Here is a 72,089-nt window from a genome sequence, read left to right as displayed (position 1 = left end):
TGTTACATAGGTAAACTTGAATCATGGGTATACAGATTATTTAATCACAGAGGTATTAAGCCCAGTACCTATTAGTGGTTTTTCCTGATCCTCTCCCTTCTCCCAACCACCATCCTCTGAAAGGCCCAATTATGTGTTGTTCCCCTCTATATGTCCATGTGTTCTCATCATTTGGAGTGACCTCTTCTTAAGGGCCACTGACCCTATCAGATTAGACCCCACCCTCATGACCTTATTTAATATAAGTAAATGCATTTTTTCTGGATTCTTGCTAAATCTGAAATTCTTTCTTAAAGATAGTAAAAATACAAATGCAATATTCAGATATTCAGAGAATTGTCAGCTTCTTGGCTATCTTACCTGTTTCTAACTGTACAGTGCTTAATGTTGAAGTTGACATAAGAAAAGAGTGAGTTTCTATCCGCATTTTAAAGCTAGTTTTCCCTCCTGGTTTATTTTCAAAAACAAGATAAAGTGTTGGAATTTTTTCGAACATTTTGGTTAAGAAATTCCATATAATTTCATCATTGTGATTTACTCATCTGTCCTAAAGCATAAGTCCTAGGATGACTAGAGCTCCTCAAAAATAGTATGATAGCTGTACATTTATATAGTAGAAATCATTATATTTTCTTATAGCCTACATTGTATTCAATAAAATTTATAAATTGTAGGAATGAATTAAGTACTTGAAAATTCTTTTTTTTTTTTTTGTTCTTGAAACAGTCTGGCTCTGTCACCCAGGCTACAGTGCAGTGGTGTGATCTTGGCTCACTGCAACTTCCCTCTCCCAGGATCAAGTGATTCTCCTGTGTCAGCCTCCTAAGTAGCTGGGACTACAGGCGTGTGCCACCATGCCCGGCTAATTTTTATATTTTTATTTTTATTTTTATTTTTTTTAGTAGAGACAGGGTTTCACCGTGTTAGCCAGGATGGTCTCTGTCTCCTGACCTCGTGATCCATCTGCCGTGGCCTCCCAAAGTGCTGGGATTACAGGTGTGAGCCACCGCGCCCCACCAGTCCTGAAAAATTCTAGCATAGAGTTCAAAATGGGCAACTACCCTTGATTTTTGAAGTGGGTTATTTTAGGCAGAAATAAGAGAAAACAACTACTATAATTGAAGAAATTCATTTATCATAATCTAAATAAATATGGGATTGGAGTGTTATAAAAGCACATGTTTGGGCCTCTCCCAAGAAAAACATACTACATTGTTGCTGAGCAACCCACTCTCAGAGAGTTAGAGATAGAATTCATGTCAAAAGTCGATATCCCCATGAAAACATTTTTTTCATGTGGGAAAGTTAATACCTTGACAGGGAGAAATTCATCCATGTCCTAATTCAAATTCAAGTCTAACTCAGAAGTGATGTAAACCCTATATTTGTAGAGAATGTTTAAGGCTACATTTCATTGTTTCTATACCTTAGCAGAAAAATATTTCCTCTGAGGTCGAAAAAATTTTATGCATGCCCCTACCAAAGTGATTATATTTATTTGTTTAACTATCTGATGCCTTATGTCAGATAATAATACCACTGATGACAAGGATTACATCTCATTGCTCTTTGATATGGTGATAGGAATAAGGATACAAAAATAGTTCCTGGATTACTTCCAACATTTGTAATTTTCTGAAGTTACGTAGTGGAGTCCAAAATTGGTATGCATTTGCTGCCAGGAGCACAAGGTCAAAAGAAATACGGAAAGGTAGAAATTCAGGCCCTGAGTTAAGGTACCCTGACTTCTCAATTAAGACATGTCTTCAACATTAGCTAAATCAGCATCCCAGATAGCACTATGGGAGGCTGTGGGAGAAATGGTTGTAATGATATTTGAGATGGACTTTACTGTGTAAAAAGCTCAGAATGGGCTGGGTGCAGTGGCTCACACTTGTAATACCAGCACTTTGGGAGGCCGAGGCAGGCGGATCAGGAGGTGAGGAGCTCAAGACCACCTTGGCCAACATGGTGAAACCCCGTCTCTACTAAAAAAAAAAAAAAATACAAAACTTATCTGGGCGTGGTGGCACGTGCCTGTAATCCCAGTTATTTGGGAGGCTGAGGCAGGAGAATCACTTGAACCAGGGAGTTGGAGGTTGCAGTGAGCCGAGATCGCACCACAGCACTCCAGCCTGGCAACAGAGCAAGACCCCGTCTCGGAAAAAAAAAAAAAAAAAAAGAAAAAAGGGCTCAGAATGATCTGAAGGTCCATGGTTGGTAAACAAAATAATAATAATAATAACAAAATAATAATAATAAAAACACTTCATATTATAATGAGCTTTGTCTGGTGGCTCTTTGGTGATCTATCCCCTATGGGAACCCCGTAATACCAACTTTTAGTAACATCATCAGAAGCAAAGGCCAGATCTTATTGGCCACCCCATTAAGATACCTACACTCTGGAGTGGACATAACTAATTCACAGGATGGTTTTTTATCTGTCAGTCATGGATTATTTTTCTTTATGTGCTTTATATCTTGCTAAGTTAGGAATAGGAATCCCGGTCCCTAACAGATTAAAATTGATTCTTTTAAAAGACTATTTAAACTGTATCTCCATAATTCAGCTGATCCATACATGATTCCTTCTATATCTTTCATGGCCAAAGATATCCTTTTCATGGCACATCAAAGGATGTGCTGTCACATCCTTTGAGGTTTCTGAGTTTATTAAAATAATTAAAAACAGCATGTTTTTGTTGCTTTAAAAGTTCTACTGTCTTTGTTGGTGCTCCTCCCAGTTCCTTTCTGCTTAGTAATACGGCTTTATCTCTGGTAAATCATGACTGAGACATGGTAAATACATCATTAGGTAAGCAACCTGAGCTGAAAATTGGCTATATTTTTTAAATGCTGACATATGGGATTTGGAGGTCTTACCTTACCTGACAGATGGTGAAAGAAAATTACAGAAAATGGTCACAGCGGATCCCTTCCTCCACACTTCAGTGCTTTGTTAAATAAGAATAAGCCTATTTAATTAATATTGATTTAACACTGACTGTCCTTGAGACATATTACCCTTTGACATATTTTTACCTTCAAAACTGCCAAAATTGCAAAATGTATAATAACAAAATGTAAATCCATTCCTAAGCTCAGGGTTATTGTGGGTTGTTATCACCAATTCCCAGCCACTCCAGGAAGAAGCTACATGTTTTTGCAGGTGGCAATGTCTTTATTTATGACCTCCAGCGATTAGCTAGCTTTGCCAGAGATTTCTGAGAATGGCCCAGGTCACCCAAGTGTGGGACTTCAGGGAAGAATAAAAGATTCTGACTATTTTCCTTATGATTCTGGCACTTGTGAGAGCATTAAAGCCTTACTTTGATAGAAATATTAGCTGGTTATTTCTTTCTAAGTCTAATAATAACCCAAAGGAGGCATCTGTTTATCAGCTGAAGAAAGATTACAAGTTTGTTATTCTTGACACTTTTTATCTGGTAATTTGAATCATACATAACCAGAAAACCTTTGTTTTCTTCTGTGTTTCAGAGGAGGCCTTGGGTCATAGCCTTTTGTAAGAAAACTTCATCTCTCTTTGTGGGATGATGTACACATTATTAGATTCAGTAAGCACATCTGAAATTCATACTACATTTTCAGTCTCAGAATAGTAGACTATTAGATGATAGCAGACTATAAGCAGAGTGACTTTATGTAGAATGAGAGTCACTCTACCTATAACTTATTAGTACATAATTTCCACACATAATTTATATATATATAAGACTGATATAGTTGTAATATCATAAAACATATAAATTATACCCAAGCACCTAAAATAACCAGTACCCTCTTCTGTGCCCTGGTGCAGATCATAGCATGTTTCCTAGCTCTGACCCACATTTGAGTGAAAGACAAACAAGGAGGCCAAATATCTATTGAACTTTCCAAGTGGAAACTTACTGAAGAAGTAGTCATATAGCACTTACTTCAGCTCTCACCACCCTAGAAGTCATTTGCCCCTGGAAGTCCTTTGCCAAGATCTGGGTATAGCACTTGCAGTATGTTTCTGGGATAGCATGATCAGAGGTAAAAGCTGTCACATTATGGGGCAATATAGAACTAAAAGTTAGAGACCTAGAAGTAAAAAATCTCACTTACACTGCCTTTGAATTTTCTCCCAGTTTTATCTCTCATAATAATTAGCTAGATTTGTAGGCAATAAGAGAGAAAACAGAGAAAATCCTGGGGCCAGAGCTAGCCATGTGTTTGTCTAGTTTAAAGGAAGACATGTGGTCATTCCAACCTGGTATGATATCCTTGGCAGAGCCTAGGCTAAACAGTTGAGCATGAAAAGGGTTAAGACAGTCAGTTGACAGACAGAATGATTCTGAGTCAATGTGCAGAAAGTCAGGGCTGGTAAAAATGAAAAGGTCATCTCTGGGACAAACTTTGTCAGCAGCATGAGGGACAGTCCCCCTAATTATTATGGCTGTGAGAAAGAGATTTTGAAGAAATTGCTGGTTATTTTTTCTAATGGCATAGTTTCGCCCTCCTTCTCTGCTTTGTTTCTAGGGTAAGCTATGGCCCTTTTCTCTGGATCATGACCCTCTTCTCCCTCTAGTCTTAACATCCATCTATGCAACTCATTTTTACTCCCTTTGAAGTAAATTGTAACAAAGAGTGGGTGTTGTCCTGTGTTGAGGACAGAGAAATAGTGTTAAATGTGCCTCTGAAAACCAGTAGATTAGCAGTTGGAAGAGTAACACTATAGTCCCCGGCAATTCCCACTTTCCATTCCAATCTCTGTGACAAACTGTTTAGTTGGCACCATACTCTAGAAACACTCAGGTAGTCACACTTCAGAAGATACTTCTACCAACTCAAAAAATCACAAGAAAGGTTTTAATGGAGTCTCTCATGCAGATCTCAATATCACTTTCAATTGTAAATGAGTGGTTGTGATAATTTTCTATATAGGCACCTTCCAGGATTCCCTTGGGCAAATGACCCATTACAGGTCTAAAGCTTTCTAACTCTCATCATATATTTTTTCAAAAGAAGAAAAAATTAATAGAAACCAATAATTTCTAAATAATAATTTCTAGAATTAGAAAAAATTAAAAAATATTAAGATAAAAATAGTAAGCTGTGACTGTTAATTATTATCCTCAAGTAAATCCCATCAAGATATATGTGCTTCTCTTTCCCCAAAGAGAAAATTATACCATTTCAACAATATTTCTGGAAATATAAAATGTAATACTTGCAAAATTCATGTAAGACATGTTTATTTACAAGCTGTGCCAACTCCTTGTTTAACAGTTCTATGAATGAACAGAAAGAAGGTGCTGCACCTTGAACCTGCCTTAAATGAGTCCTGGAGTTTTGATCCCACATCACTGTTGCTAAGCATTTTAGCTCCAGAGGAAACCATTTAGAGAACTGGGAAACATCCCACCTTTGTAGAAAATTTATAGTTAGCGTCAAACTTTTTATGTTGATTCTTCCTAAAAGGTAAATATTTGAAACAAAAGAATCTATAAACAGAGGAGAACAGACTCCAAGGTTGTGATATCAGAACTGTTCGTAATATTGGTTGGACTGGAGAACACAGAGGCAATTGTGTTAGACTTAACTAGACATTAGTCTCTTTTTATCTTAAGACTTCTACCTCATTATACATTGTAGAAAAATAAAAATTAGACCAAGGCTAAAAACTAGAGCCATCCAGCCCGGCGCAGTGGCTCACGCCTGTAATCCCAGCACTTTGGGAGGCCGAGGCGGGCAGATCATGAGGTCAGGAGTTTGAGACCAGCCTGGCCAATATGGTGAAAACCTGTCTGTACTAAAGATACAAAAATTAGGCAGCTGTGGTGGCATGCGCCTATAGTCCCAGCTACTCAGAAGGCTGAGGCAGAAGAATCACTTGAACCTGAGAGGAAGAGGTTGCAGTGAGCTGAGATCGTGCCACTGCACTCCAGCCTGGGAAACAGAGCAAGACTCCATTTCAAAAAGAAAAAAAAGAAAAAAAAAAAAACAAAAAAACAAAAGACACTAGAGCCATCCATAATTTGGCAAATATGTAAGATAAACCAGACCATGAAACAATCACGAGCTTGGAGCTCTGGAAACTAAAAGTGGACCTCATATTTCCTCACCTGTGTGCCTACCTACCTACAAATGTCTTAGCCTTTTGAGACTTTCTATATAAAAATGCTTATAATTTTCCCTTATGTAGCAAAAAATAAGCGTCCATTAATAGACACACACCCATGAACAATGCTCAGAAGAGTGCAAGCAAGTACTGAGCATTTCATTAAGCCATCCCCCTGTTCAGATTGATTTATGGGCCTCCAGTCCATCCTCAACATTAGCTGTCATTAGACCATTATAACTCCCTGCAGTCCCTCAGCTTCCTGCTTCCAGGAGGGAGACACAATTGCGCCCAGCTGTGCTGAACTAGCTATCACCACCACTAATTTTCTGCTAGAACCTACGAGTAATGTCACATTTCATGCTGTTCCAATAAAAACATTTGCTCCTTGGCAGGGCTAGTAAAGAGCTTGATGAAGAAACTATAGAAAGTCCATGGGCGGGCAAAAGGTGACAGAGCAACCTCGTCAGGAAAAAAATTGAGTACCTGTTAGGCTGACACAGCAGATCAGAACAAGGAAGAGAGAATGAGGTAATCAGGTCAGAATGCAAAGACTTCTTGACATTTACTTATTTACTCAACAATATTTTTGAGCACCTACAAAGTGCCAGACACTGCGCAAATAGAATTGTCATGACTGTTGGATACAATCCCTTGGAGCCAGAAGGCTTGGGATCTGCTCCATGTTTCCACTTAACTGAGCTGTGAAACCCAATAAAAACTGCTTAACTCTGTGAGGATCCCAGCTTCTGATCTATATAATGGCAGCTATTATATAATAGATCTATATTATAATAATCTATATAATAGATATCTGTGTAATGTACTCTAGATAATAATCATCCATGTCTCAACTTATTGATAGAAAATTATGGAGCCTGTTGTTGTAATAGGAAGCATTTAGAAAAACCTGAAACTGCATATATACATATATATGAGATTATATATGGCATATATATGTTTTTATATTACATTTATATGACACACATACATATGTGTGTGTATGTATATATATTAGAAGCATTTAGAAAAAGAGAAAAACCTATATATGATTATATATGTGGCTTATACATATGTTTTTATATTATATTCATATAGTACACATAGATGTGTTAAATGTGTGTGTGTGTGTGTGTCTGTGTGTGAGTATTTAGAGAAACTGTGTGTATTAAGGGGCTCTTGGGTAGAACATTCTCCTACATAATTTATCCACTGTAGCGAACAGGCAGAAAGGTAGATTCTCATAGCATCCAGCTAACAGGTGTAATCTCCACATTGCCACCTACCTGTGAATCAAACACAAAGCTTGACTGGACACTAGGAGTACCCAGTTCTGAAGAGCATTAAGTTCTGCATCATGTTCAGTAGATACTGAAACATCAAGAAAATGCCTGAAGCATAGACTCCAGGAGAAGTCACTGCCAATCAACAGAAGTTTCTGGGATCATTCCATTTGTTTCTCTTTATTTATAGTATCTGTGAAAATTTGGACACATTAACAGGGACACAAGTTCTCTAATGCTAGTGCTGTTGCTGAAGTGACATTCCCCTATCTGCATTGGCTTCCAATCTATTATCACAGCTGCTTTGAGGTGTCTAACTCAGTTTACATGAAAACTACAGGAACCAACTCAGAAACATTAGTTAAAATAAACATAGGATTTATTTAGCATACTCCATACATGTTTCTCAACACCTCTTTCCAGACTCCATTAGTTGTGTCATGAAGTGGAAATGGGATACTTAGAACCCTAATCCCACATAACTCAGATGAACACTGATATGGTTTGGCTGTGTCCTCACCCAAATCGCATCTTGAATTGTAACTTCCACAACTCCCACATGTCATGGAAGTAACCCAGTGGGAGGTGATTGAATTATGGGGTTGGGTCTTTCCTGCCCTGTTTTCATGATAGTGAATGAGTCTCATGAGATCTGACAGTTTTAAAAAGGGGAATTTCCCTACACAAGTTCTTTCTCTCTTGGCCTGCTGCCACCCACGTAAGATGTGACTTGCTCTCCTCCCTGCCTTCCACCATGATTGTGAGGCCTCCCCAGTCATGTAGAACTGTAAGTCCAATAAACGTCTTTCTTTTATAAATTACCAAATCTCAGGTATGTCTTTATCAGCAACATGAAAATAACTAATACAAACACCATGCTAGATTCATACAGTAATCTACCCTTTCCACCTAGAATGTATACTGAACAATGCCCTCTAGCCATTGGCCAGGGCTCTGGTTCCAAGTGCATGTCTGTTTTCCCACCATGATTCTAGGACTCCATAGCCTTCCTGGCCCTTTTATTTCATTACATGACCAAGAAGCTGTCTAAGCAGCTTGCCCAATGCTCCCTTCCCCTGAACCCTACCTTGATAGCTTCTTGACATTAAGTTGTGGGTTTACGTTGAGAAAGAGGCATCCAGAGGTTCATGATTTAGGGCAACAAAAGCTAATAAAAAGTAAATACAGAAACATTTGCTGAATGAGTAGATCCAAATATTAAGAGAGGAGTATTAAGGTCTCCCCTGCTATACCCCAGCCACCATTCTGCCAAAGCCCTTCTGTCTGTGGGCTCAGGAACTTTATTCTGCTTCTAAGACATGTCAGAACATTTTCTCTTAAGAATGAAGGATGGAAGAGGTGGAATTCTGAGCTTCCCATCAGAATTTGCTACTAATATTGCCTATGCACCTCTACCTCATCTCACTGAAAGACATCTGGTTTGTTTCCAGTCTTTTGGCTATTACAAATAAAGGTACTATAAACCCATGTATAAGTTTTTATATAAACAGATGATTTCATTTCTCTGGAAAAAATATCTACAAATGTGAATTTGAGTCATATGGGGATTGCTCGCTTAGTTTAGATTTTTACAAAACTTTTGCATTTTATCCTAGCATGCCTGCATTACACTCTTGCAAGCAATGTTTAAATGACATAGTTTCTCTCTATCTCCACCAGAATTTGATGTTGTAACTACTTTTCTTATTTTACCTATTCTGATAGTTACATAGTAATATGTACCCATTAAAACAACTCATTATGGTTTTAATGTTCATTTTTCAGTGACTAATAAAGTTGAACATGTTTTCCTGTGCTTATTTGCTATCTGTGTCTCCTCTTCAACAAAATGTCTGTTCATGCCTTTTGTCCATCTCCTAATTGGGTTTTATTTACTGTTGACATTTGATTCTTCTTTATGTATTCTAGACACTAGTCTTTTCAGAGATATGTGGTTTCCAAATAATTTCTCCCAGAGTTTAGCTTGTCTTTTCATCCTCCTCACAGGGTCTTTTGCAGAACAAAGATCAGTAATTTTAACAAATCCAACTTATTTTTCTTATTTTATTGATTATACTTTTGCTGTCAATACTAAGACTTCTTTGCTTAGCCCTAGAATCTAAAGACAATCTCTGTTCATTTGTTTAAATTTTATAGTTCTACATTTTATATTTAAATACATAATGAGATTTATATTGAGTTTCTCTTTTTTGTCCTATGGTATCCAATTACTCCAACATAATTTTGTTGAAAAGACTCTTCTAATCTATTGAATTGCTTTTGCAGTTTTGTCAAAATTTAATTGGGCCTATTTATATGGGTCTATTTTTTGTTTATCTGTGCCCTTCCATTGTCTGTCTCTCTACTAAAACTGCAGGTGGTAAATGGTATTGATTTTATTAATTTCAATGTCATGTATTCATTACTAGTTTACAAAAATATAGTTATTTTTATAAGTTTACCTTGCATTCTGTGACCTTACTGAACTATTAGTTCTAGCAATTGTTTTGTAGATTCTTTGGTATTTCTTATGTAAACAATTATGTTATCTTTAAATAGAAAACATTTTATTTCTTCGTGTTCTATCTATACGACTTTGATTTACTTTTCTTTTCTTATTTCACAATCTTGAACTTCCAGCACTCTGATGAATAAGAATGGTGATGACAGTATCTTCATCTTATTCTCAATATTAGGGTGAAAGCATTCAGTATACGATTTGCTGGAGGGTTTTTTTGTAGGTGTTTGTTAATTTCACCCTATTCTTTACTTGATGATATTTTATTATAAATACATGTTGAACTTTAACAAATTTTGTTTTGTGCATCAATTGATGGTATCATATGGCTTTTTATATTTAGTTTGTTGATATGTTGAATTATATTGTTTGTTTCTTTAATGTTGATCCAGCCTTGCACTCCCAAATAAACCTCATTTAGTTATAACAAACAATTTTCATATATATTACTAAATTCTATTTCTAACATGTTCTCAAGGATGTTTGCATCTATATTCATGAGAGATCTTAGTCTTTAGTTTTCTTCATTTGTACTGTCTTTACCTGGTTTTTGTATCAGAGTAATAATAGCTTCATTAAAGCGAGAACTGTTCCCTCTTCCTGGAAAACATTTGCATCTCAATTCAATGTACTTTTTACTTTTACTGAGACTTTCTCTTTGCCTCATTGATTATTTAGAAGTGTGTTATTTAGTTTCCAAGTATTTAAATATATTCTTGTTGACTTTCTGTTATTGATTTCTAGTTTGATTTTGTTGTGCTTAAAGAACATACTCTGTATGATTTCAACTTTTTCTAATTTGTTGAAATTTATTTTATTGCCTATCTTATGATCTACCTTGGTATGTGCTCTGTGGACACTTAAAAATGTACATTCTGTTGTTGGGTGGAATATTCTATGAACACTCCTATTTCTAATGGTGTTTTTGAGTTCTATGATGTTCTTGATTTTCTATCTAGTTATACTAATTGTTGAGAGACAACTACTAAAATCCCAGCTCCCTATTTTGTCGTCTGTAACGGTGTTGTGGTGCTTCACTATCATGAGAGTGAAAGTCTAGACTTCCCACTTGGCTTTGCTGGTGTATTTGAGGGTGGGTTTGGTTGGAATATAGTGATTACTGTCTAAACATGTTCTGTCTTGCTAGACTATGCCTTTGTTGGTCCTTTGACTAGAGAGAGCAAGCTTTGTCTGCTCTCATTGGCACTTCTGAGTTGGTAACTTCTTCAGCTGAGAGTCTGGAGTACACAAAGTGAAAAGAAAATCAGGAAACTCACCACTGTCTCATCTCCTGGGTCCCAAAGTCTTTAGCCAACTTGCCTTCTTTGTCAGCCTTTCAGTCTTATGTTTGTTTTACACATAATGTCCAAATTTTTCAGTTGCACTTTGTGGTAGAAATAGAGAAAAGAAAGTCTACTCCATATTTCAAAATCAAAAGTTTAAAAAGATCCCTTTAAATAAAATATAAACAACTTTACTATTTATTGAGGTGTTTGTTCTAGTTTTGCTTAGGTTGGAGAAGTTGCATATGCTGTAGCCACAGATAAACCTCATAGTAAGTCCTCAGTATGCAGCCTGTCAGGGTAACTTGCCTTGAAGAGACTGTTCATCCTACTGAAAATGTTGGGTGGGTCCATTTCATCTTTTTTAAAAAGAGGTAAAGTTGATTGTTTTTTAATTTAAATTACAAAGTTTTGAACCCTGGTTGTATCCATCCAATCTCTTCACAAGTACTTCTGGGTTGACTTCTGTTGTGTTGGTGCAGTAGATCTTGTCCCTGGAGTTGATACCTAGGGTGTGATCATCTTCCCCCCTCAACCCATTCCCTTATACACACCTTCAATTGACTCTTCCTCAGCTTGTGTTGCACCCATTTCCCCCCTCTGTGTTTCAATTATTTAAAAGAACAAGGTGAAGCATTTTTATCTTAGTTCCTTTGTGAACCTGCTTCCATGAATCCTGACATTTTCACTGGAAACTTGTCTCAATCTCCAGTGAAATGAAAGTATCCTTGTTTTAAAGTTGTATTAACGTTGATGTCTCCTTATCAGTCCCCTCACTTCTTTGGTTCTGCATTTGCCTCTGATTTATCTGACTTCAAAGAACTACAAGTAAGCCACAGTTACATACATATTAACTTGGGTAACCCTGGAGCAGAAATAGCACCAAAATGAGTGACTAATTCTAGTGAGTCAATAAATAGAAAAGACAGGTAGGAAGTAGAGTGGGTGAATGTGAAAGCAGGTGGTTTAAAGAGAAAAAAAGAGGTTGCAGGTGACACTTAGAGAATTCTAGAAAGGTGACTCAATGAACAGAGGCATTGCTTCAATGCATATCAGAGGCCATTTCATTTTTAAACCAATACATTTTCACAATTTGACTTCTTATCTTGACTTCAGTACAGACAATATTTGGAAAGGCAAATTTCAGGGGAATGTGATTTAATTGTTTATCAGATTAGACCAGTCTTCCAAATGTCATTTGATGCTCTATCCTGCCAACTGGACCTAGCTGCATACTCTGAGGACTTTAATATCAGGACCCAGGAAGATTGGCACCTCCCAAGATCTGAAGTGGCTCAAAGTGGGTATTCTCCTTGACACTTGAACTTCATCAGTTAACCTCTCTCTGTAGTTCTCAAATACAAGCATCACATAGGGTATTTGCTTTTCTGCTTCTTGTAGCCTCCGTCTCAGGGAAAAATCAAACAAATAAACAAATAAAGGTTTGAGCTGAATTTTAACAGCATTTCCAGAGAAGTCTTTCAAAGTTTATTTGATATTGGCTGTGCTTATAATATAGCCTGCTTTTTTCTTTCTCCTGCTTAGTTTCCAGGTAATCTTAGATTTAAATATCAGGCTAGGGACCTAACACCCATCCCTGCTCTTCATGTAAAAATCACAGCCACAAAATCCCTCATCCTCTGTTCCTCCTGCCTTATAACAAGCTAAGAATGGGAAGTACATGTAATCTTTAGACCCTTTCATGCTGTGACACATCAGCTGAAAATGCCATCCAGAAAAAGGTTGTGTTCTGTTCATCATAAACGTGTTACAGAAGGAAGATGAAGCTAGTCTCATGTATTATCTGTGAGGTGTACTACATGTTTTTTCTCTATAATCATTAGCCTTAATTTTAGTGTTTCTTTTTCATGAGCTTTCCTGAGCAAAGGGAGCTGGAACATTTAAAGCCAAGTTAATTCAAAATGTTGCTAGGAGCCAGTGTCTTGGAGATATTGATCAAGTCGTCACCACCAAGCATTCTCCAGGCACCGATGCAGCAGATTTTGACCTTAGATATCTGCAAAAAAAAAATCAGATGTGGCCCTTTTCATGGGATACCTTCGAGTCCAAGAGTTACAGTACTAGCATTATAATACAGTAAAATTCAAGCACCTTGTAGATAAATAAAAGAGGGTTTACTTAACATAAGTACAATACATTCAAGCAGCAAACATATTTTCAGTAGACTCAATAAAATCTTACAGAGCGTGCAAAACAAGAGGCCATAATGACACAAAAGTAGAGGGGGATTGAGCTAAATTCTCAGGTACAAGAACTGGGTAAAGTTTTCATGCCTACCTTGACCAGTTTAGGAAAAATTCGTGGAAGAGTAATTATTTCTGGATTTGCTTTTAAGCTTTGCAATAACATGAAAGCTATGTTTAGAATAAGTTGCCAACTTAGGGGAGCATTAAGTAAATTCACTTATAAGCTGTCAAAGAGCTGGGCTAGATTATGTTTTCAGGGACTTGGGGGAGTCAGTGAAGATCTGACTATGGATTGTAAATGTGTAGAACTCAGTAGAAATCTAGGAAATATAACTAAAATATTAGCGGGAAAAATCCAGGTTACTTTATCTCACAGAATTTTTTGAAAGGGCTCACCCAACCCATGCCATTCACAATCTCCAAGTTTGGCTCTTTCCAGAACCTATTATTCATGGAATAAAAGCACAAGAAGCTGCAACTCTGGTTTATTGAGTTATTCCTGATTTAACAAGTCTAGCTGGAGTTGTTTAGAAGACCAAGATCAGGGTCTAGAACTACCCAAATCCAGAGAGTAAGTGTTTGGATGTGATTCACACTACTCCTAATTGGTAGAGCATCCTCTGGCAACACCATGACAAAGACAGAAGATTTGAAGTGTGGGGACTAGATTCTAACTTCAGGTCTGTTAATTACTGGCTATGTGCCCTTAGGCAGATCATTCTACATCCATGAGTCTCAGTATCTTAATCTGGAAAATGTAAGAATTGTTCTACATTGGCATTTTCTGAACTGTGTTTCAAAAACTGCTCAGCAGTTAGTGGTAGATTATATTCCAAGATGGCCACAACAATTCCTTCCTGCATCCCAAGGGCCTCTTTGCAGTGTGACTTTACCTGTCCTCCCTTCCACAGAGAGACATCAACTTATATACACTTTGAATCTAGCCTAGCCTTATGACTGCTTTGTTTAATATTACATGACAGGGTAATGTTCGACTTTTGCGGCTAAGCGTTTAGTAGCTTAATGGTGCTTGTTGTTTGCCCTATTGAGTACTACACTGTGTTGAGCTCACCTTTTAAGAAAAGCTTTTGGTGGATGAGAAACCATGTAGAAGAGGAGTGAGGCTTCCCAGACAACATCAACTGCCAGACAGTCCTCCACCTTCCAGCACAGGATAGCCACAGTATTATAAAAATCATCCATCATTGTTGTTTAAAGCCACTAAATTTGGGGGTAATCCGTTATGCGGCAATTGATAAATGAAATGGTGCTCAGTAAGATATGTGATTGTATTGCCAGGTAACATTGGGTTAAGATTGCCTGAACAATGTAAAGAGATGTCTCAAACTGCAGAATTTCAGAGCTTTTAATATACCAATAATTAATGTAAGACTCCAAAGTGTGAGAGACATTTGTATGCCTGATCTGCCAGATTTATTTGATCACAGAATGCTGTTGTCCCTAGAAAACTGTTTAACCATTTGTGGCTCACAACTTGGTTGTAGTAGTGACTATATATGCTGATGTAGTTGAATTCCAAAGGCCCTGTCAGTTCATGCATTATAGAAATCTGCAAATGGAACAAAGAGTGTTTTGGTCACTATTTCTTCTTGATTATCTTGACAACAAAAACTCATCCCATAGTCGGCTGCTACCAAACTTCATTATTCACTTCCGCTGAGACTGTTTTTTAATCAATTAACAGAGGAAAGCAGTATTGGAATTATTAATGAGCAATTAAATAGAGATTAAGGAGCTATTAACCTGCAGCTTGGTGGTGGAGACTTGCCTGTCAAATGGCGTGGGAACTTGATGGATGTAGACCCGTGAGAGGCTGTCACAATGATGAAACAAGCAAAGAGCAGGCTAATAGATTTATCTATTTCATCTTGGCAGATTGTAATAGGATATGGAATTGTCCTGCTGATCCAGGGATCTAGAGAAATCTCATTAAAAAAAATGTGATTAAAACAAGCAGAATTGTCTATTTGTACTATATGTACTCCACAGTCCTGCAGGATAGTCACATGATCAAAGTGTGTGTGTGTGTGTGTTTGATGTTTGTGTGTGTCTGTGTGAGAGTGGGCACGGATGAGTGTGTTTGCAAGTATTGTTTTTTATATCTATTAAATGTGGCCACATGGTATTTATGTTTATCAGAGTACTTCTCACCTGACCTTGCATATTTGTGTGAATGCCTGTAAATACATCTTTGTGTTTTCATGTTATTTTGTGTGTGGAGGCAAATGTACAGGCACGTACATGCAACTGGGACAATATGCCATTGTTATGAGCTATGGTTCTCTTTGTGCCTAGAGGACAAAATACAGGGTGACAGAAATAAGTCATAGCCAGAGGGAATGGAAGGTGGCCATTAGGGCACAGTAGTTTTGTAGGCCAGTACACCTGCTTAAGTTGTTCCATTCAGGGGAAGCTATGCCTCATCTGGGGGCAAGTGAACTGTTTCTCTGTCATGGTGAATTCATCCTCCTTCATGGTGGGGGAAATCAGGAAGACAGTAAAGGGAGATGAATCAATAAGAAAATGCAAGCCTGAGAATCACCAGCAAATCCAATCAGCCACTGCCTTCCTGGCTATGACTGGCCCAATGTCTAATTGAGATAAAATGTTAAAGATTATAATAAATAAAGCTTTTACGTAACTTAAATAAGAAGAGAAAATGCTTTGTTGTTCTCCCTACTTAATTAACATTTGTCCCAGGTAAACTATTATCCTTTTGTTTTTTGATAATCCAATTCAAACTGCTTTGGATTCTTGTCATTCAGTAATTTCTAAACTCTTGAATGCATAATGTGACTTGAAGGTCCTCACTGTTAAGTTACTTTGCAGTGTTTATAGAGTAGTGTCAAATACTACGTACACATTTTACATTAATTGTCTTATTTAATCCTCCTAACAGCGTGAATTGAGTAGTGTTATGACTATTGCACAGAGGAGGCAAGTGGGGCATGGAGAAGCTCAGGACTTGGACTATGGTCACACATCTATGCAGATTTTAGACTCACAGTGGTAGCAATTAACTACAAACCCATGCTCTCAATAACTTCACTGCACTGGCTGTCTTAGGAGGAGGACTGCCCAAGTCTCCCTCCCATCATCGCTTGGCATCTGCTTGTAGTCAAAATGTGGGCATTGAAAGGCTTCATTTTGACTCCCTGAGGCTCATGAAAAATCTTCTAGCTATACCTCCTCACCCCGTTTCTCAAGAACTTTTTGAGAAAAACTATGGGTACATAATACAACCAGAAGAGAGTGGAGTGGGGATCTTTCTGGTTTGAGTGGTTCATTCCATTCTGCTTCAAGCCCAACTTCCAGAGAAGCAGCGGGTGACACCCTGCTCCAGGAGTAATGTCTGGGAGGGTCAGGGAAAGAGTGGCTGGGAGCAGGTGATGGGTCTTTGTGACCCCAAGCAACAGTGTGTTGAGTTCCTGGCAGCTAGGAGAGGTCATGATGATGACAATGACACCATCTTAACCAAAGATAAAATGATACTTATTTCTTACAGATCAGTAATGTCCATGATTTTCCATGGGGCAAAAATCTACTACTGAGATCTGAGCAATTTGGAGCAAAAACCACCGGGTTTAATCTAAGAGCCTTAAGCAAGTTTGTTAAACATTCAAGTACTAAATAGCCTAGGATGGCTCCAAAGCACCAGGTAGGTATAAAAAATTCATTTCTGCAGAAAGTTTGGAATCAGCCCTAGATCGTGCTCTTTTCTTTGATGACAGAATGTGATGAGGTCATAAAATTAGCATAAGCTTCTAGTTCTGACTTCCCAGATGGCCCTCATAAGAAACTGACTACTTGTAATCAGATGAGAAAAGGATCTTGTTGGTTAACTTTAAAGAGAGAAAAAAAGGTGCCAACATGTATCAAACACCTATTTCATGCCAATTACTGTGATAAGATCGTCACACACTTTATCTTATTTGATGCTCAAACAGCCCTAGGTGGTAAACATAATCATCTCTATTTTACAATGAAAGGCTAGAGGCATTAATAAAACTTCCCAAGGTGTTACTGTTGGTATAAGGAAAAACTTGACACCAACAACAGTATATTATTTTTTTCCACTATGCATCTGCCTAATTCAGGTCATGATGTTATTATTCAAATAATTAGTTTAAAATTAAAAAAAAATCTGTCCCAAACACATGTATGCATACTACTTTCCTACCAAGGCAGGGCTTTGAAATGACTGGAAGATAAAAAGGTACACTTCAGAACATGCAGTTAGTCAAACAGACAGATTCCAGCAGGGTAGGAATTTTTTAGGGGAAAGTGAAATGTACATAAACAGAACTAGGCTTCAGAAAACCCTTCTGTGAGGGGCCTTATCTTTCTATCAATAAGATAGAACAATCTTATCTATCAATAAGATAGAACTTGTGACAGTCTTTTGCTTTTGACTTCATAAGACCAAGTGGGAGCCAGGAAAGAGCTCTGAAGAAAGATCTGTGCAGCAAGCCTCTGAAGCCTGCCGTCGAGCGTAGCTCTTGGACCAAGAGAATAGCTACTCTGTTTAGTCTGCACAAGGGCCAATCAAGTCACCAGAGTAGGGGCCATGGGAGCTAGATCACATGCTAGAAACCAAGACTATGTCTCCGGCATTGCCCTGTACACATATTCTTCATACTATCCTTCTCCTGTATAGGATGTGTCAGAACAGAAATCAAGTATTCAGATATCTGGATTCTGGCATTATGTCTCATCAAGTATTTATAATCCTGCTTCACATGTGAGGAAATTGAGAGTTCTGAGAGATAAGTAGCCTGAAACCAGTAAGCAAACAATTGTACCCCCAGCCCCTGGCTTCAGCCCAGAAAGTTGTTTGAGAAGGACCTGGCAGTAGATTCTTATTGCAATCCCTAGATATGAACTGAGACATTGTGTGCAGGGCTGACACGTGATTTGCATTGTGCAGGATACAACATAAGCATTGCCCCTGCCCTCCAGGAGCTCCTGTTCTAGTGGGAAAGACAGAGCAAAAAGCCAACAGAGGGAAGGGGTATAATAAAATTTTATTGCAGAGATTTATAAGCATGAAAGACAGTAAGTTTATATTCTCCTGGGAGGCATAAAAGAAAGTTTTATGGTGAAAGCTGGTCTCTGAAGGAAGGGCAATTTCAAGAAATGGCAATATATAGGACCTTTCAAGCAGTGAGAACATATAAACAACAAGGAGGGAGGGCGGAGTGGGGGGCGTGCCGTGAAACCTGAAGGACACATTGAGAGACAAGTGAGTATTTGGGAGTCACTGCAGCAGAGGAGAAAGACAGACTGGAGAAGAGCTGAAGCTAGAAAAATGGATTTGAATTTGAAAGCAATATTAACTGATAATAGAGAGGCCTACATTCCAAGATACTCTTGGAGTGTATTCTTTGCTTGAGACTGGATTCTTTGCATACTAGGGAGCCCCAGAAGATCTCTGAAAAGAAGCTTCAGGAGCCTTCTCTGCTGTCCACCTTTGTCTCTATTTGAGAATCAAAGTGGGCAGAGAACTAGAGCTTGAGAGTTCAGGCAGAAGTGTGTTCACTTATTTGAGGATGAGCATGATGGGTCTGTAAGTTAACAAATTGCTCTCTGTCTCAATTTCTTTATCTATAAAACAGGGACAAATTGTAACTCCTTCAGAGCACCGTTGGGAAGATTAAATGATATCAAGTCTGTGAAACTGCTGATCGTAATGTCTGAGCATTATGGCTCTTCAACACTGCTATCCTCAGATAATGAGGAATAGAATGAAGAGTGGCACTGTTTGGGGATAGAATCAGGTTTGGGTGAGGGTAGAAAATATGGTGACCCCTTTTCTCTCCCTAGGGTTCATCTCCTTGCAAAAGACTTAGCTTCCAGGCTCTGGGCCATGAACCATTTTCAAGATTCTGTTGTCCAAGGTGGAGAGTAGCACATGACTGTTCAGTGGCCTGCCCAGCCCTGGAAAGACGATGATGACATCTTTCCCAACAGATTTTCACCCTTCCCTGTGTTCTGGAGTGAAAAAAAAATTGCAAGAAGTGAGAATGGGAGCCATGTTCCCAAACATACATGTCAATAATTCAGGCTTTGTCAGATGCCTTTCCTATGTGCTCCTACAAGATCCTGTACTTGCCTCATCAGAAGACTTGTGTTGCTCAGTAGATTCTTATAATGCAAATTCCTGTGACACTATGATCTCCATGAGGGCAAGGAATATGTTGTTTTCTGTGTTGCATCACCTAAGAGAGAACCTGGCACATAGGAGGGGGTGGATGAGCCCTTGCAGAAATGAACGCATGACTGAACCAAAAGCAAAGGATCCAAGGTATTTCACAGGCAGGGGACCCAAGAACAGATGGAGGGCAGGCACAATGTCTAATATATTCCCTTGAGGTTAGGGTTTAGAGAAGACATGTTTTCTTAATGTTTTCTGCACTAGGAAAGTCTGAGGCCTCCTTCTTGTCCTGCTACGATGCTTTGAGAGTGATATGGTTTGGATGTTTTGTCCCCTTCAAATCTCAAGTTGAAATATGGCCTCCACTGTTGGAAGTAGGCCCAGTGGGAAGTGTTTGGGTCATGAAGGCGGATCCCTCATGAATGTCTTGGTGCTGTTCTGGAGGTAACAAGAATGAAGTTCTCACTCTATGAGTTCACATGAGACCTGGTTGTTTAAAAGAGTCTGGCATCACCTCCTCTCCCTCTCTTTTGCTCCCTCTCATTCCACGTGACATGCTGGCTCCCCTTCACCTTCTTCCATGACTGTAAGCTTCCTGGGGCCCTCACCAGAAGCAGATGCCAGCACTATGCTTCACGTACAGCCTGCAGAACTGTGAGCCAAATAAACCTCTTTTTTAAATAAACTACTCAGTCTCAAAGCATTCCTTTATAGCAATGCAAATGGACAAAACTAGAGGGCAACACTGATCTTGTCCCCATAACTGCAGCTCCAGCTCCGACTCCACTTCTCAATCTGTGTGACCACCACAAGATATCTTAACCTCAGTCTCACTTCTGAAAAAATGCAGCTGTGTTCTTGCACCTGGTCCTATGGCCCTTGTGGAGAAAGATTATGTCCTAGTGTGCTGGATGAAGGCAGGGACAGACAATAAATCTGACTGAGAGGAAAGCACACATTGTATTCTTTCTCCATCTGCCTGAGTTAATTTTTAATGAGGCAAACAATGAATGTTTGAGCTTCCTTCCTAAAATATTTTGACTAGAAATTTCATGAGTGGGAAGGTTTTAACCAGGCTGTCTCCAAAATAGTGAGTAAGAAAAACAAACTGAAACATGCTAATTTCCAAGAAAATTAAATTACGACATAGCTGACATCAAGCAATTTGGTAAAATATTAAAATGTGAGAAATGAAGAAGAAACAGCTTCCAAGACTTGCCCTGCGGGGATCCTACCTTACCACCTAGGATTTGGCCTCATTTGACAATCTGCAGTATTATTGTATCATGCAGCATAAACACTGTTTCAGCAACATCTTTTCAAAATGAGGCCAAGCAGCCCCAAAGCCAAAAGGCCCTGGACACAATGGTTCTCAAGCCTACTTCCTCCCTCACCCAGCTGACTTTCTCTGAATTTCTTTATCCCACAATCTCCTCATATCCATCAAGTCCTCTGTCTCTTTCCCCATGTTTATTTCAGTCTTTTCCTTTTGCCTCATTGCACAAGGTACAAGACATAAATTTTTATTTACCCCAAGCCTGGAGCTCAGAGACTCTGACGACCCCTCTGGGTTCTGACTGCTGAAGGGAACAGGCTGTTTTTGATGTTTGTGTCTTCTCTCTTCAAGCTTGAAAGGCCATGCACACTTTTGCAGAGTGCTGCATGTGGCTAAATGCATTCCAAGCTCTTCCTAAGTAAAGCAAGATACTGTCTTTTAAAGTTCTTTTATTCTATATTTGAAGGTTTCAGTATATATGCAAAGAGGTTGATCTTGCAATTAACCTTCTGTCCCAAACTTGTCTATGAGAATTGAAGTATTAAAATCAAACTCTTGGGACAGTATATATGGTTACACTGCACAGTTGTAAGTTCCCCCAGTCCCCAAGAAACCTTAGGTGTTTCCATGAACCTCTGGGAGCCCTGACACCTGGAGGACAAGCTCAGGTCAGTATACTGAAAAACAACAGATGTGTGGCCCAGTCACCCCTGTCATTCTTCAAAATTGCCGGCTAATGCCAGAAAGGAGAGCAAAGCTACCCAAGACCAGCCAGCCCTCTACCACCTACCAGCTGACAAAAACACCTAAGCAAACCCAGAAGGCGTCAGTGGTGTCCGGCGCAAATCAACAGAACTGCCTGTTCATAAATTTGTGATCCGTAATAAACACCTGCTGTTTTAGACCATTAAGTGCTGGGGTAGTTTATCACGCAGCAACAGATAACCAGTAGGCTAAAATATGCAGCTATCTTTTCTGTTATTTTCTCTTGCTTCTTTGTCTGCCTGAAACATTGTTTTTTAAATCCGTGAATGTCTCTACTTCAGCCCAGTAGAGTCTGAGAAAGTGGTTCAGCAAGTTCAGAGGGAATAGCTTTGCAGCACAGATGGTAGCTTCACACAGATTTTTTTTTTTTTTTTTGGTCACTTTTTGTGCCTCCACCTACTTGTTGAAATTGTCATAAAGACCCACAATCCCATTCTCAATTTTCCGGATAAACATGCAATCATTTCTACTGGTCTTTTTCCATCTATTATCGTAACTTCAGGAAATGTAGTAGTTAGGAAGAATAATGAGAAAGACTTCTTGGAAGATGTAAAAAAGGTGCCTACATTCTGAGAATTGGCTAGATTTAGTTAGGTATTGAGAAGAAATTTCCTGTCCAGGGAAGGGTTAATCAAGCAAGAGAAGGCATTGATTGATTTATCCAGCAAATATAATTGAGCAGTTGCCTTAGGTCCAGGTCCACTCTAGAAAATGCAGGTAAATGAGAAAACAAAACAGATAAAGTTCCTGCAGAGGGAACAGGAAATGAGTGAAAAGGTAAGTGAAATAGTGTCAGATGATGAACAGAGCTATGGGGAAAAATTAAATAAGGATTTCTTGGAGTTGCGGAGTAGGTTATAATTTTAAGTAGTGGAGTCAGAGCAGTTGACATTTTATCTGCGTTCTAAAGGATGTGATATCATAAGTCTTGCAAATGTACATGGAAATAGGCTTCCAGGTAGAGGGGACAGCAAGTACTCAGCATCCTTGGAATGAACATGTCTGAGGTTTCCAGGGAAAAGTGAGGAGGCAGTATAGCTGGAATGAGTTGATGGTGGAGGGGTCATTAGGAGAAGACATCAGAGAAGAAATGAAAGGGGGCTTTGAACAAATGATAGCATGATCTGGGCTACATTCCAGAAGAATGAACTGGCTGCTGTGTTGACTATAGACTATCGGGGAGCAATGATGGAAGTGGGGAACCTATCAGGAGATCATTAATATGATCTGACAGCGTATAGTGGCTTGTGCTGTCACGGTGGCTTTGGAGGTGGTTTGGAGTACAGCACTTGGAACTAAGGGAAATTTTGGAGGTAATACTGAAAGAGTTTGCCAATTGATTGGATGTGCTTTGTGAGATAAAGAGAGGAATGAGGATGAATCTATTGTTTCTTAACTTGCCACTTATAAGGAGGGACAATCGGGTTTCGGAGAGATGAGTAGTTTGGTTGGGACAGGAAAGCACAATTCCAGTGATGTCGTCTGGATATCACTGTTTAGTCAATTTGCTTTGAAAAGATGCAATAGGCATATAGGCCCCTCATATAGGCATGAGAGTGGTGGGACATAAGGTGAGGGGGTTTGGGGAAAGATAATGAAAGTTTCTCAGTGTTTTAAATACTAAAGAGAAGAGTTTGAACACTTATCAGACTGTGGAGATGGAGTCATAGAGGGCAAGTAAAATTCTTAGAAACTGGTTGTCCACTAGTGGCCCTTGGAGTGTGGTTATGAAGGGAGAAGTTTCCATAAATCAGGGGCTACCCATGCAGAGGTTGACAACAGTTAGGCAGGGAATGTAAATGAGTGAAGCAGAATATAAGAAAAGCAAAAGCAAAAGCACTCTGGTAAATACAACTGACAGTCTCAGTGGCAGGGGAAGAATTTAGGGAGTGATGGGGCTGTGCCCAAAGGAAGTCCATGTCCCATCCATAAGGGAATTTGCTACTTACCTCCCAGGTAATGCAGTCACGTGTAAAGGCAGTCTCTGCATTATCATCAGATTTTTTAAAACAGAAGCTAGAAATCTAGATTTTTATATGAATAATGTAGATTTGTATACATTGCAAGTAATTTATTTACTCACATACTTTCTCTCTTTCTCTCTCTCTCTCTTTTTCTCTCTCTCTCTCTGCCACATAAAATGCAACTCTAGTAAGCTGAGGTCCATGGCCTATTAATTGAAATCTCTCATACAGAGGGTGTGCATTCCTTGCTCTCCAGGAGATCTGGATTTGGACTTCCTCCAGTTCTGGGGCCAGATTCTCAGGCTCCCTAAGTGCATCCTGCTTTTCTTTGCCGTGGCTTTCCCAGCAGCCACTTTCAGAGGACTGGTTCAGGGTCCTTGCAACTCTAAAAGGGTGATACAGTCCAAATTCTGATGAGATCATCAGCTCCTTCTTCTCCTGCCTTGAGGGCTCACACTTGTAGCAAGGGCGGTGTTCCCCCTATACCCTCAGTACACACCAGTGTTCTATTCCACAAGCACTGCCCTATTCTGTTGCAAAGCTTTCTCTGCATGCAAAAGAGTTCTGGGGAATCTGAACCCCTAGGCAAAACCCTGTGCCAATAACAAATGGAATTTGGTAGATATCTACTGGAGCTCCCTGTTTTCTTCAGTGGGACAACTTTGAGGCATGTTCCACGCTGTCCCCCAGAGATCCCCAGCCAGACTGAGACCTGGTTGCCTATAGATGCAACCTGCTCATTAACACAGCCTGTATTGACTTCGTTCCTTATCTATTTCCTCACTCGCGTACCGGTGCATTCTGGGATAACTACTTGAATTCAAGTCATCATCTCGGGGTCTGCTGCAGCAAAGCTTTATACATCTCCTTCCCACTGAGTGGCCAGAGCAGGAGTGTTATTGGGATGAGTACCGACATTTGCAAGCCCCTCTGCTGGGGCTGGATTCTTAAGCATTCAGGGACTTTGTGACAAGCAGGCTGATTTTTGCCCTTTCCAAGCCCGGTTTTATTGACAAATGCATAACACTCAGCTTGAAACAAAATGTTTTTAGCTCTGTCGTAAACAAGCTAATCCACCGACAAAGCGCCCCCTCTGCTTTCTCTCCCCTCAACCCTAGCACAATTTATTCAGGATCCTTGGTTGCCCTTTTAATTGTATTTCAGTGGAGGATGGACAGAAAACAATAAAAAGCCTCACATCTGCATCCCTACAAGTAAACGGCTACAGCTTAGGACAAAGCCTATGATCAAAGAAGTGGCAGGATACTGGACCAGCTACCTGGACAAGCCAGGGAACTGTAAAGCCCTGCACACCCCTTTCCCCCTCCTCCCCCCCAACACACACACACCCCCCACATCATCGCATCATGGAGCTTTTAGGGGATTTCATTAGCTGGGCTAATTAAGGGCTACTTGCATCTTGTTCATTCTACTTAAGAAGAAAGAGAAGGAAATACTGAGAAATAACACTTTAGACAAGGACTAGACTCAGACTAGACCCTTGTCCTGATTTCTGGGGCAGTGGGAGTGGCTTCCCCAAAGGGCTGTGTTCTCCTTCAGTCCTGCCTTGCTCAGTTACTCTTTCTCTGGGTGCTCTAATGCTGAATTTTGTCTCAATAATGTAGCAGGTACAGTCATTAGTTTAGCAAGCTAGACTGTGAACATTGTGAGAGCAAAGATCATGTGTGTCTTATTCTCTGTTGTGTCCTCATTGCTTCGTGCAGAGTCTGCAAAATAGTAAGCATTTAATCAATATGTACTGAATCAATCAATAAATCAATCCTCAATACATCCTAGGGAAATAAAGGGTTGCTATATAAAAAGAAAAAATATATTTTATAATAGCAAAACAAACTAGTGCTGATGCTGTTAATCCTTAATAAATTTAAACAAGGCCAGGCACGGTGGCTCAAGCCTGTAATCTCAACACTTTGGGAGGCTGAGGTGGGTGGATCACCTGAGGTCAGGAGTTCGAGACCAGCCTGGCTAACATGGTGAAACCCCATTTCTACTAAAAATACAACAAATTAGCTGGATGTTGTGGTGCGCACCTGTAGTCCCAGCTACTTGGGAGGCTGAGGCAGGAGAATTGCTTGAACCCAGAAAGTGGAGATTGCAGTGAGCCGAGATTGTGCCATTGCACTCCAGCCTGGGCAACAAGAGCGAAACCCCATCTCAATAAACAAACAAACAAACAAAATAAAAATATATAAATTTAAACAAACAAGACACACCCAGGCACTCACACACACATACGCAAGACATGCACACTCTGGTTCTGGATGTGAGAAACACAGCAATGTTCCAGGTACTGAAGGAAGGTTCAGCGAGTATCTTCTCAGTCAGGGATATTATTGCTTCGCATGCCTCTTCAGCCTATTTTCTACAGTTATAAGCAAGTTCCCAGCATTTTAAGACCATGCTAGAACGATTTTTCCTGTTTGCTAAATTGTTAAGCCATGTTTGCCTCTGATTACCAAGCTCAGTGATTACTCAAACTCTGTCTCACTCAGTTTTCTCATCTGTAAAAGTAGTTATAATAGTAACACCCACTTTAAAAGGTTTTAGGGGGATTAAATGAATTATTTCAGGAGAAATACATAGAACAGTATCTGGCACATGGCAAACTAACAAAACTCTTAGCTATTGCAGCTACCTGACTTCTGAGCAGTGGCAGAATGAACAAGATGACATGAATTTTTCTCTGCTCTAAATCCCATCAAATTATTCTTTAAACCCTCCGAAAATGTCATTTCTCTGCAATAGGTGTGACTAAAACTGGTGACAATAACTTTACACATTTCAGATCTACAGTTCTTCACACCAGAGGAACTACATTTATAAGCATCTCTCCTCCACTCACTAGCCCACTTCCATTCTATCCGCTGTCACCTCAGCACTGCTTGTTTCAGAAATAAACTTCTAAGCCTGGCACAGTGGCACATGCCTTTAGTCCCAGCCATGCCAGAGGATTGCCTGAAGTCCGGAGTTCAAGGCTGTGATGCACTATGATCAAGCAAGTGAATAACCACTGCACCCCAGCCTGGGCAAAATAGTGAGGCTGGGGAAGGGAAGGGGCGGGGGAGGGAAGGAAAGGAAGGAAAGGGAAAGGAAGAGAAAAGGGAAGGGAAGGGAAATGGGAGGGGAAGAAAAGAGGGAAGAGAGAGAGAAAAAGAAAGAAGAAAGAAAGAGAAAGAGAGAAAAGAAAAGAACTCTCTATGAGTAAGACTAAAGGAAAAGCCAGTCTTTGCAGGCAGCTTCCACCGCAGTTCCACTGTGCATCTGGCTGGCAGAAGAAGTGCATAGTCCGTGGACCCACCTCTCATTCCACATGTTGTTGGGAAAAAGCTGCTCAGAGCATATCCTTTCAGACAATCTCCCTAGGGTCTCAGAAGTTTCTTAGAGGGCTAAGTCCTCAGTCCTTAGACTGAGAGGGCATCCATCTGATAACAAAGAGGTATGGGAACAAAAAATGCAGGTAAAGATGCCTGACTCTCAAGAGAAATCCCTCATCTCAACCCTTCAGCCTCTGTGGAACCGGCTGTATTCAGGACTGCTGAGAGGTAAAAACTTCAGTTTGTCTTCTGTCTTTTTCTGACCACAGAAAGTGAAATAACACTCAGCAGGCGAGGAGGCTCAACCCAAATCAAAGGAGTCCACTCTGCCACTAAAATTGAAAACACATACATTGGTTTTGGCTTTTGGAAACATAGGTGGATGGGAAATGAAGATATGGAATGAAGAGCTTTCTAACTCTGTGATTAGCCTTCTGTGATCTTCAGATTATCTGATGAGCTCTGCTCAAATTCAGTCTTGAAAGAAGCTTTACTGATAGCCCATGCCAATCCATTTTTGTTAAGAAGCAATCCTGTCTGTGTCATGTTCCATGAAATATGAGCTTTACTGATATAATGCTTTAAAAGAGAAAAAGAAAATGAAAAACAGAGAAGCGTAGAAAGAAACACAGAGAAACTTGACTAGATTTCTTAGCAAAGCTACTCGCCAAACTAAACATAGAATTAGCTATTTGTGAATTCATACACTTAAAATTTAAGTATAAACTTACAAAATAAAACAAAACTTATTAAACAAATTCCAGGGAGAAGTCTTGGCCTTATCCTTCAGGACTGATAATTAAGAGGACCTGAGAACCTTGCTGCCCATGGTATGGTTTCGGTTGGGGGAAAAAAAAAGTGCTGTAATGCACAAATTCTTGTTGATGGCTCTGTATTAGTTTCCTAAGACTTGCCAGAACAAAGTACCACAGACTGGGTGGCCTAAACAACAGAAGGGTATTGTCTCACAGTTCTGGAAGCTAGAAGTGCAAAGTCAATGTGTCAGCAGGATTGGTTCCTTTTGGGACATGTGAGAATTTGTTCAGTGTGTCTCTTCTGGCTTCTGGTGGCCTCAGGTGTTCTTTGGCTTATAGATGTTGTTCTCTGTGTCTTTATACCATCTTTGCCCTGTATATGTCTGGCTCTGTTTCCAACTTTCCCCTTTTTATGAGGACACCAGTCATATTGGATTACAGCCCGCCCTAATTACTTCATCATAATTGCATCATCTGCAAAGAGCCTGTTTCCAAACATGATGGTTAATACTGAGTGTCTACTTAATTGGATTGAAGGATGCAAAGTATTGCTCCTGGATGTGTCTGTGAGGGTGTTGCCAAAGGAGATTAACATGTGGGTCAGTGGACTGGGAGAGGCAGACCCACCCTCAATCTGAGTGGGCACCATCTAATCAGCTGCCAGCCAGCCAGGACAAAAGCAGGCAGAGGAACATGGAAGGACTGGACTTACTGAGTCTTCTGGCCTCCATCTTTCTCCAGTTCTGGATGCTTCCTGCCCTCGAACATCAGACTCCACATTCTTCAGCTCTTTGACTCTTGAACATACACCAGTGATTTTCCAGGGACTCTCAGGCCTTTGGCCACAGACTGAAGGCTGCTCTGTCGGCTTCCCTACTTTTGAGGTTTTGGGACTCACACTGGCTTCCTTGCTCTTCAGCTTGTAGATGGCCTATTGAGGGACTTCGCCTTGTAATCAGGTGAGTTAATACTTCTTAACAAACTCCACTTTATATATACATATATCCTAATAGTCCTGTTTCTCTAGAGAACCCTGACTAATATACCAAATAAAGTCACATTCACAAGTACTAGAGGTTAGGATGTCAACATCTTTTTGGTGGACACAATTCAACCCATAACAAACTGAAGCCCTCCTTCCTACTCTTCAAACCAAACAATGTCCACAAGTGAGTAGTGCCTAAGACGACACTCTTATCTTTTTTCTTTTTTTTTTTTTTTTTTTTTTTTGAGATGGAGTCTTGCTCTGCCGCCAGGCTGGAGTGCAGTGGTGTGTGTGTGATCTCCGCTCACTGCAACATCCACCTCCCAGATTCAAGCGATTCCCCTGCCTCAGCCTCCCAAGTAGCTGGGACTACAGGCACACACCACAACACTCATCTAATTTTTTTGTGTTTTAGTAGAGACAGGGTTTCTCCATGTTGGCCAGGAGGGTCTTGATCTCCTGACCTCAGGTGATCCACATGCCTCATCCTCCCAAAGTGCTGGGATTACAGATGTGAGCCACCACACCTGGCCAGTCACTCTTATCTTACAGAAACTCATTTAATCAAAATCAAATATTGCACATTATGCAAGATTGTATGATTTTTATTTTTGCAGGGCAGAGTATTCTAATATGTTGGTCAATTTGGAAACTTTGCAAATTTTTTCAGGCACCATCTGTATTAGTTTCCTATGGCTGCTGTAACAAATTATCACAAAGTTGGTGACTTAAAGCAACATACACTTATTCTCTTACAGTTCTGGTGGCCAGGGTCAGCAGTGGGTTTCACTGGGCTGAAATCAAGATGTTGGCAGGGCCACACACCCTCTGGAGGTTTCAGTGGAGAATCCATTTCTTTGCCTTTTACAGCTTCTAGTGGTCACCTGGATTCCCTGGCTCATGGCCCCTCCCTCTGTCTTCAAAGTACATCACTTCTGTCTCGGCTTCCTTTATCATAATGCCTTCTCTTCTTAGTAAAATCTCCCTCTGCCTCCCCCTGATAAGGACATTTGTGATTACATTTAGGGCCCACCCATAGAATCCAGAATAAGTTCTCATCTCAAGAACCTTAATTTATTCTCACTGGTGAAGTTCTTTTTTCCATATATGACAACATTCATAGGTTCTGTCTACTAGGACGTGAATATATTTGGAGGTTGTTATTCAGCCTACCAAACCATCCATCCTAGATCAACCCAAATTACAGTCTACCTCATTTTCACAAAGGAAAACCTTTCCCTTAAAAGAGCATTCATTTCCTAAATATTTCTTCAAACTTCCTCTCAGCTTTCTTCTCAGACATGTACCCCATCATTCAACACCTTATCAAAGAAGAGTCTGCTTTTAAGTACAGCTGTGCCTATTGATCAGTGCATGGAGATATTTGAACTATAAGAATACTTGAAACTACTATCAATTTTTTTTTCATTCTGAAGACATAGCTTAATTTCTAATGTGTTACCAGTTTTACAAAATATGCACCATATGTTTTCCACCAGACTTGGGGAATGCAGCAAAGTCCTCTTGGCAAATCAAATAATTTTGAGTATTACAAATTAGGGGTTTAAGCACCTCATCTTTTAAATTTATCCCTTAACTATTTAAAGTGATTTTTACATAAACTCTGAGCATGTCCCTGCCATAATGAATAAGAGGATAAATTGACACATTTGCCACTTTAGAAAACAGTCTCTCCTGCTCTCTCCATCCCAGTCCCCATGGAGAGTTTACCCTTGGATGTTGAGTTTAACCATGTGAGCTGCTTTTAACATATGAATATCAGTGGAAGTGACAGTATATCAATTCCGTGTTTAAGACTCTAGGAGGAATAATATGGTCCCACTAGCTCCACTGGGAGCTTTCAGACTTCAACTTGAGAATGAACTACTCTAGGAAGCCAGCACAACTCCAAACCAGGCCCAGAATAAGTCGGGTGGGGCAGCTATCTTACAGACCTCTAAGCATGAGAATAAGAGTTCATTACTATAAGATGCTGAGCATAGATTTACACAGCATTTTATAGCAATAGCAGACTAACAAGGCCACCACTTATGATTATTATATTTTTAATCATTATTAATGAGGAGTAGCTTCAAAAAACAATCGACCACCTATAATCCCAGCACTTTGGGAGACCAAAGATAGTGGTTCAACTGAGGTCAGGAGTCCGAGACCAGCCTGGCCAATATGGTGGAACCCCGTCTCTACTAAAGATACAAAAATTAGCCAGGTGTGGTGATGGGTGCCTGTATTCCCAGCTACTTGGGAGCCTGAGGCAGGAGAATGGCTTGAACCCGGGAGGCAGAGGTTGCAGTGAGCTGAGAAGGCACAATTGCACTCCAGCCTGGGCAAGAAGAGCAAAACCCTGTCTCAAAAAAACAATTGACCCAGTATTTAATTTTTGATTAATGTATGGACAAGAAATATAACATCAAAAACACTCACCTTCAATCAGTGTAATATTTATTATTCCTTAAATTATGTTTATAAATATTTTATTAATGCAAGTTATTTTTAAATTAAGCAAACAGTACGTGTAAAATTGTATACACAGTATGACCTCGACTATGTAAAAATCATAGAAAAATAACAGCAATTTATTTGGGGTAAACTTGATTATCTGAGTACTTCGTTGTTCACTGTGTATGACCTGTACTATAGATTTTAGATATCTACTATATATCATTTTGTAGTATGTTTGTTCTATAGATATTGAATAAAATAAATAATAGTGACTTTTTCCTGAGAAAAAGAACCCAGAAGTTCACTTAGAAAATTGAACCTAAGTAAAATTGTGAATATGACAGAAATTACAGTGGGGAACAGAGAGGTGTGTGCATGTGACAGACAGTAATTTCGAATGTATAGATGAGGGTTTGTGTGTGTGGTAGTTTTTTGGTTTTTTTTTTGTGGGGGGGCTTTTTTTGGTTTGGTATTTGTTTCTTTATTTTTTTTTGTTTTGAAATAGGGTCTCAATAAGTCACCCAGGCTGGAGTGCAGAGGGGCAATCATGGTTCACTGCAACCTTGACTGCAACCTCGACTTTCCTGGCTCAGGTGGTTCTCTCACCTCAGCCTCCCAAGTAGCTGGGACTACAGACACCCACCACTACACCACTTAATTTTTGTACTTTTGGTAGAGATGGGGTTTCACTCCTGGGCTCAAGCAATCCTCCCACCTCGGCCTCCCAAAGTGCTGGGATTAAAGGTGTGAATCACCGTGCCCAGATGAGGTCAATTTTTAATTTCTTTCTCTGGAATGTTGGCTAATTAAGATAAAATGCATTTTTATTTTTAAAATCAAGTATTTTCTTTTTCTAATCAGCTGAGAGATGATGGTGTGCAATACAGTTTCAAATACCTTCAGAGATATTGTCCTCAGAAATTAAACTATGATTTGGTTTTTATTTTTAAATAACTGACTTTTTAATACTTATTACAACATGCCCACAGAAAGTAAAAGAACAATTTTTTCAATCCTAATTAATTATATGAGTTTTCCCTTTTACTTACTTAGAAGTAGAGAGTAAAAAAGACACTTGTGCACCTTTTTATGGAGATCGAGACTCTGAAATGGTCATTCATATATAATACCTTTCCATTCAGAAAATGAGGGGGTGTCTTAGTCTGTTTGTGTTGGTATAACAAAATACTGAGACTGGGTAATTTATGAAAAAACAGAAATTTGTTAATCACAGTACTGGAGGCTGGGAAGGCCAGGTCAAGGTGTGGCAGGCTCCGTGTGTGGTGAGGGCTGCTCTCTGCTTCCAGGACGGCTTCTGGCTGCTGCATCCTCCTGAGGGGACAAGTGCTGCATCTCACATGGCAGAAGGGACAGGAGGGGAATCAGCTCCCTCAAGCTCTTTCATGAAGGCCCTAATCCCATCCACGAGAGCTCTGCCTTAGTGGTTTAATCATCTCCTGAAGTCTCCACATCTTAATACTATCACAATGGTGATTAATTCTCATCATATGAATTTTGGAGGACTTATTCAGACCACAGCAGGGGGCTTTGGTTTTCTGAATATCCAAGGACAGGGGGCCATTAAAGGAGGAAGGTGATGGATTATCTCAAGCCACATTTCAAAATTATTTTGAAAACTATAATTTTCCTATATAAAGGCAAATATGTATTCATTCAACAAAAATTGATTTGTACCACTCGTCGTTCTAAACACTGAGGACTGGAGGTAAACAAGAAATAAAACTTCCTTAGCTGGGCACAGTGGTTCACACCTGCAATCCCAACATTTTGGGAGGCTAAGGCGGGCGGATCACTTGAGCTCAAAAGTTCAAGGCCAGCCTGGGCAACATGGCAAAACCTCATCTGGACTAAAAATACAAAAATTAAATTAACCAGGCCTGGTGGCTCGTGCCTGTAATCCCAGCTACTCGGGTGGCTGAGGCAGGAGAATCGCTTGAACCCGGGAGGCAGAATGGCAGTAAGCTGAGATTGTGCCATTGCACTTCAACCTGGTAGAAGAGTAGACTTTGTCTAAAAAAAAAAAAAAAAAAAAAAAAGGGTTTCTGCCCTTACAAAGCTTAATTTAATTTTCAGTTTAAGAGCTGGTTGCCTTTTTGAAGGGTGAGGATTTGACTGTCTGAAAAGTAGAGGGAAATTCTGATTCTAATGTTGGGATGTTCTCACCATTTGAAAGAAAGAAAAAAAAACTAGCTGAAACCTTTGGAAACCACTTGAAAGCAAAATGTTTCAAGCTGTGGACACTTATCTACTTTAAATTAGAATTTTCTGATATTTTATTAAAACTATAGATTTGTAGGTTACATCCAAGTCAACTAAAGAGGTGGGGCCCAGGAGTTTCTAACTTTAACAAACTTGTCAATTGATTATAACATCATACTTAAAAAGTTTGAGAGTCTGCAAATAGAAGCTTGAAGGACAGTCCAGAAAAAAAAAAAAGTTACAATCTGAACATACCAATTTGAAAATCGATTTTGGTGAATTTTAAAAATATAAATATTTAAAATTAACATCTTTCATTTAAATAATGCAAAAATATTCAGGAACTGCAGGAAGAAATTTGCAAAACTGCGTTGAAATAAATTAAGAGGACACATAAATGGTGACACATTCCTCAAAGGAAACATGTATAATTGTAAAGAATGAAATTCTCCCCTGATTAATCTGCACTCTTCATGTATTTCCAATCCAATTAATATACACTTCTGAACACCTTTCGCATGTGTTTTGAATTCACTCTATCTATCCCACATCTATTTTGTCCTTCATCTTTAAATTTATACCTTTCTGTCTTTTACTCTGACTTCAAAAATAATCATTCAAGATTCCTGAATTAGTCAGCTTAGGCTACTTATATTGCAATAAAAAAATTCCAGAAGCTTTTTAGTTTAATTAGGTCCCATCTATTTATTTTTGTTTTTGTTGCATTTGCTTTCAGGGTCTTAGTCATGAATTCTTTGCCTAAGCCAATATCTAGAAGAGTTTTTCTGATATTATCTTCTACAATTTTTATGGTTTCTGGCCTTAGGTTTAACTCTTTTATCCATCTTGAGTTGATTTTGTATAAGGTAAGAGATGAAAATCCAGTTTTATTCTTCTACGTGTGACTTGCCAGTTTTTCCAACAACATTTATTGAATGGGGGTCTTTCCCCAGTCTATGTTTTTGTATGCTTTGTTGAAGATCAGTTGGCTCTAAGTATTTGGCTTTTTTTCTGGGTTCACTATTCTGTTCCATTGGTCTATGTGCCTATTTTTATACCAGTGTCACGGTGTTTTAGGAATTATAGCCTTGTCGTATAATTTGAAGTTGGGTAATGTGATGCCTCCAGATTTATTCTTTTTGATTAGCATTGCTTTTGCTATGCAGGATCTTTGTTAGTTACATATGAATTTTAGGGTTGTCTTTTTTAGTTTTGTGAAGAATGATGATGGTATTTTGAGGGGAATTACATTGAATCTGTAGAGTGCTTTAGGCAGTATGGTCATTTTCACAATATTGATTCTACCATCCATGAGCATGGGATGTGTTTCCATTTGTTTGTGTAATCTGACTTCTTTCAGCAGTGCTTTCTAGTTTTCCTTGTAGAGGTCTTTCACCTCCTTGGTCAAGTGTATTCCTAAGTATTTTATTGTTTTTTGCAGCTGTTGTAGAAGGGATTGAGTTCTTGATTTGATTCTCAGCTTAGTCATTTTGGGTGTATAGCAGTGCTACTGATTTGTGTACAGTCCTTTTGTATCCTGAGACTTTACTGAATTTGCTTATCAGATCTAGGAGCTTTTTGGATGGGCTTTAGAGTTTTCTGGTATATAATCATATCATCAGTGAACAGTGACAGTTTGACTTCCTTTTCCAATTTAGATACCCTTTATTTCTTTCTTTTGTCTGATTGCTCTGGCTGTGACTTCCAGTACTATGTTGAATAGAAGTGATAAAAGTGGGCATCCTTGTCTTGCTCCAGTTCTCAGGGGGGAATACTTTCAACATTTCCCCATTTAGTACGAGGTTGGCTGTGTGTTTCTAATATATGGCTTTTACTACTTTGAGGTAAGTCTCGTCTATGCCTATTTTGTTGAGAGTTTTTATCATAAATAAATGCTGAATTTTATCAAATAGCTTTTCTACGTCTATTGAGATGATCATGTGGTTTTTGTTTTTAATTCTGTTTATGTGATGTATCACATTTGTTGACTTGCATATGTTAAGCCATCCCTGAATCCCTGGCATAAAACCCACTTGATCATGATGTATTATCTTTTTAATATGCTGTTGGATTCAATATGGAGATTTCTTAAAGAACTAAAAGTAGAACTATCATTTGATCCAGCAATCCCACTCCACTACTAGGTATCTACCCAAAGAAAAATAAGTCATTATATGAAAAAGACTCATGCACATACATATTTACACCAGCACAATTCACAATTGCAAAGATGTGGAACCAACCTAAGTACTCTTCAACCAATGAGTGGATAAAGAAAATTTATATATATATATATATATATATATATATGAACAGAATACTACTCAGCCATAAAAAGCCATAATGTCTTTTGCAGCAACTTGGATGGAGCTGGAGGCTGTTATTCTAAGTGAAGTATAATAATTCAGGAATGGAAAAACAAATATCATATGTTCTCACTTACAAGTGGGAAGTAAGCTATGAGGATCCAAAGGCATAATGCTGATATAATGGACTTTGGGGAATCAGGGGGAAGGTTGGGAGGGGGGTGAGGGATAAAAGACTACATACTGGGTACAATGTACACTGTTCGGGTGATGGGTGCACTAAAATCTCAGAAACCACCAGTAAAGAACTTATTCGTGTAACCAAAAAGCACCTACCCAAAGAACTATTGAAATAAAAATAAAAGTTGAAAAAAATCTAGTATTTAATAGCACAACAGGGTGACTACAGTCAGTAATAATTTAATTGTACATTTTAAAATAACAGTATAATTGGATTGCTTGTAACACAAAGGACACAGTTTGAGGTGATAGATACCCCATTTACCCTGATGTGATTGTTTCACATTATATGCATGTGTCAAAATATATACCCCATAAATATATATGTACCTTCTATGTACCCACAAAAATTAAAAATTCAGAAAAAACACCAATATTTCAATGCTTACAACAAGAAAGGATTTTTTCGCCATGCTATATGGGCATCACGGTTAGGCTGAGGCTGCTCCTTGTGATCTTCAGACAAGGATTATATTTCCAGTATGTAGCTGTCAAGCTTTATGTGTCTATTGACTGTACTATTTATCCCTGGTGCATGGGTAGGGTCATTTTAGCAGGACATTGAATATGGGAATGAGGCAAAAGTGTGAGCTTTGTTTACAGTCTCAATCATCATTTTAGAGAATAAATGAAATGAGTATTTAATCCAAGAAGTTAAAGAAATTCTCAAACTGAAACCAATTGAGGGAAATATTTTAATAGATATGTAAAGTAAGGGTTTTTTTCCCCAAAATACCAATAAAATGTGTAAAAACAAATTTAATAGAGAAAAATGTAAACAAAAATGCATGTTTTTGAATAATAGCACAGGTAAATTCTCATTTACCTATGATATGGATATCATATCATATGGAGAAAATTTCTAATTCTATGCTATTTAAAATATTTAATAACATTGGAAAAGATAGGAAGCATTTCCCTGATAATAAAATTTGACAAATAGACCACTATGAAATAATGTACAGATTAATCTTTTCACTAAATATGAAGGATACATGAAAAGATTAAAATTGTAGACTTAGAAGTTAAATAGAACTCTATTCAAATTCTTACCCTATTACACAAAAATATTTTGTGATTTGACCACTTAACCATTCTAAATTATTTTTCTAAAGTAGGATAGTTATAGTTTTCTTAAGAATAATTGTGAGGATTAGAAAATGATGTAAATGAATTCCAAAATATTGCATGCATTCAGCTTATGTCTAATAAAGCTTGCTGATGTATGATGATGAGGAGGAGAATGGCAAAATTGCTGCAACATTAAAAACAAAATTTTAGAAGCCTAAATCTTAAAGCATGTGATAAAATAGAGTCAAGACGTTATAGGGTTTATTCTAGAAGTGCAAGAAGAATTTAACATTAGAAATTTTTTTTCTTTTTTTTTATTATTATACTTTAACGTCTAGGGTATATGTGCACAACGTGCAGGTTTGTTACATATGTATACATCTGCCATGTTGGTGTGCTGCACCCATTAACTCGTCATTTAGCATTAGGTATATCTCCTAATGCTATCCCTCCCCACTCCCCCCACCCCATGGCAGGCCCCAGTGTGTGATGTTCCCCTTCCTGTGTCCAAGTGTTCTCATTGTTCAGTTCCTACCTATGAGTGACAACGTGCGGTGTTTGGTTTTCTGCCCTTGCAATAGTTGGCTGAGAATGATGGTTTCCAGCTTCATCCATGACCCTACAAAGGACATGAACTCATCCTTTTTTATGGCTGCATAGTATTCCATGGTGTATATGTGCCACATTTTCTTAATCCAGTCTATCATTGATGGACATTTGGGTTGGTTCCAAGTCTTTGCTATTGTGAATAGTGCCGCAATAAACATACCTGTGCATGTGTCTTTATAGCAGCATGATTTATAATCTTTTGGGTATACACCCAGTAAAGGGATGACTGGGTCAAATGGTATTTCTAGTTCTAGATCCCTGAGGAATCGCCACACTGTCTTCCACAATGGTTGAACTAGTTTACAGTCCCATCAACAGTTTAAAACTGTTCCCATTTTTCTCCACATCCTCTCCAGCACCTGTTGTTTCCTGAAATTTTAATGATCGCCATTCTAACTGGTGTGAGATGGCATCTCATTGTGGTTTTGATTTGCATATCTCTGATGGCCAGTGATGATGAGCATTTTTTCATGTGTCTGTTGGCTGCATGAATGTCTTCTTCTGAGACGTGTCTGTTCATATCCTTTGCTCACTTGTTGATGGGGTTGTTTGTTTTTTTCTTGTAAATTTGTTTGAGTTCATTGTAGATTCTGGATATTAGCCCTTTGTCAGATGAGTGGATTGCAAAAATTTTCTCCCATTCTATAGGTTGCCTGTTCACTCTGATGGTATTTTCTTTTGCTGTGCAGAAGCTCTTTAGTTGAATTAGATCCCATTTGTCAATTTTGGCTTTTGTTGCCATTGCTTTTGGTGTTTTAGACATGAAGTCCTTGCCCATGCCTATGTCCTGAATGGTATTGCCTACGTTTTCTTCTAGGGTTTTTATGGTTTTAGGTCTAACATTTAAGTCTTTAATCCATCTTGAATTGATTTTTGTATAAGGTATAAGGAAGGGATCCAATTTCAGCTTTCTACATATCGCTAGCCAGTTTTCCTAGCACCATTTGTTAAATAGGGAATCCTTTCCCCATTTATTGTTTTTGTCAGGTTTGTCAAAGATCAGATGGTTGTAGATGTGTGGTATTATTTCTGAGGGCTCTGTTTCGTTCCATTGGTCTATATCTCTGTTTTGGTACCAGTACCATGCTGTTTTGGTTACTGTGGCCTTGTAGTATAGTTTGAAGTCAGGTAGTGTGATGCCTCCAGCTTTGTTCTTTTGGCTTAGGATTGTCTATGCAATGTGGGCTCTTTTTGGTTCCATATGAACTTTAAAGTAGTATTTTCCAATTCTGTGAAGAAAGTCATTGGTAGCTTGATGGGGATGGCATTGAATCTATAAATTACTTTGGGCAGTATGGCCATTTTCATGATATTGATTCTTCCTATCCATGAGCATGGATTGTTCTTCCATTTGTTTGTGTCCTCTTTTATTTCATTGAGCAGTGGTTTGTAGCTCTCCTTGAAGAGGTCCTTCACATCCCTTGTAAGTTGGATTCCTAGTTATTTTATTCTCTTTGAAGCAATTGTGAATGGGAGTTCACTCATGATTTGGCTCTCTGTTTGTCTGTCATTGTTGTATAAGAATGCTTGTGATTTTTGCACATTGATTTTGTATCCTGAGACTTTGCTGAAGTTGCTTATCAGCTTAAGGAGATTTTGGGCTGAGACGATGGGGTTTTCTAAATATACAATCATGTCATCTGCAAACAGGGACAATTTGACTTCCTCTTTTCCTAATTGAATACCCTTAATTTCTTTCTCCTACCTGATTGCCCTGGCCAGAACTTCCAACACTATGTTGAATAGGAGTGGTGAGAGATAGCATCCCTGTCTTGTGCCAGTTTTCAAAGGGAATGCTCCCAGTTTTTGCCCATTCAGTATGATATTGGCTGTGGGTTTGTCATAAATAGCTTTTATTATTTTGAGATACGTCCCATCAATACCTAATTTATTGAGAGTTTTTAGCATGAAGGGCTGTTGAATTTTGTCAAAGGCTTTTTTTGCGTCTATTGAGATAATCATGTGGGTTTTGTCTTTGGTTCTGTGTATACGCTGGATTACATTTATTAATTTCCGTATGTTGAACTGGCCTTGCAACCCAGGGATGAAGCCCACTTAATCATGGTAGATAAGCTTTTTGATGTGCTGCTGGATTCGTTTTGCCAATATTTTATTGAGGATTTTTGCATCAATGTTCATCAGGGATATTGGTCTAAAATTCTCTTTTTTGGTTGTGTCTCTGCCAGGCTTTGGTATCAGGATGATATTGGCCTCATAAAATGAGTTAGGAAGGGTTCCTTCTTTTTCTATTGATTGGAATACCTTCAGAAGGAATGGTACTAGCTCTTCCTTGTACCTCTGATAGACTTCGGCTGTGAATCCATCTGGTCTTGGACATTTTTTGGTTGGCAGTCTATTAACTATTGCCTCAATTTCAGAGCCTGTTATTGGTCTATTCAGGGATTCAACTTCTTCGTGGTTTAGTCTTGGGAGGGTGTATGTGTCCAGGAATTTATCCATTTCTCCTAGATTTTCTAGTTTATTTGCATAGAGGTTTTTATAGTATTCTCTGATGGTAGTTTGTATTTCTGTGGGATCAGTGGTGATATCTCCTTCATCATTTTTTACTGCATCTATTTGATTCTTCTCTCTTTTCTTCTTTTTAATCTTGCTAGTAGTCTATCAATTTTTTTGTATCTTTTCAAAAAACCAGCTCCTGGATTCATTGATTTTTTGAAGGGATTTTTGTGTCTCTGTCTCCTTCAGTTCTGCTCTGATCTTAGTTATTTCTTGCCTTCTGCTAGCTTTTGAATGTGTTTGCTCTTGCTTCTCTAGTTCTTTTAATTGTGATGTTAGGGTGTCAATTTTAGATCTTTCCTGCCTTTCTCTTGTGGGCATTTAGTGCTATACATTTCCCTCTACACACTGCTTTAAATGTGTCCCAGAGATTCTGGTATGTTGTGTCTTTGTTCTCAATGGTTTCAAAGAACATCTTTACTTCTGCCTTCATTTTGTTATTTACCCAGTAGTCATTCAGGAGCAGGTTGTTCAGTTTCCATGTAGTTGAGCGGTTTTGAGTGAGTTTCTTAATCCTGAGTTCTAGTTTGATTGCACTGTGGTCTGAGAGACAGTTTGTTATCATTTCTGTTCTTTTACATTTGCTGAGGAGTGCTTTACTTCCAACTATGTGGTCAATTTTGGAATAAGTGTGATGTGCTGCTGAGAAGAATGTATATTCTGTTGATTTGGAATGGAGAGTTCTGTAGATGTCTATCAGGTCCGCTTGGTGCAGAGCTGAGTTCAATTCCTGGATATCCTTGTTAACTTTCTGTCTCGTTGATCTGTCTAATGTTGACAGTGGGGTGTTAAAGTCTCCCATTATTATTGTGTGGGAGTCTAAGTCTCTTTGTAGGTCTCTAAGGACTTGCTTTATGAATCTGGGTGCTCTTGTATTGGGTGCATATATATTTAGGATAGTTAGCTCTTCTTGTTGAATTGAACCCTTTACCATTATGTAATGGTCTTCTTTGTCTCTTCTGATCTTTGTTGGTATAAAGTCTGTTTTATCAGAGACTAGGATTGCAACCCCTGCTTTTTTTTGTTTCCATTTTCTTGGTAGATGTTCCTCCATCCCTTTATTTTGAGCCCATATGTGTCTCTGCATGTGAGATGGGTCTCCTGAATACAGCACACTGATGGGTCTTGACTCTTTATCCAATTTGCCAGTCTGTGTCTTTTAATTGGAGCATTTAGCCCATTTACATTTAAGGTTAATATTGTTATGTGTGAATTTGATCCTGTCATTATGATGTTAGCTGGTTATTTTGCTTGTTAGTCAATGCAGTTTCTTCTAGCATCAATAGTCTTTTCAATTTGGCATGTTTTTGCAGTGGCTGGTACTGGTTGTTCCTTCCCATGTTAAGTGCTTCATTCAGGAGCTCTTGTAAGGCAGCCTGGTGGTGACAAAATCTCTCAGCATTTGATTGTCTGTAAAGGATTTTATTTCTCCTTCACTTATGAAGCTTAGTTTAGCTGGATATGAAATTCTGGTTTGAAAATTCTTTTCTTTAAGAATGTTGAATATTGGCCCCCACTCTCTTCTGGCTTGTAGAGTTTCTGCGGAGAGATCCACTGTTAGTCTGATGGGCTTTCCTTTGTGGGTAACCCGACCTTTCTCTCTGGCTGCCCTTAACATTTTTTCCTTCATTTCAACTTTGGTGAATCTGACAATTATGTGTCTTGGAGTTGCTCTTCTCGAGGCGTATGTTTGTGGCATTCTCTGTATTTCCTGAATTTGAATGTTGGCCTGCCTTGCTAGGTTGGGGAAGTTCTCCTGGATAATATCCTGCAGAGTGTTTTCCAACTTGGTTCCATTCTCCTTGTCACTTTCAGGTATACCAATCAGACATAGACTTGGTCTTTTCACACAGTCCCATATTTCTTGGAGGCTATGTTCGTTTCCTTTTACTCTTTTTTCTCTAAACTTCTCTTCTTGCTTCATTTCATTCATTTAATCTTCAATCACTGATACCCTTTCTTCCAATTGATTGAATCGGCTACTGAAGCTTGTGCTTGCGTCACGTAGTTCTCGTGCCATGGTTTTCAGCTCCATCAGGTCATTTAAGGTCTTCTCTACATTGTTTATTCAGTTAGCCATTGGTCTAATCTTTTTTCAAGGTTTTCAGCTTCTTTGCAATGGGTTCGAATATCCTCCTTTAGCTGGGAGAAGTTTGTTATTACTGATTGCCTGAAGCCTTCTTCTCTCAACTGGTCAAGTCATTCTCCATCCAGCTTTGTTCCATTGCTGGTAAGGAGCTACGGTCCTTTGGAGGAGAAGAGGCACTCTGATTTTTAGAATTTTCAACTTTTCTGCTCTGGTTTCTCCCCATCTTTGTGGTTTTAATCTACCTTTGGTCTTTGATGATGGTGATGTGCAGATGGGGTTTTGGTGTGGATTTTTTTCTGTTTGTTAGTTTTCCTTCTAACAGTCAGGACGCTCAGCTGCAGGTCTGTTGGAGTTTGCTGGAGGTCCACTCCAGACTCTGTTTTCCTGGGTATCACCAGCAGAGGCTGCAGAACAACAAATATTGCAGAACAGTAAATGTTGCTGTCTGATTTTTCCTCTGGAAACTTCATCTCAGAGGGGCGCCCAGCCATATGAGGTGTCAGTCAGCTCCTACTGGGAGGTGCCTCCCAGTTAGGCTACTCGGGGGTCAGAGACCCACTTAAGGCCACAGTCTGTCCATTCTCAGATCTCAAATGCTGTGCTGGGAGAACCACTACTGTCTTCAAAGCTGTCAGACAGGGACGTTTAAGTCTGCAGAAGTTTCTGCTGCCTTTTATTCAGCTATGCCCTGCCCCTAGAAGTGGAGTCTACAGAGGCAGGCAGGTCTCTTTGAGCTGGGGTGGGCTCCATCCAATTTGAGCTTCCTGGCTGCTCTGTTCACCTACTCAAGCCTCAGCAATGGTGGCTGCCCCTCCCCCAGCCTCTCTGCTGCCTTGCAGTTCGATCTCAGACTGCTGTGCTAGCAATAAGCAAGGCTCCATGGGCGTGGGAACCTCCGAGCCAGGTGCCGGATATAATCTCCTGGTGTGCTGTTTGCTAAGACCGTTGGAAAAGAACAGTATTAGGTTGGGAGTAACCCGATTTTCCAGGTGCCATCTGTCACAGCTTCCCTTGGTTAGAAAAGAGAATTCCCCAACCCCTTGCACTTCCCGGGCCAGGCAATGCCTTGCCCTGCTTTGGCTCACACTCTGTGGGCTGCACTCAATGTCCTGCACCCACTGTCCAACAAGCCCCAGTGAGATGAACCCAGTACCTCAGTTGGAAATGCAGAAATCACCCATCTTCCATGTCACTCACGCTGGGAGCTGTAGACTAGAGTTGTTCCTTTTCAGCCCCCTTGGAACCTAAATCCTAGAAGTATTTTTAGTTCATCACATTATAGGTGAAAGGAAGAAAAAAATGCATGGACATCTCAATAGATGATGAGAAAGCGTTTTGTAAAATTTAACATTTGATCCTAACCAAAGGGAAAAAAATTCTAGGAAAACTCAGAGCAGAAAGCTACTTATTTGGTATGATAAAGAATATCTATCAGAAATCAGTAGAAAATATTGGCCATGTCTTGAAGCATTTCTATTATATTCAGGAAGAAAAAAGGAAGCATAGCATCACTGTAATTATTTTGGATGTTCTAGAACTTCTAGTTAATATTACAGATAAGAAAAGTGTAATAATTAAACAGAAGGACCAAAGTTATCATGGCTTACAAATATGACTGCTTGACTGGAAATAACTGAAAAATACCAGATAGAAATATATTAGAATGATGAAAGATGTTTAGTAATAAGGCCAAAAATGATAACTATTACAAAAGCAAGAACTATAATGCTGATAATTATAAATGTGAATTATTAAGAAAAAATTCTATGCTAATATAGAATAAACATTGTGACATAAAAAGATATAATTTAAAAAACTTACCTGATGGAAACTATAAAACTTGACTAAATGGTGTAATTATGAGACCAGGCATGCTCTTGGATAGAAGGACTCATGATTATGAATACGTCATTCTCTCCTAATTTTCATCAAAATTAAAATGGGAGTAGTTCTTAATTTGACCAAAAAATGATTTTTACTTTTGCATTTTTCTATGAAAACACAGAAAAATATTCACAAAAAGTGATGAAGGAACACATTATTAAGGCACATTAAAAGACACTATGATTTAACCCACCTGATGATGGTGCACACACTAACAGAACAAGGAAAGAGAACTGAGAACTCTGAAACAGACAAACAAAATGGAATCTAACACATGCTAAAGATGAGTTTTAAATGCTTAAAATAATGAATTATTTATCAAATGGTACTAGGAAAACTGGCTAAATTTGGACAAAATAAAATTAGATTCTAATGTTATAGATGACACCTAAATACTTCTAGAGAAGTTCAAGAGTCAAATAAAAATAAAATTTTAAAATAACTGAAAAAATTCTTAGAAAAATATGCTTGTAATCTAGGAATAACAGGTCATTCTAATCTTAGCATTAAAAAGACAGGTTTGAGCCAAACAAATAACTAGGGAAATACTGTAAATACATAGAAAAAATAGTGTCCCTGATAAATAGCAATATATTAATATATAGTGTTAAATTATGTATAATATGTAAAAATTATTAATAATATTATTAGGATAATATTAATAGTATATATAGCAAACAAAAAAGAACTTCATGAGAAAAAAGAATATGGAGATTCCCCAAAAGGTAAATACAAATGGCTTTTAAACATAAGCAAAAATATTCAAACAGTAATAAATTAAGAACTATAATTTAGAAAAAGATATGCCTTTTGTTCCTAAAATTTAATAAAGGTTGAAAATAACAATAATTAGTGTTATCAAGGGTGTGCACAACTGGCCACCACTGAAGCAAATATAAGTTAGTATAACCTTTCAAAGTAGTAATTTGCTAATGAGTAATTAACAAATTAAACTTATATGGCTGATTATGCTTTAACTTAGTAAATTAACTTCTAAAATTTACATGAAGGGCATAATTGGACAAATTCACTAAATATATGTGCGAGACAAATCATAAAATTTAGCAGGTAGCAAAATAATATATCCAATATAAATGCCTATTAATAAAGAACTGGTGAAATAAAATACCATCAGTCCATGGGATACTAGCTTGCATTAAAAATAATGGCTCAGAGCTACTTTTGTTGAAAAATGTACTTGTTTAAAAACAAAGTTTTGGAGCTTTCACAATAAACATGTTCATAATATTACTTTTAGAATCATAGAAACAAAACTTAGCTATGTATTTCATACTAATTTAGGTGAAAACATAGGGAAGCAAATCCTCTCATTAGAATGTAAATTGGTCACCTCATTCTTAGGTCAAGATGGTCTGTATTTATTAAAAGCCTTAAAAATAGCCATACTTAAAAAGACAATTGCACTTCTAAGATATTGTCCTAAGGAAATAGTAAGACTTGAAAATTGCTAAGAAAATAGACTTTAAATGTTCTCACCACAACAAAAGTAATAATAAGTATGTGAGGTAATGGATATGTTAATTAGCTTAATTTAGTCATTTCAAAATATATGCATATATCAGCACATCATGTTGTACACCATATATTCACATAATTTTTGTCAATTAAAAATTAAATTAATATATAAAAATAAAATCACCAGCAGGAGAAAAGCACATACAAGGATGTTCATTATTTATTGGGGAAACAATTGTAAATGCCAGTAATAGTGCAAGTGCAGTGAGTTCTTACACCATGAGGCACTGTGTACTTTTAAGGTATGAGTGTATGTCCTTTCTGTTTCTGTTTAGTCCAACCCCTTCAGACCTGAGAGCCTTCCCTTAACTGCCACACCCTAAGGGATTAAGGTCGAGGGATCATGTGTGTTCCAGGCTGCCCTACGGTTGTTAATCAAACCAGATGATCAGATAGGGGCTAAGCAGTTTGAGACACAAAGAGTCACTTCCAGAAGAATGCCTGTGGGTGCTTTGCTTCACATGATCTATTGCTTATTCTCACATACAGAAATGCAAAGGGCCCATGGCCCCTGACTCAACTTCACAGAAGTGTCTGGTGCCAGAATGGCAAGGGGACCTATGATGCCCCCACAACTTCCTTTTCCTTTTCAGCTCGTGATTACTCAGTTTGGGAACAGTGACAATAACTTTACAAATACATATACAGATGTATCTTCTGTCTACTCAGGTCAGTAATACTGCACTTTGGTTCCTTGAAGCTGAATGCCCACCAAAGTTTCTGAACAAAGTCCCTAATGGTGGGTCTTTTCATGTGAAGAAGGAAAAGTTCCTCATTTAAAGTCTCTTCAAATTTTTGTGAATGGGTGGCACTCATCTCAGTAGATATCTAATGGCCTGCTCCCAGCATGGACCAGTTAGGGGTATCTTCTTCCACCAATCCTATTCCTCTGTCTTTTCTGGGGTACCACGGTGATCCAATAAATGTTTAATTCTTCATGGTAGTTATTTCTTTTAACCTGACTTTCCTCAGATTATTTATCCCTTCGACTGAGACAGTTTATAGTACATCTTGGCTCTTTTTATTCTCTTTTGATTTATTGCTATAACCGTGTGTCCATTTGAAGAAGTGAGCCTGAACTTCAACAGGCAAGGGAAACATGAAGGAAAAATAGTGACAGAGACTGTGAGACCTGAAGGAAGGGGAGTCCTGTGAATGTACTTAGTGGAGAGAACTGCAGGCTGAATCCCCAGTGCCTGTGGGAAGGAAGAGGAATGCAGATGGACTCAGACTGAGCAGTGACCATCCCAGCAGAGGATACAGGCTCTGGCAGATGCTCAGCCTTTATGAGCCCCTGCTTGGTATTTTTTTTTTATTCTCCCCAGACTGGTTACCCCTTCTTTTGGTGAGTGCATCCAGATCCTTATTTAGGAAAGTATTACCTTTCCCCTTTGCATATAATCTTGGCAAGACTAAGCCAGTCAACTCCAGCCTACTCTGAACAAGGGCCTTGCTTGTAACCCAAGCTTGGATAGTTGTACTCTACAACTTAAGACTTTACTTCTTTTACAGTCTGTAAATAATAGACCCAGTCTTTCAAGCTCGGGCTATCAAATCTCAAAACCCATGGATTTCATCCCTACTCTATACTAAAAAAAAAAATAGGTCAAAAAATAGGTTAGCAATAATACAGTTTATAAAGAATTTAGTTATTAAATCTTATCTAACCCTTCAAGGTAAATGCTTAGAAGATAATCTAATTGCATGGAGAAATGTCACAATACATAAAGTTAAAAAAATGAGATCAATAATTGTTCAAAATAAGTTATGATATTCACACACTGAAAGAATGCTAGAAACATACTGTGAAAGGTTAATAGTGTTGGGGTTTGGTGATTTTTATTTTGTTTATATTTTTAAATTTGTATAACACCTATTAATATTTGTGTAACTGAAAAACAATAATAAAAGAACTGCTCACATTTTCTTTTCTGGTAGCTACTATGAAAATGTCAGCATGAAGCAGGGTAAATAATTCGACCTCTTGCCTTGGAGCATGTTTTCAAATAGTAGACCCGGAAATAACTGAGCTGAAGGAAAAATACTAGAATTACTGAAAGTTAGATCTCCAAGGGATCTTAGCAATCATTGCATTCAGCATCTTAGTTTTTCAGATGAGGAAATGAGAGAAGAAGAATAGGAGAAGAAAGTCAGCATATTTGACCCAATAAATCATCATCCTTTTAACAGAATTGAGAATGGACACCAATTCCAAAAGAGGTTTTCTATCTCTTAAAAAAAAAATTCTTATAAAAATGTGATCTTTAGCCTCTGCCCTGGGTGCAGAATTTAACTAGCATAGAAAAATGGGCATTTTGTAGAATTCACTTTCCCTTTAAAAACTATATTTAAAAAACCAAATGTTCTCCGGTCCCCGCTGTCAATGCTGTGTTGTTCTTGCTTCCACTAGCTGAGAAGCAAAAGGCTCCTTGGAAAACTCCCTGCCTCCCTCCATCCCTTCCTCTCTCCCTTCCTTTCTTCCTTCCTTTCTTTCTTCCTTCTTTCCTTCCTTCCTTTCTTTCTTCCTTCTTTCCTTCCTTCCTTCTTTCTTTCCTTTTCTTCTCTTTCTCTCGTTCTTTCTTTCTTTCCTTCTTTCTTTGTTTTGTTTTCCTTTCTTTCTTTTTCTGTCTTTCTCTCTCTTTCTTTCTTTCTTTTGTGTATTATTTCCGATTAAGAAAACATTAGATATCCGTGCCAGATGCTGAAAATAATATAGAAAATCCTAATCACATATCATATTGTCACTCCAAAACAATGATAGTTAATATTTAACAGAGTTTCAGATTCCCTCATTCTCTCTTTTCCTTTCCTCTTCTCTTTCAACATTTTTTTGGTCAGTTCTTTTTTAGTCCACTGGGGGACACATCTACCCAACTCTGGGATCTCTGATTATCCCCTGACCCACTCAGGCAGGATCTTGTGGGAATGGAGATGGTTTCCATGTTCAAAATCACTCACTGCCTCTCCCCAGCCACAACCTCCATGGAGTAGGAAGTTCCAGTCCCTAGATATCAGACACAGCACACGATTTGCTTTGGCCAATAAAACATTAGCAGATGCAATACAAACAGAAGCTTGCGATGTGCTGGCACTGGTGGCCTTTTCCTCTCCCACTTGTGCCACTTCCATTAGAAAAGTTTCCCCCATTAGCTGATGCCTCTTCTGCCTGAGACCAGAATAGAGAATAGATGACCCCAGCAACGCGCACACCTGAACCAAGAAGGAGATTCACCCCCGCAGACCCACACCTGAGAGAAAGGATAAATGATTATTGCTCTCAGCCACTAGTGTAGCTAAACAGGATCCACACACAGAAAGATTCCTTGAAGCTGAATGCCCACCAAAGTTTCTGAACAAAGTCCCTAATGGTGGGTCTTTTCATGTGAAGAAGGAAAAGTTCTTCATTTAAAGTCTCCTCAAATTTTTGTGAATGGGTGGCACTCATCTCAGCAGATAGCTAAAGGCCTGCTCCCAGCATGGACCAGTTAGGGGTATCTTCTTCCACCAATCCTATTCCTCTGTCTTTTCTGGGGTACCACGGTGATCCAATAAATGTTTAATTCTTCATGGTAGTTATTTCTTTTAACCTGACTTTCCTCAGATTATTTATCCCTTCGACTGAGACAGTTTATAGTACATCTTGCTCTTTTTATTCCCTTTTGATTTATTGCTATAACCGTATGTCCATTTGAAGAAGTGAGCCTGAACTCCAACAGGCAAGGGAAACATGAAGGAAAAATAGTGACAGAGACTGTGAGACCTGAAGGAAGGGGAGTCCTGTGAATGTACTTAGTGGAGAGAACTGCAGGCTGAACCCCCAATGCCTGTGGGAAGGAAGAGGAATGCAGATGGACTCAGACTGAGCAGTGACCATCCCAGCAGAGGATATCGCATCTGGCAGACCCTCAGCCTTTATGAGCCCCTGCTTGGTTATTTTTTTAATTCTCCCCAGACTGGTTATCCCCTTCTTTTGGTGAGTGCATCCCAATCCTTCTTTAGGAAAGTATTCCCTTTCCTCTTTGTATATACTCTTGGCAAGACTAAACCAGTCAGCTCCAGCCTACTCTGAACAAGGGCCTTGCTTGTAAGCCAAGCTTGGACAGTTGTGCTCTATGACTTAAGACTTTAATTCTTGCTCCCAGTGATCCCCAGGAGGAAAACAATCTGAGTGCATTCACTCTGAAGTACCAAGAAATTGATCACCACTTCCCACTTTCTAGACTTCCAGTGCTGCCGAGGCCTTTTTCCTTCCAAAAGATTATTGCAAAGTTTTGTCTTCAATTCAGGCTATTTAAATTGATTATTTGGTTCTTATTGTTTCTCTTTCATTTTCTAGAGTTTTTATCAAAGAAATTTAACCAATATGGCACAGATTTGCAAAAGTCACAAGTTAATTCTTAAGCTGGAATTGCCTTAATGGCATTGTGCTTTAAAACAAACATTATAATAAAAAAAGCTTTATCTTGTGTTTTTATCATCATATAATTTCTTATAGTAAACATTGTGAATAATTCATAAAAAATAAAACAAAAACCAAATTACCCTGAAATTCCACCTGAGATCATGGGCACCGTAACATGGCTTTGGCCATCACTCCATGTGTCTTTTTATAGATCTCTTTGTAATTTAATATGATTGGAATTTTATCATTTGTGCTGTTTCCATGGTGATTAACATCATAGTGTAATGCAGTCTTTTTTGTTTGTTTTTGCTCATCTACCCGTCATAAATATAACTCTATTGACATCTTTCCGTAGCTTTCCCTCTACCTATATAATCATATACACATATATTGTATATATATCTACATACTGACACTTTTCTGTTATTTTAGAAAAAAACAGAATCATATTACAGCATTTTGCTTTTTCACTGTTGAAATCTATCCAAGTTAACTTATTTCCACATGCAGTTATCTTTCAGTTTTGTGGACAACTTGACATTGATTAAACCATTTCCACATAGAAAGGTATTTTTTTCAGTATTTCTTTTTTGACCACTAAACTCATAAAGTAATTAATATTGCAATGGAGATGAGGAGCAAATAATTAAAAACATTTTTGTTGATAATATGATTGCATGCCTAAAAGCTACAAAAGATTCCAGTAAAAAGCTCACAAAATTACTAACAGTATTTGACAAAGTGACTGGGTACAAGGTAGGTATACAAAACTAATAGCATCTTTGCTAGACATAAATGGAGAAAAATAATCAATTCATAGTAAAAACTAAATGAAATAGATTTCTTAGGAATACATTTAACAATAAAAAGCATTTAACCTATCATAAGAAAACTATTAGATCTCAAAGAACATAAAATAGAACAATAAAAATGAAACATTGCATGTTTTTGGATGTAAGACTATCATAAAAATATTATTTTCCCCTAATTAATATAAAATGTGTACATATACTTAACTCAGTTCCAATTAAAATTCCAATTTTGTGGTTATTCTTTTGAAACAAGATAAAATGATCTTTCAGAAAGGATAAAATAGTCTGATAGTGTTCAAAAAATGTATAAAGCAGATGAATGGGAGAGAACCTGCTTAGCAGATGCTGAAAATGCATTATGAAGTCACTGTGCAGAAAGTAGGATGATACTCTCATAATTTTCCTTAATCTCTTCATTATTCCTACACATTATATATAAAACAAACAGAAGGACGCCCTGAAAGTTGGAGAAAGGAAGGCAGATGGGCTAAAGATCTCAGGACCCAAAGAATAGCATGGTGGCGAGTTTCCTGGGTTTTCTTTTTGCCTCCTATACACCAGACTTGGAGCTAAAGAAGACTTTCACACTGTCAGGCTGAGCGGAGGTGCCCCTAACACCATCCCTGCCACACACACCCTCATGATTATTAGAAAAGGCTGCGGAGGGAGCCAGGACACTCATCTCTGCTGGGCAGTAATAACCGCCCTAACCTCCACCCACTATGGTGCACATGTGGATAACCTGGACTTATTCCCAACTCGCAGTAAAGAAGTGTTCCTCCCACTTTCTGCTGGAAGCCTAGGGGAGAGTCAAGACTGTTACCACTCCTAGGTGTCATTGAGGCCACCCCACTATGGTGTCAGTGGAGGCCATGTAGAGGGATTAAGGAGGCACTCTTATCCCTCCCAGTAAAAGTGCTTTGACCCAAGGCCCAGTAAGGGGCCATTTTAGAACCCCTGCCTCATGCAACAGGAACACAGAGACCCCTGGCACACTCACACACTCTGGGGTTTACAGAGTCTGAGTGGGAACCTGGACTTCCACTCCAACTTGGTAGCAGCTACACCATGCACCCCCTTCCCTTGCCAGAGCAGTATCAGAAAAAGCCAACTAAAAACAGAAGGTTTAGACAAGACCTAGCATCTTATAACCTAATACCCCAAATGTCCAGTTCTTAAGAAAAAATTACCGAGCCAGAAAAATTCCACTTGAATAGAAATAGGCAATCCATAGATGCCAACACCAAGATGGCAGAGGTATTAGAATTACCTGACAAAGACTGTAAAATAGCCATCATAAAAATGCTTCAGTGGGCAGTTATGAAAAAACTTGAAAAGAAAAGCCAGAAAGTTTCGGCAAATACAGAGAAGATATATAAAGAATCACCAAGTGGAAATTTTAGGACAGAAAAATATAATAACTAAAATAAAAAACATAATGGATGGTCTGGAGAGCAGAATGGAAGGAACAGATGAAGGAATGAATGAAGTGTGTAAAACACTAGAAAGTACCCAATCTGAACAATAGGGAAAAAATAGAAAAAACAAAAGGGGGAAGGAGGAACAGAGCCTCAGAGACCTGTGAGACTATAAAAAAAGATCTAATTTTCACATGATAATAGTTCCAGAAGAAGAGAGAAAGAGTCCAGGGCTGAAAAAGAACTTGAAAATATAATGGCTGAAAAATTCTTAAATTTGACTGAAGACATAAATCTACAGGCTTTAGCTGAGCAAATAGGATAAACAAAAAATCCACATCAAGATAAATTATACCAAATATCTTAAAACTAAAGACAAGGGGAAACAAATCTTGAAAACAGCAGGAGATAAAATATCTATAAGGGAAAAATAATTTGAGTAGAATGGATTTGTCATCAGAAAGCATGCAGGTCAGACAGAAGTGGCAGAACATTTTTCAAGTGCAGAAAAAAAGAACAATTAACCCAGATTCCTGCAAACATTGAAAATATTCTCCTGAAATGAAGGGGAAATAAGAACATTCTTATATGAAGGAAAACTAAGAGAATTTGTTCCCAGCAGACCTACCCAGAAGAATGACTAAACAAAGTTCTTTAAGCAGAAGAAATGATAAAAGAAAGAATATTGAAAGATCAACAAAGAAGACAGAACATTATAAACAAAATATGGGTAAATATAATCAACTTTCCTTCCCTCTTGAGTTTTCTAAATTATGTTTGACAGTGGAAGCAAAAATTATTACACTTTCTAATGTGGCTCTAAATGTATGCACGTGACATATCTAAGACAATTATATTCTAAACAGAGGCAAATAAAAAGACATAAGGTAGGTAAAATTTCTAGACTTTAGTCACATTGGTGAAAGGATGAAACAAGTAGACTATAATGTTTCGTACATAAGGTAATATGGAGAGTAGTCACTAAAAAAGCTGTTCAAGATGTGTACTCAAAAGCACAATAAATAAAAATGGAATGCTAAAAAATGTTAATACAATTCACAAGTCAAATAGCACACGAAAAGATGTCCAACATCATTATTAGAGAAATGAAAATTAAAATCACAACAAAATGTCATTGCATAATATTATAATGGCTAAAATAAAGAACAGTAATGCCGGGCACAGTGGCTCACGCCTGTAATCCCAGCACCTCAGGAGGCCATGGCGGGTGGATCTCCTGAGGTTGGGAGTTCGAGACCAGCCTGACCAACATGGAGAAATACCGCCCCTACTAAAAATACAAAATTAGCTGGGCATGGTTGTGCATGCCTGTAATCCCAGCTACTCGGGAGGCTGAGGCAGGAGAACTGCTTGAACCTGGGAGACAGAGGTTGTGCTGAGCTGAGATCGCGCCATTGCACTATTGCACTCCAGCCTGGGCAACAAGAGAGAAATTCTGTCTCAAAAAAAAAAAAAAAAAAAAAGAACAGTGACAACACCAACTACCGGCAAGGATGCAGAGAAACTGGACCTCTCGTGGTGGGAATGTAAAATGGTACACCCACTCTGGAACAAGGTTTGGCAGTTAAAAAAAAAGAAAAAAGAAAAACAAAAAAACTAAAGCTGTGACTACTAAACAACTCAGCAATCACAGTCTTGGGCATTTTCTCTGGTGAAATAAAAACTTACAATCGCACAAAATCCTGAACATGAATATTTATGGAGGCTTTATGCGTGATAGCCAAAATCTGGAAACAACTGATTCCTTTAGAGAGTGAATTGTTAAATTGTGGTACATCCTCACCTTACAATGCTACTCAGCAATAAAAAGGAATGCACCATTGATATACACAAGAACCTGGATGAATCTCCAGACAATTATGCCGAGTGAAAAAAGCCAATCCCAAAAGGGTACATACTGTATGGTATGTACCACTTATGGAATCTTCTTGAAACACCACAATTATAGAAATGGAGAACAGATTAGTGATGACCAGTGATTAAGGAGGCAGTGGGGGAAGGTGAGGAGGGGAGGGAAGTGAGTATGGCTGTAAAAGAACAGGAGGGATTCTTGTGATGGAAATGTCATATCTTGACTATATCAGTGTCAGTTATCCTGATTGTGACATTGTACTCTAATGTTGCAAGATGTTACAAATTGGAAGAAACTGCCTGAAGCATACAGGGACTGTCTCTGTATTTCTCACAACTGCTTATGAATCTATCATTATTTCAAAATAAAAACTGTAATAAAAAAACTTAAAAGGAAAGTCTTCCCCTTTGAAAGTCCTTGACTTCTGGAATGGACAAAGTCCTATAAGACGATGACCACCAAGGGGCTTGAATGCAGAAGAGAGTCATTTCCCAACAAAGTGGGTGCTGCAAAGAAAATGAAATGCCCAACAGTGCGTCTCTTTCCTAGTACTCTCTTCTTCACATTCCCACCATCCCTGGTACAGTCAAACCATTTTTAATATTGCCCACATGATAGGAAATCCATGGTGCCATGCTGTTGTTTGAACTTGCATTTTCCCTATCTTTGGTAAATTTGACTTTTTAAAAAAAGTACATTAGCTATTTGTATTTCTTTTGCTTGAATAACCTGTTCATCTTTTATCTTTTATTTCTGTTGATATCTATTTTGTACTTATTTATAAAAACACATTAGATATTAGGGTTATTAATCCTATGTCTAGTATTTTGATGGCAAATATTTTCTTTTAAATGTTTAACTTTGTTTTTAGTAATTTTTGCCATTCAATGGTTCAAATCATATATATTCAAATCTGTATATTTTTTTCTTACAGCTTTTGAGTTCTGTTCTTATATGAGAATACCTTGCCTATCACCAAACTGTTAAAATATTTTAGTTTTTTTATTATTGACTATATTTTTTATTTAGTCCTTTTATTCTTTATATATAATTAAGTAATCTGAGGTTGAAGTATGCCTTTATTTTAACCTTCCAAAAATGTCTAATGCCATTTATTTTAGAATACTTCATCATTTAGCCACTGATTTTAAATGCCATCTTTTCCCAAATCAATGTTATCTTAATAGCTTCGTTGCCTAATGCACACAGCAAGTCAATATCCTGAGACACTGGGTTGCAGCAGAGAAGGAGGTTTCATTGTAAGGCCACTGAATGAGGAGACTGGAAGAAACCTCAACTTCATCTCCTTAAGGAGTTCGGGGCTAGAGTTTTTAAGGGGTTTGGAGTGGGCCCAAGTGTGATCATTTGTTGGTGAAAGAGCGCAAGATAGTGTCATGAGGGAGGAAGATGAAAAAACTCTTCTCATGCTGATTCAGTTTCTCTATGGGGGTCTTCAAAATGGTTGGTGTCAACTGTTCCACTGGATTTCAGGATCTGAGAAACATCTTAAGCAATTATTAAATGAAAGCCTTATGAGTCTAATGTCAGACATCTTATCTATAAGAACAATAGGAATGCAGATTAATTCTTAAAGAAAAGCCTTATAATTCTAACAACAGAAATCTATCTACAGGAACGATGGTAATGCAAATGGTCAGTATCTGGTCCTAAGGGACTTTCGGTTGAAAGGAAGTGGGCCAAAGTGTAGCCTGATGAATGCTTAATTATATTTCTGTCCAGAATTATTCTTAATCCTGTGAGGACCGCTTCGCTGATATCTCATGTATCTATCTAGGAGTCTCTGGACTCCCTTCCATTCCATTGATTTATCTTTCTGTTCCTAGGCTAGTACAAACTGTTCATTTCTTGTAGCTTTAGGGGTCATTATGATTCCCGGGAGGGCAACAGTGGAACTCATTCTGCATTCATCTGTCTTCAAGGTGTTTGTTTCAGCTTTTGCTTTTCCCTGTGTTGCTAAATCTGCATTTCCAAACACTCCGCTCCCTTTAGTGTAGCTCAAATGTTGCCTTCTTGAGGGAACATCTCAGGGCCTAGAATTTAGTGTAAGGTACTCTGGGTGTGGATTCTTGCTTGGACATTTCCTTCCTGTTTGTGTTGAGAAACTCACTCCACCTCATGGTGTTTTCGTTTTTGTTACGTTTACCTTCATGACATGAAACATAAAGGAAAACATAAAAACACTTAAGGCTGCAGGCAGTGGCTCACACCTATAATCCCAGCACTTTGGGAGGCCAAGGCGGGCGGATCATCTGAGGTCAGAAGTTTGAGACCAGCCTGGCCAACATGGCAAAACCCCATCTCTACTAAAAATACAAAAATTAGCCCAGCATGGTGGCATGTGCCTCCCAAAATTAGCTACTTGGGAGGCTGAGGCAGGAGAATCGCTTGAACCTGGGAGGTGGAGGTTGTAGTGAGCCAAGATCATGCTACCTCACTCCAGCCTGGGTGACATAGACTCTATCTCAAAAAATAAAATAAAAGCACTTAAATAACACACATTGGTCATGAAAATTAAGAGAATGCATTTAAAGTGCTTAGCACAATGCATGGCCTGTGATAAGCACTCAATAAATATTGACTCCTAGTAATGGTACTTCTACTGTTACATGTAATAGTATTTTTCCTTTGTTATTATTAATCTCTTCTTACTTCTGTTCCCATAGTTCTTAATGCTTCTATTTGTACACTATTAATATTCCACCCTGAGGTATTTTTGAACACGTCTTTCTCTCACTATATACCTTGAGCCTTGTTTTTTGCCTAAAGACAAATCTCGTTATGTTCTTTAGTAACTAATCAAAATAAAAGCTTAATAAGTGATAAATTAAACAAATTGATAGTATGGCTATAAATTTCCTTACATGGCTAAGGTGTAAAATATATTTTTTAAGTTTTTTTTTTCTACTCTCTACACCACACAATATTCAACACAGAATACTTTACTTCTGGTCACCAAAACATGTGTGGGTTTTTCTCCAAACACCAAGTGATACTCCAGTTGGACACCAGCCAGGTATGCTGTAATTCAATTTACTTCTGACACTTTCTACCTAAAGATAGAGTCAGACCCCACAGGTTAAGAGCTCAGTCCCAAACATTGCCCCCATTTCAGATGCCAGTCTTAGATCTGGATCTCCAGAACTTCTAATCAACTGGCTGTGAATTGGGGATTCCCATGACACCTTCCTCAGGTTTGACTAATTTGCTAGATCAGCTCACAGTAATCAGGGAAACACATTACTTATGTTTACTCATTTATTATAAAAGACACTATGAACAATACAGATGAACAGCCAGATGGAAGAGAAGCAAAGGGCAAGGCATGTGGGAAGGGGGCAGGGCTTCCACACCCCATCTGGGTGTGCCACCCTTTAGGAGGGATTACCATGTGTTCAGCACTTCCAAAGCTCTCTGAACCTCATCCTTCTGGGTTTTTATGGAGGCCTCCTTACATAGGCATGATTGATTATATCATTGGTCATTGTTGATCAACTCAACCTTCAGCCCCTCTCCCCTCCTTTGGAGGTCAGGGACTCAGGTTGAAATTTCCAACCCTCTAACCACATGGTTGGTTCTGTTGGCAACCAGCCCCCATCCTGAGGCTCTCCAGGAGCTCATCCAGCATTGCCTGTTTAGAACAAAAGATGCTCTTGTCACACAGGAAATTCCAAGGGATTTAGAAGCTCTGTGCCAAATGATCCTATTATTCAGGAAATTGCAAAGATCTTAGGAGCTCTGTATCAGGAGCTGGGGTCAAAGATCACATATCAGAACAACAGATTCTCCTAGTACCTACTACCTATAAAGATTTGAGGAGCTTTATTGTATACAGAGGGAGGTGGTGGTATTAGAACTGTGTCCTCTGGAAGAAGCTCTGGCACTTCACAGGAGTATCTGCCTCAGAAGAAGAAGACCTCAGCATTGTCCACTAACTTGTTGTCCCAAATCTGCCAACATAAAGGGGAATTTCTGCCTGCAGAAGAAGCTAGGGTCTTGGGAGGCCAAACAGGAGCTGAGCTCTGTCCTGGGAAGTACCAAGGCAGGACTTGTCCTCAGGTCATCCCTGAATCTAGAGCCCATGAGGCCTTGACTCAAGGAAGTAAACAGAAGAAAAAGCAAGAACATTAGGAAATGAGAAAAGGAGGAAGAGGAAAGGAGATAAACGAATGAAGTAAAATGAGAGGCTAAGAGGAAAGGACAAAGAGGAAGGCAGTGAAGGGGACCAGGAAGGAAGTGGAGTCACGCACTGGGATCCTCTCAGCCAAGACCATTCTCAAAGGCCCAAAATACCCTCTGTACCTTGCCTCTGATAAGCTGCACTTACCAGAGTACACACAACGAGGTCTGCTGTCCTGCCTTGTGTCATGGTTACCCTTTTGAATTTTCCCTTCATTTATCAAAAGCCCAGATACCAGCAAAAAATAATTGCTTCTCAGTTACCATACTGGTCCATGTATGGCTCAAGACAAAAATCATCTTTCATCTTTTTTTTCTTTCCTCATTTCCACTAGTATTTTCTGAGTAGCTCTTAAGACTTGAGGTGGAGCTGGGATCTTCTCGCTGATGAAAAAGCCCTTTAGGAACTTCCAGACTGAGCAAGGGGAAAGTGGCCAGGAGGTATTAGGGATATTATTAAAACAAAGACAAGAGTCCAATTGTCTTATATTTTAAAAGAGATTACTAAATACTTCAAAATTTAGTATTTAGATTACTAAATACTTTTAAAATTACTACATATTTTAGTGGAATGTTGTATCATTAATAAAGTCAATAGATAAAATGTTGGGAAAATATTTACAACACAGATATATGATAAAGGGGTAATATCCATAATATGTCAGATAAAAGGTATGAAGAAATTCATAGAAGATAAAAATTAAACAGTCAATAAACATGTGACGATACTTGACTTACTAGGAAAAAAGGAAATGCAAGTTAAAATAACAGTATCTCTCTATGTTCATCTGGGATGGAACAATCACAGACCAAGTTTAGCTGAACTTGAGTTTCTTTGTCAGGAAACCTGTTCTTAAGGCTCTATGGAATTCTGATCTATTGACTTTCAGCCAGTCTATGAAGCAGCAGCCTCAGCTAGAGAGCGTGACAAGTAATATCCTTCAGCTGAGATGGGTCTGCGGCAATTAGCCTCTTGGTGTTAGATGTTGGTTCTCGGTCCATCCCTCTCCATCATAGTACTCGTGTTCCACCTCACACTCTGCCTCAGGAACGTTCGAAGCACAAGCCAAGGAAGGGAAGGCACCTCCCATTTCCTCCATGTCAGAAAGCAGTGTTGCAGGGTGTCTTCAGTGTGCCAGGCAGAGAAAACAGAATCGGAGGCAGTTTTAAGAGACCTGTCTGGAGTTGTATTTTTTTGGATGTAGAGGAGGCAATCAGGATCATCCTGCACCCCAATATTATCCTCTTTCTTACATCAAGTCTGGCCTGTTTGTAACTTGAGCTCCGTTCTTTCAGTGTTGCAACGTGGTGGGTTATTTCACACCCAGTTGATTTGTACTGCAGGCATCATGCTGAAAGAGCCTCTGTTAGTTCTTCCTGTCTGGGGCCTCTCTGTTACTCCTCAGGCCAAATCCAGAGTAAACCTCTTTTTCTTGTAGGGCTGAGAAAAAGCAGGTCTCCAAAGCCGGTCTCATGGAGTTGGTCTCCAAATTGATCTTTCAGTGAGCCATACCTCCTGGTATTCTTGCCCTATGTAGTCCTCCGAGGCTGAGTTATAAGAAGTCTTTCAGCTTACACTTGGGCCTCTTGAAATGTTAGGCATACTCATTCTTAAAACTCTGCTGTCATGCTTTGGAGATATTATGGGAAGGCACTCTGGTCAACAGCCTAGCAGAGCTCCCAGAAAACAACCAGCATCAACTTCCAACCCTGTGAATGAGCTGTCTGGATGTACAACCCAGCTGAGCTATCTCATGCCGGCAGATTCAGCCATCACTGGACAGCAACATGACAGACCCCAAGCAAGAACCACCAAAGTGAGCCCAAAGAACCACAGAATCATGAAAAATTGAAATAAATATGTGTTTTAAGCCACTGAGTTTTGGAGTGGCTTGTTACATATCATTAGACCATTGAACAAGCCTTATTAAAGGCTTTGAGAAGTACCCAAATTCAACACCATAAAGTTTTCCAGGACCCCTAATGCTACAACCTTAAAAGATGAGTGGTATGAATGTCAAAACCAACATGAGACAATTCAACAAGTTAGTGCATGACAACATAGCAAGGTATGCTAATCCCACTCCCTGAAATTGAGGGTTTTCTCTCATTCCCCTTGTCTATACATGAGTGCAGTCAACTCCATGGCACTGTCTCTTTCAACTTTTATTTCCTGGTATCAAATTGTACATTTGTTGTTTAATTGTTTTCAATTGAAAGAGAGAGAAAGCCCATCTCAAAATGGCTTAGGCAACAGAGAAAATCTATTGATTCACATAACTTCAAAGGGCAGACTTAGCTATTTCTGGCTCCAGGAAGAATTCAGTACTGGATTCATAAGATATCACCTCTGCTTCCTCTGGACCCATTTCTTCCTGAGGTCCTCACAGTAGCCCCTCAGAAGCTTCAGACTTCACTTTATGTCTTCAGCAGTTACAAGCTTCCCATAGCAGAATGGTTATAGCTAGATTTACATCCTAGCCCCATTGCTTAGTAGCCATGTGGCCTTGATCAAGTACATAACTACTCTAGTTTTAATTCCCTCTTCTTTAAAATGGGGACAATGATATCATCTATTCCATGGGGTTGTTGTGAGTTTAAGTGAGAAAATACATGTAAAGCATTTGGAACTGTCTCCATCATAAAGTAAGAGACCTGCAAGTGTTAGTGTTTGTAGTAATAATAATAATAATAGTAGCAGCAGCAACAGCAGCAGTCATGTAGTAGCAATAGTAATATTCTCCACTATTTAAGCACAGCAGAGGAAAAGAAATCTATGTTCCAACTTTCCCAAAAGTTCCTCAGCTCCTTTCAGTTTCCCCGAACGCATTACAGGGCCTCCAAGGTGGAATATGCTGATTGGCTCAAAGTGCCTGGAGTCTGCACCTAAAACCAGGATGGGTCAGTCCTACAAGATTGGGAAATGTGGAGCTCTATCAGGAAGGGGAAAAAGGGAAATAAATTTCGGGCAGGCAATTAACATCTATTTCTCAGTAGAGAAACTCATAGTGCTCAGACCTCACTGCCATACTGTTGTGCCCATCTTGGAGACAGACATGTCCTCATCTTCCCCACAAAGTCCATTCAAGAAAAGACAATTTTTATTGGCCTTACTTGGAACAGGAGACTTTCTCATACCCTTCTGAGGATCTCTCTGTGATCACCCTGTGCTCTTAGCAAAGATGGACCATCTGTGTGCAGCAGGGGAGCCCCTTGCTTCTGCTTCCTTTCACTGACTCCCCCTGACATCAGAACCTTTACACAACACTGTGTTAGCTGATGGGGGGCTCTGCATCCTGAGGTCCCCGCTAGGACCGTACACACCACTTGGGTAGGACTTTCCTCCTGCAGAGTGAAAGGAGCATGCCTAACTGCTAAATTCTCCTGGCACCAAACCCAGAGTCTTTCTGACTCCAGGTTGTGATTCTGATTGTGAGTTCAGGTAGATTTGTATTTTCCAGAGCAAAACTGGTTCACACAATCTGTAGCCCATAAACCTTTCCCTATGGTGCGAGGAGAAAACCCCACACTACAAATGATATGTGTTGTTTCTTGGTCTCAATAAAACATTTGTCTCTCTTGTACATAATTAATTGTTAATTGAAAGTATGATGAATTGTGGCTGCTTGTAATTAATTAGTAGGAGACTACAGTGAAATATGACTCTGAGTTCTTCTCCAGACTTATTTTGTTTTAGAAAGCAGAGGAAGAATTGGATCCTGTGCAAATTCTTCCGTGGCCTGCTGTGTTTTAAACCTTACAGATTGGTAGGGTGGGACAAGGTAGGGGGAAAGGCATGGATGGTAGCATAATGTAAGCATGGACTCACTGGGGACAGCATCTGGTGTTTGTGTTATCCATCTCTTGCTGCAGAAGGGCAAGTGGCTCCTCAATTCTGAAGGATGAAGCCATGGTGTGGCAGCCAGTGCAGGCCCTGGGAAGGGGCAGAGAACTTACCTCGGACCCTAGACGGGAGTCTTCAACTGGGATACTTTCAAGCTAGAGAAAGAGGTGTCCTATAAAGGCAGAATAAATCTGACCTTTTGTGACTATCAGGCTGGAATGAGAGGGTAGTATATGAATTAGCTAAAGCAGCTCTACATTGGTCCAGACAGACTGCAGAGATTTGAACAAATGTCCCTAAAGACAAACTCCCCAGTGTGTGCGATTGATGCGTAAGGTCCTGTGAGGTTATTATATAACATACTGCAAATGGCCCTCAGAGGGATGATCAACTCAGTATTCTTAGGACATCCTGACCCAATAGCTACCTGCTTCTGCTTAGACAGCATCCAGTGGCAAAGGTCTGACTCCCTCCTCTAGAATCCTAGTTTATCCTCAGAACTTCCAAACAGGGAACAGTGTCAAGGAGCAGCCAAAGAACTACTTTTCATCGTATTTTATCAATCACAGTGTAATTAAAATTTCCTTTTATCTTTCAAGCTATCAATACCTTTTTATCTCCCCATGTTGCCTGTCTATTGATTATGTCTTTAATTTATGAAGCTTCCTTATGGTCAGTTCCGTTCATGAGTCCCCTTCTCTCCAGGCTCCCCCTCCATTCTCACACCATTCCCCCTCTCTATCCTGAGGCCCCTTCCAGTCCTCCCACCCGCTTTCCATTAATGCAAGCTCCTCCCCACCCACACCTAGCACTCCCTCCTCTCTCCACCACCCCATGTCCTTCTTATCCTCACAGTCCATGTCCCATCTTCTCTTCACCTTCTACCCACAGGGCTGTGATAGCCTTTCCCAACCTTACATGGGCATCTGAGCATTGAGGGGAAAAGCCTGAATGACACCTGCTTTGCCAGACCCCATCTCTCCATTTAGGGGGCAGATAAAGATGCATGTCATGTCACCCTTCAGTATCATTACAGTCCTCAGAATGGCCCTAGATGATGGAGAATGCACTACATGATCCTTACTGGTGAAGAATGGCCCTAACAATCCTTCATTTTGTCTTGTTTTTGAGAGGATCTCACTCTACCTTTACTATCTTCCTAAGCATAGCAACATTTCAATCGCTAATAATCACAGTTCACATAAACTGCAAGAATTATGATATTTCCACCATGACAAAGTCAGGCATGCTTTCTCTCCAGCAAAGCAGGAGAAAGAGTAGGAGCAAAAAGCATTTGAGGCATGTGGTTTAAAATAAGGAGAAATGATAAACAGCCTTGAAGACAGATGAGAGCATGGGGAAAACATGAAAATACAGTCATCTAAATAAAGTCACATACACCAATGCTAGACTCTGGGAATAATAGATTCTAACTTTGACGTAGAGAAAACTGACTTGAGAAAATCCTACTAAGGCTTCTGTCAAAGGAAAACCCCACTTTAACTGTATGAAAAATAGACCAACTTCAAAACCGTAGGGGAAAAAAATGAGTGCCTTCTTAACCATTTGCTGCTTGATTCAGACATGAGTCCAACTAGAAATCTGGGATACAGTCCAACCCTTAGTACAGAAAATGGTGCTTTGTAATATAGGCTGAACACAGATTCAATTTTCCTTCATCCAGACAGGTATTTTTAACATATGGGTAAAAAATGCAAATTCCAAAAAAATATTGAAGCAAAATTGTGGGGTAAAGGAAACTGACGTTGCTGGTGCATTCTGGGAACTATAGTGCCTATAAATGAAGTGTTGTAAATAAAGGCTAAGATTCAAATGATATTATTATCAAAGTAGTATCCAACTACAATTTCTGGAATTGTAGTTTTTATTACCTCATTGAACAATGTTCTGGGAGTTGGAGAAAGGAATTCACTCAGTAGAGAAAAGAAATGCCAGATGAAAATATTCACACTGGCTCCTCAATCTTGTTCTAGCCCTATATCTAAATAGGGGATTCAGGAATCCACTCACCCTCGAAGTGCAATCAACTTGGCTAGCCAGCATACCGCTCTGTTCTACAAAGCTTTCTACTAATAAATGTCACTTGAGAGATACTCAGAAGCTGATGAATTACATGGAATTGTTGTAATTTCAGGATTTACGACTACCCGTCTTCTCTCAGACTCTGCTCCTGGGATGTAACATTCATTGCTTGCTATGTCTATACCTCACTACATGCAATGCACCTTTAGAAGACTGTCTCCTTACTCCATAATGGAATTTGTCTCTGACCTATTGCAGCTATGAGATGTGAGTTGTTGGGCACACTGAGGGGAATGACATAGTTGCCATATCAAAGATTATCTCCTACTGTGTAAACTACAGAAGAGAAAAAGTATTAGAACAAAAATGCACCCACTCAGTCTGGGCATAGTTTCTAAAAGGAATACTGTTGGATGCAGGGTCTCACATTGTCTTCTCTGGTCTCAGCCCCAATAGAACTTGTGTCAGTGAGGAAGATAGATTAAAATAACCTGAAATAAGAAAATAAATAGGAAAGTTATAATTGAAGGACTATTATATAAAAGGGCTTTGCTGTTGAGATTCTCATTAAGGTCTGTAACCCTGTTCCAGAAGCATTACCTGCCCCAGAGGCTACCTGCCACTCAGTGAAGATCATATGCCTAAGTCATGACATCAACATCAAACTCTCTTCAAATCTGGGAGAAAGGCTCAGCTCTTACAACCAGGACAAGAAGAAATGACACCAGTAGAGAGATCATTTGGTGAGCAGCAGGGTTGAAAGAGCCTCAAACCATGGAGAGAGAGCCTGGATCTCGAGTAGAAAGGCTTCTGGCACTGAAGAAGTCAAACAGGATCCCTGAGAGGGAAAAAGCCAGGAGCTTGGGGAATTATCTTCACCAAGGTATTTAGAATCAGTCTACCCCTTTACACTTACTCCCATAATGGCACACCCATAGGAGCTTGAATTGCAGTGAGAAGGGGTTTCTTTCTTCTGGAAATGAATAAAATGTGCTCCAGGGCCTAGGCTCCTTAGAGGTAGAAATCAATTTTGATCTTTTGGCCAGAGTCCTGAGACCCAGACTCTATCTCATTGGACAGGCAAGACAGTAGGAATGCCAGAAATACAGAAGGGTTCAGCCTCAAATTGCTGCACCTTGGAACCCCAGCCTCACTTGACTCTTCTGATCTATCCCTGCCCCTTAAAACCCTCTGTTTTGATGCCTCATCACAGGGATTTTCAGAACTGTCGCTAGTATAATGGAGGCTAATTTGATGCAGTGATTCTCAATCCTGACTGCGTATTAGAATTACCTGAGGAGCTATTTAAAAATTATTCAGATCAATTAAATCAGAGTCTCTGAGGTTGGGATCCAGGCATCGTACTTTCATAAAGCTCCCTAGGTGGTCCTACTGTGCAGCTGGCATGGAGGAACCCTTACCTAGTATTACCCTCTCCCAGTCTGCCTCACATGGTCTCCTAGTCTACACCATCCCAGTTTTTCTTAGAGTCACTTTCACCTAACAAAATGCCCATGAGAGTAATTTCTGGAGTTTGAATGCTAAGAGTTATTTAACCTATAGGCCCATATTATTCTCTCGCTTATAATACCGTGGTACTGTCCCACATTATTGCTTCATGTTATTACTGTAGTTTAATACAGTATACTTCATCTTTCTGTGCCTTGATGAATTCAGCCAAAAAGCACAGCATGAATGAAAAAAAAAAAAACAGCTGTTCTTTCTGTTGTGCCTCAATTTTCTTGGGAGAGCAACTAAACTCAGAGCCACTAAAAAAAATATGGAAGGAAAAAAACTCAGGCAATCTGAGTGAATTGGAGATATGACAAAATTAATTAAGGTTGTGTAGGTTGTAATTTACCAACCTGTCAAAAATTCCTTAAAGGATAATTTAAACTGTAGTTAGCAGGACCTGTAACTAAGTACTAGAAAGTCTGCTCTTTTTTTCTGCCTTTTAAATATCTTAATCTGTTGCATACTACAGTCTCTTTATTTGCTGCAGGTTTTTTTTTTTACAGGAATATTCAAGTCACATGTAGTAAAATCAAAATACCTCAGAGACTTCAGTTTGCTTTCTCTACTTCTCCAGGTCTGTCTAGAGATGTGGTTGGCAGATTTATGACCCCCAAAGATGTCTACATCCTAAACCCAGGAATCTGTGAGTATGTTACCTTACATGCAAAAGGGACTTTGCAGAAGAGATTAATACCTTGAGATGGGAATATTATTCTGGATTATCTGGGTGGGTCAGATTTAATCTTACAATTCCTTTAAAGTGAAAGACAAGGAAGAGGCAGGGTGAATCTGAGCAATGTGAGAAGAACGTGCTGACTTTGAAGAATGAGGAAGTAGATCATGAGCCAAAGACTGCAGTAGCCTCTAGAACCTGGGGACTGCCAGCAGCTTACAGCCAGCGAGAACACAGGGACCCAGGGCTGCAACAGCAAAGAATGGAATTCTGTCAATAACCAAATGGGCAAGGAAACAGACTCTTTCTTAGAGTATCCCAAAATAAAGGCAGCCCCATGCACACCTTTATTTTAGCTCAGGAATACCTGTGTCAGATTTCTGACCTACAGAACTGTAAGACACTAAGTTTGTGTTGTATTAGCAGCTGAAATTGTTGCATTTTGTTACAGTAGCAATGGAAAACTAATACAAGAGGGTAAGCTAAGTTGGTTTGCAAATTTGTAGATGCACTGACTGAATGCCAGCAATTGATACACCAAAGTTAATAAAATTCTGGGACTTTTATCAAAACCAAGGCAAAGAGGATAGCATGAGCTACAAATGCTAATTGGGTGGTAAAACATCCTTAACTTTACCTTCAGTCTTATTTGTCTTTACTGAAACATAGTAAGGGAAGATGGGCAGGTCTGTGCAAGGACAGTGGCCCAGTCACTTAGGAGAGACAGTTAGTGCTTACATACCTGTGGGACCTGCATAGGGTCTCACTCAGAGTTTGAAGCAAATATCAGAAAATGTCATCCTTAAAATTTAAGAAAGAGAAGAGAATTAATTATCACATTTATTCCACAAAGGTGCAGATACTGTACAAGGTGGCTTATGAATATCATCTTATTTAATCTTCACAGCAATACCAGAAAACCAGGACTACTTTGTCCATTCTATCTACTGCAGAGAAAATGAGACTCGGGAAGATCCAGTAACTTCCCAGAGGCTACAGGGAAAATAAGATCTGCCTGATTTCAAAGTGGTCAAGGGTGAAATTAATGGATTTAACAAACAAAGCAAACAAACAAATTTTCCTTAAAAGGCATCCAAAAATCTTTATCCTGAATTTATGAGCACCAAACACCTTTCCAGGATGTAATTTTACCTGCTTTAGGAAACTGATGTCCTGCCAGGTTTACTGCTGCCGTAAGTGAATAACACTATTTAGTGGTACCTAATGCATGCCAAGCAGAGATTTGTGTTTGACCTATTATTCCCCATTCTCACAATAATTATATTAGGTAGGTAATCTCTCCATTTTCCAAATGAGGAAACTAAAATTCATAAAGAATAAAGCCTTTCCCAAAGTTAATAAACTAATAAATGGCAATGCCAACATTTCAATTCTTGACTGTCTGATGCAAACATATGTTACCTCCAGAGTTGGGGACCTATGAGTCTGGCTAGTGTGAACTTCCTCTATACAACCTCTGAACTCTGGAAGGACTGACAGATTCAACTGACAAATTCAACATCTGTCACTCACATCTGCTGTGATGACCACACACCAAGGTTCATTCAACCATTCTGTAAAGTCCTATTGGAAAGAATCAGGCAATCAAGATTCCTATCACCTCACCTTCCACAAGATGGGGGGAAAAGTTGTGTCCTTGAGATTTCTATGGAGAGCTGTGGAGAGAAAAGCAAATAGACCAATCCATTAGGTAATTAAATTAGTCATTTCATTCACCAGACTTAATGGATAGACGGTCCAAACTCAGTTGATGCAAACATTAACACAGTAATCTGAGCTTCCTCGATGCACACAGCAGGTGTTATGTACCATCTTTGAATACAAGGGAAATATTACATGACTACATAAAACATGTAGCATTCTGTTTCCAGAACCAGAGTTCTCTCTGCCAACTACTAAAATCCTGCTAATTGATACACTGTGGTTTTTGGCCAGCCAGGGTCTTATTTCCATAATGTCAGTTGGTGGTTTAGTACATTTTTTTTTATGGTTTGCTTGCACTGCTAACTCTGGGTATAAAGCCAATTCATCCACGAGAACATTCAACATAAATTTTTGACCACCTAGCAGTGGCATTTAAGCCTCTGTGATGATTTCAGACATAGAGGCCAATTATTTTGTGCTAATTATTTTGTGGTATTTGCTTATTACTGTTAAAAAAAATCTGTAGGAATACAGCTGGATTTAACCTCTGAGCAAACTCCTAAGCAATGACCTTTTAATAGAGGAAGAGGGAGGGAGGGAGCTGCTACAGAAGCCAGAGAATAAAGCCCTTTAGAAAGTCAAGTAACAGGATAGGTGATTAGTTATTCACAAGAGTAACATGTTGCCTATGATTCTAGGAATTAAAAATTTCTCAAGGCAGATTTATTTGCCTATTTAAATATGAGCTACCGTAATAGTTCTAATCCCAGAAGCTCATTGTTTATAGTTAAGTATCAAATGGACCTGATAGTCCCATACATGTGAGTATTTTTCTTCAGGTTGCCCAAATGAGGTACCCAGATCCTTTCTTTCTCAAGGACACAGGAGAATCAAATGAATGCAACTATTACCCAGAGTTAATGCTTTTAAATGTTATTCTAAATATAGTAAGATTTATGGAACCAACAAAAGTTTCAGTTTTCTCAAAAATTAATATATATCAGCAAGGCAATCAACAAGATGATATAAGCTCTGTATGTGCAAGTTTATCTATATTGTCAACATGATTTGGAGGGAAAAGTCATATCCAATGAAATTGACATTTTTGGTTGAATTGAGTGCAATCTGCAGTATGTTCACTTTTTTGTATGATAACCTTGGCTTGTTCTAACAGTTTAGAAAATAAATCTTCATTATATCTCCTGAAGATAAGACACCCATCTGTCAGTTCATTACAGTGGTTGTAGAGAAAACATTTGGAAGGGGTGATTTAACAAGAAGTAATTCTTGGCTAGTGGGAACTCCCCAACTGCAGAGAAACAGAATGGATTGCATCTTGGAAAACACCAAAGTTGGAAAGAACTCAAAACCCTGCTAGAGAGGAAACCAACCTGGAAAAGCCTCCTCACACTCAGGATAGCATTGCTAAGGCAGCAGATGCTGGAGAAGAGTGGACAGCTGCCAAGTATGGGGGAACAATAGCCAAGGTTGTAGACATGGCATTCTGGGGTGTGTCGACAACAGTCATCAGTGAATATATGGCAACTGGGAAAGAATGGATAAGCTGGGTGTTGGGAAACAACATCAAGAACTGGAGAGAGTGTTGAAGACTTGTCCTTTCTCAGAACCCAGGTTGCTGGGCACAGGTAAGGACCTAGATTCAGAGTCTCCTGCACCCAGAATAAGAGGAAACCACTAGTAGAATGATTTTACTTGTCTCCCTAGTACCCAGTCTCTCTTCTTCTGATAAAAGCACCCTCACCCCTGCCTCAATATTTTCTTTTGTGAAGTTATCCTTCCCCCTTACTTTTGAACATACACTGGATTAAGCTGATCTCATCTTAGGTCCAAGGATGGGCATATGACTCTAATCCATACAATGAGGATATCAAAGTCCCCATGACATAGTATGTGCATAGATGGTGTGAAAAACCATGACTGGGCCTGGCCATGGAAAGACTTCATGTGTATATAAATAGAAACTCCCTAGGCACTACCGTTTAGTGCAGGAAAGGGGAGGCTAGCTGCTCAGGGCTAGTGTAGCAAAAGTCTTGAGGTCCAGAGAGTATGCTTGGGTCATTGATTGCTAGTTAAAATAATGATTTCCTTGGATCATAGTAGAAATACTTTTCTGGATGTTAAAGAGGCTGGGTGAGTAAAAGGCATGTTATCCTCTGACCCAGGAAATATTTTCTCCATACAGGTTGCTAAGACTGAGTAAAACAAGAAAAGCAATGGGGAACCTCACTCACATCCATGCTTCCTTGTCTCATCTGTATGTATGATTTTTGCACAACTTATTTGATACTTTGGACATAAAGCAAGGTAAAGTACACTCGAATTGAGTCCAAGGTGATATTACTACCAATCCTTTAATCCAAGCTTTATTTAGTGGTTGAACTTAGCAAAATTTACTTGGTAAATTCACATGAAATATCAGAACCAATCGTAGATGCCTCAGGGAGATAGGGTGGAATAATTGAAAGGGAGAGGAAGTATCCCTATTTATGTTATTTTTGTAGCTGTGAAGTTTTAAATCTGTTGAGAAAAATCTTGCTTCCATATTAAGAGATCATGCCTAAAAGTAGAAAAGAAAAAAAGAAAAGCAGAGTGAGAGATGGAGAAAGACCAGGTCCTGGTGAAATCATTTAATCCTTTACCCAAACCTAGCTATATTGGGATTCTTCAGTCATAGAGGCCAAAAATTTATTTTTTGCTTAAGTTAACTTGGGTTTAGATTTTCTTCCAACCAAAAAGAGTCCTAACTTACTGTGATTTGTGGACAGAATTCTGGAGGATTTTTTGAGGATTCCAAGGGTTAAGATTCCCAGTGGTGTCAGTTATTTATCCAGAGTTCCTCAGCTCTGAGACCATCCCTCCTGTGCTTGGTGATTGTAAAGCTCAGAGTCCTCAAACCACATTTCCCAGAATCCCTTGCAACTGTCTTTCTTTCGGTTTTGGCCAATGAGAGGCACTGGCAGGAGATAAGAAGGTTAGTAAAGGGAAGAAGGGACTCTTTCTGCCTACAGATCTGGTGACTAGAGCAGACAGTTGTAGGCCCAACTTCTAGAATCTTTTGGCACTCTCAGCTCCAATCACTATCAGTAGTGCCTTAGGAGCTGCACAGCTTCCCCTTAGTGGCTGGAGCAGTGACACAGGTGCCCCACCATCAGCAGCAGCATGGCAGCCACCTGCATAGCTCAAGTGATGGAGCTGCAGGGGCCCCTCCCCCAAGCTCTAGTGCAGCTCCAGTGTCCTCACTACTTCTCTTTTGTATCGCTATGTTCATGAGATAAATGAATGCTTTTGCATTAAACCATCAAATACTGGGGGCTGGAGAGGAAGCATGTTATACAGCACTCTTGTAATAATTGATAATGGTTACAATCTACATAACAAATTTAAATCCCTATATAAAATGTGGTATTCTGTTTTTCCTTAATGGACACTGATTAATACACCAACTATCCTTGCCAAAAGGAGCACAGTGGGAACTGGAAAGCTTGATGATCTTCAGTGAGGCCATGAATGTTAATATGTACGTGATCCTAGAACCAACCAGCCACTTACTGTATGAGTCACTAGTCCCCCACCCACTAATTTCCTGGGGATAGTCCCCCTAAATGGTATATGGTTGTCTCCAAGGAGGCATACTTATTCTTGATGATGGCAGCATTGTTTACTCCATCCTGTCAACTTAAAATAATCAAAAGAGTCAGAATCTATTATTCAAGTGCAACATTTGAGGATGGCCACCCAGAAAACAAATTCCAGTGAATGGAAGTCAGTGTTCTGAAGTGTAAAAGTTTGTAATTATTTTTATAGACAAAGTTTAGAGAACCTTGACAGAATTTTGACATCTTTCTCTGCAAGGTTTAATGTACAGCTAAAATGATTTCATAGTTAAGGGGTCTTTTTTAGAAGAAAGGTATATTTAATATTCCACACTGAAGACGTAGCAGTCATGAGGTCTTTTTTGCCGTCTGGTCTGACTTAGGTTCAGGACAATAAAGGGGGCAGGTAATCTATAACAAAGATCAGTGATTGGAAGGGGAAG

At 39.0% G+C, this 72,089-nt stretch overlaps 2 long non-coding RNA genes across 3 annotated transcripts; one reads left to right on the top strand and one right to left on the bottom strand.

The window, feature by feature from the left end:
• Positions 1-22,322: 22,322 nt before the first annotated feature.
• LOC107984249 (uncharacterized) lies at positions 22,323-68,597 on the top strand. 2 transcript variants are annotated; one of them, XR_001747521.2, is made up of 4 exons: positions 22,323-22,393; positions 64,292-64,446; positions 64,771-64,922; positions 66,269-68,597. It is a non-coding gene; the product is annotated as an uncharacterized LOC107984249 (long non-coding RNA). The 2 variants fall into 2 exon arrangements; XR_001747520.2 differs by having other exon boundaries at positions 64,771-65,062.
• LOC105378401 (uncharacterized) lies at positions 64,422-68,049 on the bottom strand. The gene is made up of 3 exons (XR_946151.3): positions 67,994-68,049; positions 67,110-67,168; positions 64,422-64,670 (listed from the first exon to the last, which is right to left on the bottom strand). It is a non-coding gene; the product is annotated as an uncharacterized LOC105378401 (long non-coding RNA).
• Positions 68,598-72,089: the final 3,492 nt, after the last annotated feature.

Source organism: Homo sapiens, chromosome 10, assembly GCF_000001405.40.
Source record: "Homo sapiens chromosome 10, GRCh38.p14 Primary Assembly".
Lineage (NCBI taxonomy): Eukaryota > Metazoa > Chordata > Mammalia > Primates > Hominidae > Homo > Homo sapiens.
The sequence above is the reverse complement of the archived record's forward strand: the minus strand, read 5'-3'. Positions and strand labels throughout refer to the sequence as shown.